This window comes from Rutidosis leptorrhynchoides, chromosome 9 (assembly GCF_046630445.1).
Source record: "Rutidosis leptorrhynchoides isolate AG116_Rl617_1_P2 chromosome 9, CSIRO_AGI_Rlap_v1, whole genome shotgun sequence".
NCBI lineage: Eukaryota > Viridiplantae > Streptophyta > Magnoliopsida > Asterales > Asteraceae > Rutidosis > Rutidosis leptorrhynchoides.
Genome location: NC_092341.1, coordinates 50,502,979 through 50,575,067, shown reverse-complemented (window position 1 = coordinate 50,575,067; position 72,089 = coordinate 50,502,979). Strand labels below are relative to the sequence as shown.

The 72,089-nt window shown below is 36.6% G+C and overlaps 2 protein-coding genes across 2 annotated transcripts; one reads left to right on the top strand and one right to left on the bottom strand.

The window, feature by feature from the left end:
• The first annotated feature begins 16,880 nt into the window (after positions 1–16,880).
• On the top strand, positions 16,881–17,930 carry LOC139868039 (uncharacterized mitochondrial protein AtMg00810-like). The gene has a single exon (XM_071856377.1). It carries the CDS (start codon positions 16,881–16,883, stop codon positions 17,928–17,930), a length of 1,050 nt encoding a protein of 349 aa, XP_071712478.1.
• Positions 17,931–36,923: 18,993 nt separating this feature from the next.
• On the bottom strand, positions 36,924–44,794 carry LOC139867104 (nucleobase-ascorbate transporter 6-like). Its single transcript, XM_071855435.1, has 14 exons — positions 44,668–44,794; positions 40,217–40,314; positions 39,764–39,937; positions 39,535–39,635; positions 39,350–39,425; positions 39,200–39,259; positions 38,940–39,124; positions 38,715–38,811; positions 38,531–38,617; positions 38,061–38,119; positions 37,878–37,969; positions 37,699–37,776; positions 37,456–37,616; positions 36,924–37,142 (listed from the first exon to the last, which is right to left on the bottom strand). Exons 1-14 carry the CDS (start codon positions 44,792–44,794, stop codon positions 36,924–36,926), a joined length of 1,614 nt encoding a protein of 537 aa, XP_071711536.1.
• Positions 44,795–72,089: the final 27,295 nt, after the last annotated feature.

Below are 72,089 nucleotides of genomic sequence, written 5' to 3'. Positions count from 1 at the left end.
CCAGTATTCAACGGTTGTACAGTACTTCGTTTCGGTGACTACACTTGGTACGGTGTAGTAAGATTTCATAATAAAGGGAATATGCGACGTTGATTAAATGTTAAGTATGGTTATCAAGTGCTCAACAACTTAGAATATTATTATTAAAAAGTTTATATATGAAATCTTGTGGTCTATATTTATAACGCTGCCGGCATTAAACCTATATCTCACCAACTTTATGTTGACGTTTTAAGCATGTTTATTCTCAGGTGATAACTAAAAGCTTCCGCTGCAACATGTTGAATTTAAGCAAGATCTTGAGTATGCATATTTGTGTCAAAAATAAAACTGCATATCGGAGGATTTGTAATGTAAAATATGTTGGAGGTCGTATTGTTATTATCACATGTAAAGTTTGTAAGTCTAAGATTATCGCTAAACGATAATCATTATTAAGTTGTTTAAACCTTGTATTTGTAATAAAAGCTATGGTTTGTATTGTAAAAACGAATGCAGTTTTTGAAAAATATCGCATATAGAGGTCAATACCTCGCGATGAAATCATATGTTATTGTATTCGTCCTTATGGTTAAGGTCGGGTTATGACATGTGGTATCAGAGCATTGGTCTTAGAGAACCAGAAAATTTTCATTAGTGTGTCTTATCGAGTTTGTTAGGATGCATTAGTGAGTCTGGACTTTGACCGTGTTTGATTTCGAAAACTATTGCTTATCCTTGTTGGTTAAAAATTAATATGTAAATATTATGTGGTATTAACCTGCTAGTTGTTATGTGATAGATGTCTGGCTTAGAACTTATTATCACATTCAGCGACTCCGAACCAGAATCTTCAGATGGTGTTCCAGTCATTAACCTATCCGATGATGAAAACGACACCTTTGGGGAAGACTCACAAGTTCCGGATGAATCAATTGAAGAGGAACCAGAAAGTGATCCTGAGGAGGAAGAAATACAGGAAATTACGAAAGATAAGTTCGAACGAGGAAAGAAACGAAAGGCTACTGAAATGGAAAATCCAAATCCCGAGTCTAGAGAGAATGTTGTCGCACCAACTCCACCAGATACTTCCACACCTATTCCCGCTATTCCTATTAGTTCTATCTCGACATCTAGTTCTTCGGTTCCTCAACCAAAACGCAGGGAGACAACCAGGATAACCTTTAAGCGATTTCTTTGAACACAAACGCTTTGGGTTAAATGATGCGCTGTTGTTTTAAACCATGGGATCATATAATATTTTGTATAATATTACTAGTATGGTTTGCTTAATGTTTGATGTAAGATAAGCATATGTAAAATAGTGAAGTGTGAAATGCAATAATTTTCCATGGTTAAGTATTATTTGGGTGGTAGTAATTGATTTTCGTACTAAGCTATTAAGTATGAACTTTAACGGGTAGGTACTACCCTAGATATAATTATAAAACGCTAATAAGAAGAAAAGGCTTTTATAATAATAACTGGTTCATATTATTAATAAGCTACGATGTACTGTAAATACATACTACATCTATAATATTCCATGTGAATAATTATTTTTTTTCATTCTTGTTGAAGATTATGGCGCGATTGAACCGAATGACGGAACAAGAAATCCAGGAACTCATCAATCAGCGAGTGAACGACAGAATGTTATGGGTCGAGGCTGCAAGAGGTGCTGCAATTAACCCAAATCCTCGTGTGGGGTGCACTTACAAAACTTTTCAAGGTTGCAAGCCCTCATCATTCAGTGGAACAGAAGGACCGGTTGGTTTAACCCGGTGGATCGAAAAAATTGAGTCTGTGTTTAAAATCAGTGGTTGTATTGAGAAGGACATGACCAAGTATGCATCGTGCACCCTACAAGATAGTGCACTCACGTGGTGGAAAAACTATGTGAAGGCCGTAGGAGGAGATGTAGCTTATGATACTCCTTGGGAAGAATTCAAAACAATGCTAATCAACGAATATTGTCCAAGGAACGAGGTTAGGAAGTTGGAAGCTGAATTGCGAAGCCTGAAAGTTGTTGGTACTGAACTCACCAACTACAATCAGCGATTCATGGAATTAGCTTTGCTATGTCCCGAATTGGCACCAACCGAAGAACGGAAGATTGAACTGTACAAAGACGGGTTGCCTAAAAAGGTCAAGGCAAATGTTACAGCATCCAAACCCAAGACTATTCATGAAGCTATCACCATGGCGAACGAGTTGATGGACCAGATTATTCTGGATAAGAACACCGATGTCAAGACATCGGGAAACAAAAGAAAGTGGGAAGGTAATAATCAACAATCCAACAAGAAACAAGAAACCACGCAAGGTGCGGGTAGTGGTTCGAACTCAGGTTACAAGGGACAAAATCCTTTATGTAACAGATGCCACAAACATCACTCTGGTTATTGTAATGTGGTGTGCAACAATTGTAATCGAAAAGGTCATCTTGCTGAAGATTGTAGGGTTCCCGCTACAAATACAAACGGTACCAAGACTCCTGCCACCAATGCAAATAGAACTGCCTTGGCCACTATTACTTGTTATGGGTGTGGGAAACAGGGTCATTATAAGAGTCAGTGCCCGAATCCAGAGAAGAATAACGGATCTGCACGTGGAAGAGCATTTGTTATTAATGCTAGAGAGGCGTATGAAGACCCGGAGCTTGTTACGGGTACGTTTACCATTAATAACTTATCCGCATCTATTATATTTGATACTGGTGCCGATAGAAGTTACGTGTGTAGAGACTTTCACGCTAAATTAAATTGTTCATTATTACCTCTAAATGCTAAGTACATGATTGAGTTAGCTAATGGTAAACTAATTAAAGCCGATAAAATTTGCCGTGATTGTAAAATAAATTTAGCCGGAGAAATATTTAAGATTGATTTGATACCCGTAGAATTAAGAAGTTTTGATGTAATAGTCGGCATGGACTGGATGTCCAAAATAGGAGCTGAAGTTGTGTGCGCCAAGAAGGCAATTCGCATTCCTCGTAAGGATAGAACGCCATTAATGATTTATGGAGAGAAGGGTAACTCAAAGCTAAAACTCATTAGTTGTTTGAAAGCTCAAAGGTGCTTGAAGAAAGGGTGCTATGCTATCCTAGCACATGTTAATAAAGTCGAAACGAAGGAAAAAGTGAAGAGCATCAACGACGTGCCTGTGGCAAGAGATTTTCCTGAAGTATTTCCGGAAGAGTTGCCGGGATTACCTCCATTTAGATCTGTAGAATTTCAAATAGATCTAGTACCAGGAGCTGCACCAGTGGCTCGTGCTCCATATAGACTTGCACCATCTGAGATGAAAGAGTTACAAAGCCAGTTACAAGAATTACTGGACCGTGGTTTCATTCGACCGAGCACTTCACCGTGGGGAGCTCCGATTTTATTCGTCAAGAAGAAAGATGGATCTTTCCGAATGTGTATAGATTATCGTGAATTAAATAAGTTAACTATCAAGAATCGGTATCCACTACCGAGAATTGATGACTTATTTGATCAATTGCAAGGATCATGTGTGTACTCGAAAATCGACTTAAGATCGGGCTATCATCAATTACGTGTTAAAGAAGAAGATATTCCGAAAACTGCTTTTCGGACACGCTACGGTCATTATGAATTTTTGGTCATGCCGTTTGGGTTGACAAATGCGCCAGCTGTATTCATGGACCTCATGAATCGAGTTTGTAGTCCGTATTTAGATAAGTTTGTTATCGTTTTCATTGACGATATTCTTATCTATTCCAAGAGTGAGCAAGAGCATGAGCAGCATTTAAGGTTGGTATTAGAATTGTTAAGAAAAGAACAGTTATACGCCAAATTTTCTAAGTGTGCATTTTGGTTGAAAGAAGTGCAATTTCTTGGCCACGTTGTTAGTAGCAAAGGAATTCAGGTTGATCCAGCTAAAATTGAGGCCATTGAAAAATGGGAGACTCCTAAGACACCAACGCAGATACGCCAATTTTTGAGTTTAGCTGGTTATTATAGAAGGTTTATTCAAGATTTTTCTCGAATAGCTAAACCATTAACAGCGTTAACGCAAAAAGGGAAGAAGTACGAATGGACTTCTGAGCAAGAGAGTGCATTTCAATTACTGAAGAAGAAGTTGACTACAGCACCTATTTTATCATTACCTGAAGGGAACGATGATTTCAAGATATATTGTGACGCTTCGCGACAAGGTTTTGGATGCGTCCTTATGCAACGGAAGAAAGTTATAGCATACGCATCCCGACAATTGAAGATTCACGAGCGGAATTATACGACGCATGATTTAGAATTGGGAGCAGTAGTGTTTGCATTGAAGATATGGAGACACTATTTATATGGGGTTAAATGCACTGTGTTTACTGATCATAAAAACCTTCAACATATTTTTGATCAGAAACAGCTGAACATGAGGCAACGTAGGTGGGTCGAGCTGATAAACGACTATGATTGTGAGATTCGCTATCATCCCGGGAAAGCGAATGTAGTGGCCGACGCTCTAAGCAGAAAGGAACAGGAACCAATTCGAGTACGAGCAATGAACATAAAAATTCGCATGAATCTCAACTCACAAATCAAAGAGGCTCAACGAGAAGCTCTTACTAAAGAAAACATAGGAAATGAAATAATGAAGAAGTATGAGAAGCAACTCGTTATGCGGGAAGACGGAATTCGATATTTTGCAAACCGTATTTGGGTACCGAAGTTGGGTGGATTAAGGAAGTTGATATTGAATGAGGTACATAAGACAAGATACTCGATACATCCTGGAGTTGGAAAGATGTATCAAGATCTTAAGACGCATTATTGGTGGCCTAATTTAAAGACAGATGTTGCAACATATGTTGGGGAATGTTTAACTTGTTCCAAAGTCAAAGCAGAACACCAGAAGCCGTCAGGGTTACTTCAACAACCAGAAATCCCAGAATGGAAATGGGATGGTATTACCATGGATTTCATCACAAAGTTACCTAAGACTGCCTGGGGTTATGACACCATTTGGGTAATAGTTGATCGTCTCACCAAATCTGCACATTTCTTGCCTATAAAGGAAACGGATAGAATGGAGAAACTATTACGATTATACATAAAGGAAATTGTTTCAATGCATGGAATACCTATTTCCATTATATCCGATTGTGATAGTAGATTTACATCAAAGTTTTGGCAATCACTACATGAGGCCCTGGGAACCCGTTTGGATATGAGCACCGCATACCATCCGCAAACTGACGGGCAGAGTGAAAGAACAATTCAGACTCTTGAAGACATGCTCAGGGCATGTGTGATCGATTTTGGAAATGGATGGAATAAATATCTACCATTAGCAGAATTCTCGTATAATAATAGTTATCATGCGAGCATTAAAGCTGCACCATTCGAAGCACTGTATGGAAGGAAGTGTAGATCCCCTATCTGTTGGAATGAAGTAGGAGATCGACAATTAACTGGTCCCGAGATCATCCATGAAACTACTGAGAAGATAGTGCAAATCAAGGAGAGATTGAAAACAGCCCGTAGTCGCCAAAAGAGCTACGCGGATGTACGAAGGAAACCATTAGAGTTTCAGATCGGTGACATGGTTATGCTAAAGGTGTCACCTTGGAAAGGTGTAATACGTTTTGGAAAAAGGGGTAAACTGAACCCAAGGTATGTAGGCCCGTTCAAGATCATCGAACGCATCGGACCGGTAGCTTATCGACTCGAGTTAACACAACAACTCGCCGGAATACATAATTCATTTCACGTCTCAAACCTCAAGAAATGTCTTGCAAAGGAAGATCTCACCATTCCTCTTGAAGAAATCCAAGTCGATGAGAAACTACAATTCATAGAAGAACCAGTCGAAATCATGGACCGTGAAGTTAAACGGCTCAAGCAGAGCAACATACCAATCGTTAAGGTTCGTTGGAATGCTCGAAGAGGTCCCGAGTTTACTTGGGAATGAGAGGATCAGATGAAACAAAAGTACCCACATTTGTTTCCCGACAACGCAAAATAGGTACAACTTTAAAATTTCGGGACGAAATTTATTTAACGGGTAGGTACTGTAACGACCCGGATTTTTACGATCGTTTTATACTTATGAGATTAATATTTACATAAAATAAACCTTACCAACATGATAAGCAATCCAAACTGTTGAGACTTATGTTTTTGAAAAGAGTTTCACACAACGTTTGACCGTCCAATTTGACCGATGATATCACAAACTATATAACACACGATAATTATACGATTATGTATATGTACATATCTATACATATTTAACATGATTTAAGGATGGTTTAACATTTCATTGTGAACTAACAACAATGAGTTATAAGTATACTTTGAGACCACTAACTTAAGTTTTCAAAACGATAACTATATGTAACGTTCTTTGACATATATACTTACGATTATGTGGAGTGCACACTTGTTTGAACTTATCTTGATTATGACGGGGGTTTGGGGGCAGCGGCCCCGATAAGCGGGGTCCAAGGGGTGGCAACCCCTGGCGGGGTCCAAGGGGCAGAGCCCCTGGCTGGGGTCGAGCTACCAGGTCAGCTTGGAAAAAAAAATTTGGGCTAACATTGCTTTATTAAAAATGTCTTAAAATTTTATTTTGGTCCGATTTGACCCAAAAATAAAAGCCCAGTTTTGAGCCTCTTTTACAGTTATAAACCCGTCCATATTTGAATTCTCGTTCCGATTCCTCAAAATTTCTACAAGTATATCTAGGGTATATGTAACCGTATCATACCCAGCTTCTATACGTATTTACTATTGGTATATACCAACAATAAACTTCAATGATCAGCCACTAGACATGATGTTACATGTGGGAACCAGCCATTTAACCTCATGTGTGACTTTTGTGCAAGAAAACAAACTAAATCTCCTATATATCCATCCCATAATCATGCTATTTTGCACACACACGCATACAATTTCATTTCCAATTTTCTTTCAAGTTAATTCACTCCCTAATCTCTCTTCATTTACCTACTCAAGAATGTATCAATATAGTCATCCGATTTCAAGGAGATTACTTCCAATCTTTCGATCCCACTCCACCACTCTTTTGATTCCAAAATTTTTCTTACCTTTTCCAGTAGCTTTGTCCAAGTAACTTGAGGTAGTAACCTTATTCATAACCTTATTCGATTCATATTTATATAGCTATCTTATTTTGTGTTGTAAAATTTTAACAACAAGAACATAGTTTGAGTGATTTCAAACTTGTTCGCAAACTAAATAGATCCTTCTAATTTTATTTTTAAAAAACACTTCAAGACCTGTAATATATCATATTATGACAAAATCGGATTAATCATATCTTGGCTAATTAACATAATATTTAATATATATTTACTTATGATTTGATTTTATATATTTCAGGACCACCCGTAAACAACACGAGAAGATTAATCATAAGACCTCATGATTGTACGCAACACGTCATTTGACAACACGGTACTTTATGTACGCAACACGTCATTTGACAACATGGTACCATGGGTCAAGATTAATTCTGATCAATACGAATACGATGGGGTCTTTATTTATTTTATTTAAGCAACTAATTGTGGACCACTAACATCGGACTGCTAACTACGGACTAAGAAAATATTAAAAGTATTAAAAGTATATATATAGATATGTAACGATTACTTGAAAAGAAAATATGTTGATATATTATATATATGGTTAGGTTTGTGATATCAATCGGAGACCAAGTCGTGATAAATACCTTCAAGGCAAAAGTGAGTATATAGTCCCACTTTTAAACTCTAAATATTTCGGGATGAGAATACATGCATTTTATGATTTACGTTATGGACACAAGTGATTAAAAATATATATTCTACGTTGAGTTGTACCACTGGCATACTTCCCTGTAACTTGGTAACTATTATTTACATGTGGTATTGTAAACGCGAATCCTGTTGATAGATCTATCGGGCCTGACAACCCCAACCGGACTGGACGACCAGTATTCAACGGTTGCACAGTACTTCGTTTCGGTGACTACACTTGGTACGGTGTAGTAAGATTTCATAATAAAGGGAATATGCGACGTTGATTAAATGTTAAGTATGGTTATCAAGTGCTCAACAACTTAGAATATTATTATTAAAAAGTTTATATATGAAATCTTGTGGTCTATATTTATAACGCTGCCGGCATTAAACCTATATCTCACCAACTTTATGTTGACGTTTTAAGCATGTTTATTCTCAGGTGATAACTAAAAGCTTCCGCTGCAACATGTTGAATTTAAGCAAGATCTTGAGTATGCATATTTGTGTTAAAAATAAAACTGCATATCGGAGGATTTGTAATGTAAAATATGTTGGAGGTCGTATTATTATTATCACATGTAAAGTTTGTAAGTCTAAGATTATCGCTAAACGATAATCATTATTAAGTTGTTTAAACCTTGTATTTGTAATAAAAGCTATGGTTTGTATTGTAAAAACGAATGCAGTTTTTGAAAAATATCGCATATAGAGGTCAATACCTCGCGATGAAATCATATGTTATTGTATTCGTCCTTATGGTTAAGGTCGGGTTATGACAAAGTAACATGTGTTTTTGTGTTCAATTCGTTGTTAAATTCATGGTTTTGTGTGAGTTTTGTAAAAAGCTTGAATTTGTGTCAAAACAAGTGATTTAAGTGTTGTTATGGTCAAATTGTTGTGAGTTTTGAGTCTATAACAAGTAGTGAACAAGTTGTGGTCCATTTTGGTGTTTAAAACGAGCTCTAGATCGAGATTTGAAGATTTCATCCTGAAGTCCGTAGCCTTTGTTCAGTTTCTGAGGAAGATGAACACAGTCGGCCGACTGTCGGTCGACAGTCGACCGACTGAGGGTTCAACCGACCGATTGTTTAGTGAACCGACCGACTGAGATTTACCTTCGGCCGATTGATGTAATACCAAATGAATCGACCGACTGGAAAGGTCAGTCGACCGATTGTGTCGACAGTCGACCGATTGTCAGTGTCAGTCGACCGACTGAGTGTCCAGGGCAGAATATTTACCAAAGTGCCTTTTTCTAGCTGTTATGCTGCCCGTTTGTATTTTTGTGTTCAGAATGTAAATTTTGAAAGTGCATAAGTGTTAGGTGGACTTTTAGCGTCGCTTTTATGACTGATTTATGTACTGTGTTGTTTTGTGTTAACGGATAGAAACTAACTTGATTTTCCTTATGTTCAGGTGATAAGGATAAGGAAGAAGCTCAGTGATATTTTATCTGAGCTGGTTGCTGGTAATCGATGAGTGGGATTATCTCTGGGTGTAGTATAGAGTAGCAAGTTGCGCTACTATGTTTATATTGTTGATAGTTGCCATGATTAGTAGTTATGTTGTATAGTTGATCGCAGTTAAGGTTGCCATGCTTTTAGTAGTATTAGTTTCCTGTAGTAGTAGTAGTTGACTGGTTGTATGTGCACAAGTTGTTGTTGTTATTGTTGTTGGAACCTATTGTTGTTAGGTTCAGCTCAGAGAGGTCAACCTAGTTGTGGTTGGGTCTAGTTGGCTACTTTTTGTTGAGTATAGTGCTGAATGACGCATCACCTGCGTGTGGATGACTATACTGGGGATTCAGTAGTAAAGACTATCGGTAGACGCTAGACTGATCAGCTAGTGGTCGTGTGCCCGTACAAGCCACCGATCCTCTAGTTGGAGCACAGTTGCTAGTTGTTGTTTGTTGTATGTGGTTGCATATAGCTGTTGATATAGGAGTACAAGTTGGTACTGTATGCTAGACCTTTTGATAGTTCCATTCACTTAGCCTTGTGCTAACCCATCACCTCCTCCCTTGCAGGTTTTGGATCTTAGTGCTGGTAGGGACGGGAGTCGGGCTGACGATATGTTTGACAAGACGAACTCTGATGTTTTAAGTTTTGTAAATATGTAACTAGTCGTTTAACGTAACACCTGTGGTTTGTAATAAAGTAATTAACTTATGATTTGTGATAATCATGTTTGTAACTAACTAAGGGTATTTATGTAAACTCAGTCTTCCGATGTGATTTAAAAAAAAATTAAGGTGTTACAACTTGGTATCAGAGCATGGTTTGGCAGCAAATACGTGTGCGTATTTTGTTCCCAAACCCTGAGGCAAGTCAAACATGTCTGTGGGAGTGGGGGCTAAGTGAAAATAGGATATACGTGTGTTAGTTGTGATTGAACTAACTGTTATCCACTAAGCTTTTGTGTGAGCTGTTTTGTAGCACAGGTATGGCTGATAGAAACGCAACTGGCCCATCTAACCCCGGAACATTCAGAGCACCAGAAGAAGGTGTTGAGTCAGATGATGATCAGAGTAGTTACATCCTTCAGTTAGAAAGCAAGCTAAAAGAGGCCGAGGACAAAATTAATGAGCTTGAATTGGCGAGGCATTCTGGAAATGATGATACACCACCTGGATTCCCAACCGCGCAATCCCAAACGATACCTAATGTGCCCCAGAACCAGTTTCAGAATCAAATACCTAACCAATATTATATGCCACCACAAAACACCTTTACTTACCAAAATCCCATGATGATGAATCCATACCAAATGCAAATGTTCCATCAACCTTACATGCAACCACCCAAAAGATGTACGTATAAGAACTTCCGTGATTGCAAACCCTCTGAGTTCTCTGGAAGTACTGATCCGACTGTAACTCTCAATTGGTTGCGAGAAGTTGAAAGGGTATTTGAAGCGTGTCAGTGTGAACCCGAGCTGAAGGTAACATATGCTAGTAGACTGTTGAAAGGTAGGGCTATGATTTGGTGAGATTCTTTGATTTCTAGTATATCAAAAGAGCAAGTGGGTATGATCACATGGGAGCAGTTTCATGGGAAGGTGTGTGAACAATATTGTAATCCATTTGATATGAACCGAATCAAGACTGAGTTTCTTGAAATGAAGATGACACCTCAAATGACGATCGATGAGGTAGTAGAGAAGTTTATAGATAAACTGAGGTTTGTACAACAATGGGTGCCAGATGAAGCGTCTCGTATCCAGCATTTTGTTAATATCATTCTGCCTGAGTACAGAACTTTTGTTAGAATAGCTACATCATTGTCTCAAGCTGTTGTGATGGCTAAGATGGTAGAAAGTGATGTTCAGGCTGCCAGAAACAGAATGTTTGGTAATGTGCTACAACAAGGTGGGCAAGTATCTGGTCAATCAGGATCTAAATTCAAGAAGTCTAGTGGGTTTAAATCGAAGGGTAAAAGTGGTCAGAGTAGTACTGGATCTGGATCAGGTAAAGGGAATTGGTGTCACACGTGTCGATCTTCTCACAGTGGTCAGTGTTCTGAGGCTACAAGAAGATGCTTAAAGTGTGGTGTTGTTGGGCATGAGTCTTCAGCATGCCCGTATCCGAATAGTGTGTGTTGGGTCACAAACCAGGGCATCGTGCAATTAGTTGTCCGTCGAAGAGTGGTAGTTCCGGGGCAGGGTCAGGGGCGCGTTCAGCATCAGCTGGAGGGTCAACTGCCTCGAGTGGGCAGAAGAGGAAGAACCCTCCAACAGCAGAGGCTAGAGCTTTTCAGATGTCAGTGGAAAATGCTGTGGCAACCGACGAAGTAATCACCGGTATGTTTCTAATCAACTCAATACCTGCTCGCGTATTGTTTGATTGTGGTGCCAATAGGTGTTTTATGTCCCTAGATTTCTGTGCTAAGTTGAATTTACCAGCTACTATGTTACTCAAGCCGGTTAGTGTAGAAGTAGCTGATGGTAAGACCACACCCGTCACAACCTATGTGACTGGGGTTTGTATAAAGATCGAAGGGAAGTCTTTCCCGGTGACTTGTTTAGTGTTACCTATTCCTAGCTTTGATGTAGTACTAGGAATGGATTGGTTGAGCTCGCTTAGGGCTAATATTAAGTGTGATAGGAAAATGATTACCTTTCGTTCGACCGATGGAACCCGTGTTGTGGCCCGAGGGGAGCGGGGAGGGTATAATTTTCTGTTGATAACCATGATGAAAGCGAAAAAGTCGATGGCAAAGGGTTGTGAATCATTTCTTGCATATGTGATTGATGCAAAGAAAGAAAAGAAAACAGTGGCCGATATTCCGATAGTATCAGAATTTCCCGAAGTGTTCCCAGATGAGTTACCAGGTCTGCCGCCGGTAAGGGAAGTTGAATATAAGATTGAATTGGTTCCTGGAACAACTCCAGTTGCAAAAGCTCCATACCGATTAGCGCCGTCTGAAATCCGTGAAATGATGTCACAGATTCAAGAGTTATTAGATCGTGGTTTTATTCGACCGAATTCTTCATCGTGGGGTGCTCCGGTATTGTTTGTTAAAAAGAAAGATGGGTCAATGCGTATGTGTATTGATTATCGTGAATTGAACAAAAGAACAGTGAAGAATAAGTATCCATTACCTCGAATAGATGATTTGTTCGATCAGTTACAGGGTGCTTCATTCTTTTCTAAGATAGACTTACGATCCGAATATCATCAGGTTCGTGTTGCTGAATCAGATATACCGAAAACAGCGTTCAGAACAAGGTATGGTCATTATGAATTTCTTGTCATGCCGTTTGGGTTGACGAATGCGCCAGCAATCTTCATGGATCTAATGAATAGAGTGTGTCGTCCGTTCTTAGATAAGTTTGTGATTGTGTTTATAGACGATATACTAGTGTATTCAAAGACCGAAAGTGAACATGCTGATCATCTGAGACAGGTTTTGAACATGTTGAAACGTGAACAACTATTTGCAAAATTTTCAAAGTGTGAATTTTGGTTACGTGAAGTGCAGTTTTTGGGTCATGTGATTTGTGCCGAGGATATAAAAGTTGATCCGACAAAGATAGAAGCAGTAATGAATTGGAATTCTCCGAAGACTCCGACTGAGATTAAGAGTTTTCTGGGATTAGCCGGTTATTATCGCAGATTTATCAAGGATTTCTCGAAAATAGTGGGTCCGTTGACTAAGTTGACTCGTAAAGATGTAGCCTTTCGATGGACTGATGAACAGGAAAAGGCTTTCCAGAATTTGAAACAGCTACTGTGTCAGGCGCCAGTATTAGCTTTACCAGAAGGTTCAGACGACTTCGTGGTATACTGTGATGCGTCATTTGCTGGGTTGGGTTGTGTATTAATGCAAAGAGATAAAGTAATCGCTTACGCCTCACGACAGTTGAAAGTTCATGAGAAGAATTATCCAGTGCATGATCTTGAAATGGCTGCAGTAGTGTTTGCTTTGAAACTGTGGAGACACTATTTGTATGGAACCCATTGTGTTATATGTACAGATCACAAGAGTTTGCAGTATATCTTCTCACAGAAAGAATTGAATATGTGTCAGAGATGATGGCAAGAGTTGATCAAAGATTACGATTGTGAAATTAAATACCATCCGGGTAAGGCAAATGTGGTTGCAGATGCGCTAAGTCGTAAAAAGTCAAGTGAAAATGTGAAATTTCTTCGTTTGAATATAACTTCAGATTTGATTAACAGCTTAAGAACCATTCAGGCATGTGCTTTAGAGGACGAACATATTAAATCTGAACAAATGACCAAACGAAAAGTGAACTTAATTGATGACTCACGTGGACTAAAGACCTTAAACAATCGTGTTTGGGTGCCTAAGCTTGGAGATTTGAGGGATTTAATCATGACAGAAGCTCACAAATCCAGATTGACAGTACATCCGGGTAGTAATAAGATGTATCATGATTTGAAAATAGTGTATTGGTGGCCAACAATGAAATCGGATATCGCCCGTTATGTCGAAAAGTGTCATATATGTGCTCAAGTGAAGGCCGAACATCAGAAACCTTATGGTTCGTTACGTCAGTTACAGATTACAGAGTGGAAATGGGAACATATAACGATGGATTTTGTGACCAAATTACCTCGAACTCAGAAAAGACATGATATGATTTGGGTAATAGTGGATCGCCTAACTAAAAGTGCTCATTTTCTTGCTACTCGTGAAACAGCTTCGTTAAGTGAGTTAGCCGAATTGTATATAAACAAGATAGTTAGTCGACATGGTGTGCCATTATCGATCGTTTCAGACAGAGATTCCAGATTTGTGTCGAATTTTTGGAATAGTCTTCAACAGAATTTGGGTACACGTGTGAATTTAAGTACAGCTTATCATCCTCAGACAGACGGTCAGAGTGAAAGAACGATACAGACTTTGGAGGATATGTTAAGGGCTTGTGTGTTAGAATACGGTGGTTCGTGGGATACACATTTGTCGTTGGTCGAATTTGCGTATAATAATTCATATCATTCGAGTATAGGGATGCCGCCCTATGAAATGTTATACGGTCGTCATTGCAGAACTCCGACTTGTTGGTTAGAAGCCGGGGAGAAACAGTTTGCAGGTCCCGAAATTGTTCAAATGATAGCCGAAAAAGTTGCAATTGCGAGAGAAAAGTTGAAAGCTGCTAGAGATAGGCAGAAAATGTATGCTGATCCGCGTAGACGTCCAGTAACTTTTAATGTGGGTGAATGAGTGTATCTGAAAGTTTCGCCGTGGAAAGGGGTTATCAGATTCGGTAAACGTGGTAAGTTAGCACCGAGATTTATTGGTCCGTTTTCGATCAGTGAAGTGTTGAATGATCTGACTGTGGTGTTAGATCTTCCGTCAGAGTTAGCCGGTATTCATAATACATTCAACGTATGTTATCTTCGTAAGTGTAAAGTCGACGATGAAACACAACTTCTTCCTTTAGAAGATTTAAGGGTCGATTTGAAAAAGAAATTGGTGGAAGAGCCGGTCCGTGTGGTTGACCAAAAGGTGACTAAGCTGAGAAAGAAAGAGATTCCGATGGTGTTGATTGAGTGGAAACACAGTTTGGGTTCTAACTTTACGTGGGAGACAGAAGAGTTGATGAGAAATTGCTACCCTCGTTTGTTTGACCAAGACCAGATTCCGAGGACGGAATCTTCTTAAGGGGGGTGGATTTGTAACAGACTGAAACCCGGGCTAGTTGTAAGTTGCCTATTTTACCCTTAGGGTTTGTGCTTAGTCTTAAGTGCTTTTATTTTAATTATTTTATTAGTGTTTTATTATAATTGTGTTGTGACCAGTTTGTGACAAGAGTCCCAGAACAGGTTGGTTTATTTAATTTGGACTCTGTTAGGACCGCCTAAGGAGATACGAAAGGTTATCAGATAAGATAACTGGTAAATACCCGTGTGTGATGGGGTATGAGTTTGTAACTCATTTAAGTATATGTTTCTGGATATTTCTATCCATTTCTCATTTCTTCAAAAACACACACGAACCATACACAAACACATACTTAAACCCTAATTTGATTTGGTGAGCTTTTAGATTGATTGAAGCTAGAGATATATTCCTTGTGATTTCGTGATCAATATAAGGTATGCATATCATAGATTCATGCTTTGATTCTTGCTCTAATTGGGTTTTTATGTTAAATGAGTTTTTGATAGAAATTAGCTCAAATTTAGTTGTTTGATGTTTGTTATGCTCAATTGATGTTAGAAATAGGTTGTATATATGTTTAGTAGCTTCCATGTGCTTAAAATTTGATCAAAATCGCTCAAAAATCGAGTTTTGGGCGAAAAATGTTCGAAATCAGCGTAAGTGTTCGAACCAGTTGCTACAGTGTTTGCTACAGTATTTTGCTGCAGTATTTTGCTACAGTACCCGAACTGCTACAGTATCACAATTTGCTACAGTATCACTATTTGCTACAGTGTCACTATTAGCTACAGTGTTCGGTATTGCTACAGTACCACTATTTGATACAGTACCCGAGTTGCTACAGTACCCGTGTTGCTACAGTACCTAGTTGCTACAGTGTTCGGAAATCACTATTTGCTACAGTACCTTTTATGAAATTGAAACGGGCGTAACTTTCAAACCGTAACTCCGTTTTTGATGAATCAAATATCGTTGGAATCGTATTGAAGAGTACTTTTCAATGATGAACTTTTAAGAAACTATATCAAACTGTTTTTAGGTCGAAAAAGGAGTTTTAGTGTGTATGTCGTGTTTTGCACGCACCTGTATGCCATTATTGAATGGAGTCATAATGTAGACTCATAAAATTATGAATATATGGTGTTATGACCTAGTTAATCATATGAAATGATTATATTATTTATTGGATATGTATATTAACTTTGTTTGTGTTGTTCTCAGGTTATAAGGACAAGGAGGAAGCTCAGAAATAATAACTGAGCAGTTGCTGGTAATTGGTGAGTGGGTCTATCTCCGGATAGAGTTTAAGTAGCATATCATGCTACTGTGGTTGACTCTTTTACCATGCATAGTGTAGAAATTGCCATGTTAGAATGATATAGTATGCCTGATGTTGTATGTGATTTATGTGTACACTGTGTGAATGACACCAGTCGGGCCTAGGGAGACTGGGGACTCGAAACCGTGCCTAGGAGAGGTTAGAGTTCGTATGAGGTCAACCGTGCCTAGGGGAGGTTGGGTCCATAGGCTACTGATTGTAGAGTATAGTGTGAATGATGCATCCCCTGCATCTGGATAACTATACTGTGAATTGAGTAGCAGGGACTATCGGTAGACTCAAGTCTGATCAGCTAGGAGTCGTGTGCTCGTACAAGCCGCCGATCCTCGTATTGTCTTATTGTATGCTAGTTGATAGTTAGCATGTGTTGTTGTTAGAATATAGCTTGTGTGTGACTTAAGCTATATCTGTTAGATAGATTCCATTCACTTAGCGGTGCGCTAATCCCCCACATATTCTCCTCTTACAGGTTTCGGTACTGCCAGTCGGGAAGGGTGCTATTGCAGAAGACATGTTTGACAACCCAACTCTGATGTGGACTTTTGTATAAATAATGTTTTGTGATAACGTAACACCGTTGTGTAAACTTAAACGTAATGACGTGACTTATATTGTGTTTGTTAATAAAGTCTTCCGCTGTGTATTTAAAAAAAAAATGGCCGGTGTTACAATTGGCTTTCATCACAGTCGTTCAGATCATTTTCTTTTTGTCTATCATCATCGGAATGAAACGGCTTACCTATTGCTATATGTCGATGACATTATTTTAGTTACATCCTCCGACAGATTGCGTTCTACTTTAATGTCTTTATTTGCGCAAGAATTCGCAATGAAAGACTTGGGATCTCTAAGTTATTTTTTGGGAATTTCAGTCAAGCGTACTGAAAATGAACTCTTCTTAAGTCAAGAAACATATGCTGAGGATATTCTTACTCGTGCAGGTATGTCCACTTGCAAATCTGTTAAAACTCCTGTTGACACAAATGGTAAGCTGAGTTCCACGAATGGTCCTTCTTATTCGAACGCAACTGAATTTTGTAGTTTGGCCGGTGCCCTTCAATACTTGACTTTCACGCGTCCTGACATTTCGTATGCCGTTCAGCAAATTTGCTTACACATGCACGATCCGAAAGAATGTCATATGCAAGCTTTACGCCGTATTCTTAAATATGTTCGTGGCACCGTATCTCATGGCTTACACTTAACAAAGTCATTATTATCGTCTTTGGTTTCGTATACTGATGCTGATTGGGGCGGGTGTCCCGATACACGACGTTCTACTTCCGGTTATTGTGTGTTTTTGGGCGGTAATCTTGTTTCGTGGTCAGCTAAACGTCAGCCGACCGTTTCCCGATCCAGTGCCGAAGCTGAGTATAGAGGTGTGGCAAATGTTGTGTCCGAATCGTGTTGGCTTCGCAATATTCTTTTGGAACTTCGTTGTCCTTTATCTAAAGCTACTATTGTGTTTTGTGATAACGTAAGTGCCATTTTTCTTTCCCGTAATCCCGTACAACATCAACGCACAAAGCACATTGAAATGGACATTCACTTTGTTCGTGAAAAAGTTGCTCGTGGTCAAATCCGTGTTCTTCATATACCTACACGGTTTCAGCTCGCTGATATCTTCACTAAAGGTTTACCCCGGGTTTTATTTGAGGAGTTTAGGACCAGTTTGAACGTACGCCCACTCTCCCGCTCAAACTGAGGGGCTGTATTAGCCAATATTATCATATATCTCATCTATATTTATCTTGTGTCATATATAGAATGTATAGCAAAGTCAATGAGTGTATATATAGAAAATATATTATGTCCAACTGTATAGATGATTGTGTCAGGATACCTCTTGTATATATTCGGTTGATTGTATGAATGAAAGATATCGAATTACAAACTCTAACATTTTCTCACCAAAATAATAACATTTTTCAAAAGTATCTTTTTTAAATGTTCAAATTTTTTCACATTATCTTAATATTGGTAAAAAGAAATTTCAAAAAAAGGAGAAAAATATAATTTCTCCTTTCTCCCAATTTTCCACTTCCCTCTCGATTCTACCCATGTATATTTGACATACTACGATTAGATGAATTAATGGATATATTATATAATGCAGGTGTACTTGATATACTAATCTAGGTAACTATAAATAAAGTGATACATATAGATATGTAGTTGGCAAAGTATTATTGTACTCCGTACTGATTTTTAGCATGACGATGGCACTGTAGTTGGCAAAGTTTAACACCCACTCCATATCTCAATGTACTGATAAAGTTTTCAAATATATATATATATATATATATATACTATTGAAATGACCAGTGAAATAACGAGTTTTTTTACAACGAAACATTTTATTGATATATTTTAGGTATTAAGTGAACGTAAATGCTAAAGTCATTTAGTTTAATGACTCGTAGAATCACTGATTCCGACTAAAAAACTTCTTGTTATTTTTACAAACATATTGATATATTTAACTTGGTCAGAATAAATGACCACATATATTCTCTCACCACTATTTTTATATTTTTATCACAGTTACTATTTTTTTCTTGTCATAAAAGCATACATTACAACATTTTATTATGACATTTATTTCGTATACATATGTAACGTAATTAATTGAAACAAACCAACCCGTATTCCATACCATAATTTTTTTTTTATTCAATACATATTTACGCGCCAATTAAATATGTAAAACATTCCACAAGCTCCATTTAAACGTACAGCAGTTTAAATGTTTACCAAAGGCACAAAGGCCAGTAATTAATTTTAATACAAGTTTGACCTACTACAATGATAGTTTATAATACAAACGACATTCGAGCATGGTTTGGGGCTAAACTACCCAAAACGTTAGGCCACTTCAAAAGCTATCTAAAAAGCACCCCCTGTCAACACAAACAGGAGACAAGTAATCCAACCGTATGCCCTTACCCTTGTCCAAGCCGGAACCTATAAAAATGGTAAACAACGAGAGGGTAAGCAATGCTTAGTGAATGCAATAGTTATACATACATATATATAACCCATCTATTTGCAACCACAAATACCAAATACCTCGCGCGAACATGTAACTCACATAGCAAGTCAATCATACCCGAAATACCAACAAGTCGTACATTGACGCCAAATCTCATTAGCATATACTCAACACCATATATATATATATATATATATATATATATATATAATGCTAAACGATCACAACACAATATGGTTAACCATAACGCTACGGTGCTACCGGCACGTGGTTCACACCATACGCATTTGAGTCTCACTCTTTTATAGTGCTACCGGCACATGGTTCACACTTTGACGCTACCGGCACGTGGTTCACGCCTCATTTTATAGTGCTACCGGCACGTGGTTCACACTCGATGCTACCGGCACGTGGTTCACATCCTATATCCGTCACATACATGTTATGGCACTACCGGCACATGGTTCATACCATAACATTCACAAATAAACACGCCATATACATGAACGTATAATTATTCCACTCACCTTGTCACAAGGATAATGATTTAGCACTTCCGAGCTTCAACGCAATGTACCTAAATCATTAAGTGCACATTCAATTTCACAACTAGTGGGATTAACCACAATACTTCCACTTGAGCATTTAATGACCCAATTTGCGTTAAATGACTCAACTACTCACAACCGCCCATAAATGGCCAAGACTCGACTTTAATCACTAAGACTAGTGAATTAAAGTCTATTAACTTCAATTAACACAAAACTTAGGGTAATCCATACCCATTTCATCTAATTAGGTCAACTAGTACATTTTGACCCATTTTATAATACTTAGACTCACAATCAAGTCAAACTTACTCATTAACACTTCTTTCATAAATCTTAAAGTGCATTAGTGACTAACAACATCAATTGACACTTACAACCTCAAATAACAAGGCCAAAACCCTAGATTGTGGCTATTAGGGTTTCATTACAACAACATAACCCAAACTCACCCGTTTTACCACCAAATGGGTCTTACAAATCTCTAGTAACCAAAACCCTAGCCATTAACCAATTTAAAACTCAAAACTTAGAGTTAGAACTTACCGAGACTATCAATGTGTAGCTAGAGACGCAAGGAACAACTTTAATTCTTGCTCCAAAGATCAACCCTTAATCCTTCACTCTCAAATCTCACTTTTAATCCAAATGGGTTTTAAGTTTTGGGAGAGAAAAGAGAAAAAAAAATGAATTAAATGGATATGTGGTGGAGAGTTAATGCTCCCATCAGATCCACATGTCAATTTACCATTTTGCCCCTTAAAATCCCTTAAATTGAGCTAAGTCCGACACCAGTTCAGCAGAACTGTCGCGGCGCGGCCTTAGTCATCGCAGCGCGACACATAAAGCGAAAATAAGCCCTTCTTAACCCAATCCCTGATCCAGGTTTGCTTTGTTCGTCACGGCGCGGTCCCGCCCGTCGAGGCGCGGCGTTTGCCTGAGCCTGGTCACTTCGACCATTTAACACAAAATGATGGTTCAAACAACTAGCACACCTCATTCACACTTCCTATGCACGCCTAAGCTTCAACCTTAAGTCTCGCACGACTCAACTCCATCGCGACACATTATATATACTCATACGCACGCATTCACGTATATATATAATTATACATTTACTCATAAACTAACACTTTAGCTCATTTAATCACATAAACGAACATGTATAATCGTGCTAATAATTTAGTTTGTACCTTTAAATATGTACGGGAAAACGGGATGTTACAACTCTCCCCCACTTGAATCGGAGCGCGTCCTCGCGATCCAAGCCGCATGACAAGAAGGAAGATAAACCAACACAAACTCTTCGGGCTCCCAAGTGAACTCGGAACCCTTACTACGATGCCATTGAACTTTAAAAGTCCTTACCTCTTTATGTCTCAATCTTTTGACCTTCTCATCAAGTATGGCAATCGGTTCCTCGATATACTCTAACCTATTATTTAGCTCAATCTCGTCTAATGGCACCCAAGATGAATCATCCACAAGACACTTACGGAGGTGGGAAACATGAAATGTATTATGTATCCCCGCAAGCTCTTCAGGTAATTCCAAACGATACGCGACCTCACCAACATGAGCTAAAACCTTAAACGGCCCAATAAACCGAGGAGCTAACTTTCCTCGTTTCTGAAACCGAATAATACCCTTCCATGGCGAAACTTTGAGCATCACCATGTCACCTTCTTGAAATTCGATCGTTCATCTACGTTTATCGGCATAAGATTTTTGCCTATCTTGAGCCTTTTTCAAATGCTCTCGAATCACATTAATCTTGCTATTCGTCTCTAGAACCAAATCGGTACTCCCGATTTCCTTTTGTCCCACTTCACCCCAACAAATCGGGGTTCGACACCTACGCCCATAAAGCATCTCATAAGGTGGCATCCCAATACTAGTATGATAACTATTATTGTACGAGAATTCCACCAAAGGTAAGTGCTCGTCCCAACTACCACCAAAATCGATAATGCACGCGCGTAACATATCTTCTAAAGTTTGATTCGTACGTTCGGTTTGACCGTTCGTTTGAGGATGATACGTCGTGCTCAATTTCAATTGTGTACCCATATCCTCATGAAACTTTTCCCAAAATTGAGATGTAAAACGAGTATCTCGATCCGAAACAATCGATATAGGAACGCCGTGTCGAGAGATGACTTCCTTGATAAACTACTTAGCCAAGGTCTCCGACGAGATCGCTTCCTTAATGGGAAGAAACAAAGCGCTTTTCGTCAATTAATCTACTATAACCCAAATAGAATCAAATTGGGTTCTTGCCGTTTTAGGTAACTTTGTGATGAAATCCATGGTAATGTGCTCCCATTTCCATTTCGGGATTTTTAACGGTTGTAACTTACCATACGGCTTTTGGTGCTCGGCTTTAAGTTGCAAACACGTGACGCATTGCTCAACATACTTCACAACATTACGTTTCATGCCCGGCCACCAATAATCTTTCTTAAATCAAGATACATTTTCGTCGCGCCCGGATGAATGGAATACTTTGACTTATGTGCTTCATCGAGTAGCACTTGTCGGTAATCACCCATCTTAGGCACCCACACTCTTCCTTGAAAAGACAACAAACCACGCGAGCCCATAGTAATGAACTCCGATTGTCCCACAATTCGCTCTGCATGCTTGTTGTGAACGTAAGCCTCTATTTGAATCACACCGAGTTTTTCAAGAAAATCGTTAGTAATAATCATACGTAACAATCCCAATCGTAACGCCGGGTGATGACTCTTTCGACTTAACGCATCCGCGACCACATTCGCCTTGCCCGGATGATAAAGTATTTCACAATCATAATCTTTCACCACATCCATCCACCTACGTTGACGATAATTCAAATCTCGTTGATTAAAGAGGTGTTTCAAACTCTTATGATCCGAATAAATCGTACACTTGACACCATACAAGTAATGGCGCCAAATTTTCAACGCATGCACAACTGCTGCCAACTCAAGATCATGAGTCGGATATCTCGTCTCGTGTTCCTTTAATTGTCGAGAGGCATAAGCGATGACTTTACCTCTTTGCATTAGAACACACCCGAGTCCATTTAACGAAGCATCACAATAAACCGTCATGTCTTCCACTCCTTCCGGCTACACTAACACCGGAGCTTGACATAACTTCTCCTTTAACAATTGAAAGGCAACTTCTTGCTCGTTCTCCCAAACAAACCTCTTCTTCCTCGTCAATTTCGTCAATGAAGAAGCGATCTTAGAAAAGTCTTGGATACACCGACGATAATAACCGGCCAATCTGAGAAAACTTCGGACCTCCGTAGGCGTAGTCGGTTGTCTCCAACTCTTCACCGTCTTTATCTTCCCCGGATCCACTTGAATACCCTCCTTGTTCACAATATGACCAAGGAATTGAACTTCCCTTAGCCAAAATTCACATTTGGAGAACTTAACATACAACTTCTCCTTTCGTAATGTCTTCAATACTTCACGCAAATGACGTTCATGTTCGTTCATACTCTTTGAATAAACAAGTATGTCGTCAATGAACACAATTACCGACTTGTCCAACATAGGTTGGAACACTCGGTTCATAAGATCCATGAATGCCGCCGGTGCATTCGTAAGACCAAAAGGCATAACTACAAACTCAAAATGCCCATAACGTGTTCGAAAAGCCGTTTTCTCAATATCTTCCTCACGGACCCGCATTTGGTGATAGCCGGACCATAGGTCAATCTTAGAGAAATACGTCGCACCTTGGAGTTGATCAAACAAATCGTCGATCCTTGGCAGTGGATAACGATTCTTGATTGTAACTTTATTCAACTCCCGGTAATCGATGCACATCCGCATACTACCATCCTTCTTTTTCACGAATAAAACTGGAGCGCCCCATGGAGAAGCACTCGGTCGAATAAAACCCTTCTCAAGCAACTCTTGGGTTTGATTTAACAACTCTTGCATTTCCGTTAGTGCTAAACGATAAGGAGTTTTAGCAATGGGAGTAGCTCCCGGAACCAACTCAATGCGAAATTCAACTTGTCTTTCCGCCGGAACACCCGGTAACTCATCCAGAAAAACGTCTTCGAATTCACTAACCACCAGAATTTCACGAATAGGTGGCGGCTCATCACGAGTATCAACAACATGGGCAAGAAAAGCCATGCCACCGCTAACAAGAAAACGACGTGCCCGTGCAAAAGAACATATCGGCACAAGTCTTCTTCGTTTATCACCGTGAATAATTAACTCTCCCCCACTAGGGGTCTTCACACGAATAAACTTTTCATGGCATGCAATATCGGCTCTATTTCGATCGAGCCAATCCATACCAACAACGATATCAAAATCGCCCAAAGTCATAGGGATGAGATCAATTTTAAAGTTTTCGGCACCAAAAACGACATCACAATTCTTACACACATCAACCACTAGCACCGTCTTGCCGTATGCTATTTCGACTTCTACCGGACGACTTAACTTAGCTAACGGTCTATCAAGTTTAGGCACAAATTTTGGAGACACAAACGACAAATTTTCACCGCTATCAAAAAGAATCCTTGCCGGATTAGAATTAACCAAGAAGGTACCCGAGACAACTTCGTTGGATTGCTTGGCTTCGTCGTTAGTCATCAAATAGTTTCGACCTCAAGCCGTACCCGCCGCCTTCTCTAGCCTTTTAACATTATCGTTGTTCAAATCAGGACACTCTGACTTTCGGTGTCCTTCTTTACCACAATTATAGCAAGTAAATTTGTTCGGACCATTGGTACAATCACGGGCCATGTGTCCCCTTTGTTTACAATTAAAACACGTGGGCTCGAAACCCCCGGAAGCACCCTTCTTCACATTATTTAAGCTTTCAGAGCCTTTCTTGTTCTTTTTATTTGAAAAGTTCGAATGGCTCGAACCTTCAAACTTTCTCTTTGAAAAAGTGAAATCACTCTTCCTCGGAACCTCCGGTTCAAAACCCCGAGCCAACTCGAATAGCTCTTCAAAAGTCTTAGCCATTCCCCGACTAATCTTACCCTTTAACTCATCGTTCAAGGTACGGTAGAAATCTTTCATTAGCTTGTGATCGTCACCAACATATTTCGGGCAAAAACGAGTCTTTGCCAAAAAGGTAGACTTGAGAGTAACCAAGTCCATTGAACCTTGTTGCAAATGATGCAACTCGTCCCGGATTCTATCAAGGTCGAAAGAAGTTCGGTATTCTTGAAAAAATTCCTTCTTAAACTCCTCCCATGTTAAGCTCATACATTGCTCTTCACCATACAAATTGATTTTATCGTCCCACCACAACTTGCCTTCTTCACGTAACATGCTAGACCCATACCTCGTCTTCTTCTCGGGAGGACATTCCGCGGTACGGAAAGCTCCCTCGATATCGAAAATCCAACAAGTGCTTTTCAATGGATCCCTTACTCCATTAAACATCGGAGGTTGAGTATCCTTGAAATTTTTGTAGTGAAAGTCCCGCCTTCCACCCCCACCATTACCTTCACCCCCTTCGCCTCGAGGATAAATGTTTCTAGCCTCTAAAGCCTCCTCTATTGCGGCTTTCATTCGATCGTTGATCATTTCGGTCACTTGTCCATCGACCGACTCTTGGAAGACCTTTCGGACATCGTCAAGAAAATCCTTCTTTAACTTTTTAAAGATGGCCTCAACCTTGGCCGTGAGTTCAACGTCCTCACTCGTACCACCGTTATCATTATCGTGTCCGTTTCTCGTCTTCATTCTATAAAATGGAAAAGATTAAACAAAGAACGAAAAGACATAACATGTAAGTATATACATGCACACCACACTACTCCATCTTGCTCGACAATCGTCGTACATTACTTGTTTGACACGATTTGCACCCGTAACAGTGGTAGCTAATCATTGTTACGCCAGCACGTCGCATTAACTTGCTAGTACAACGTCCATCTCGCTCGATGCTTGCTAAACACAACACAAATCAATTAGCACAAGGTTAGTTCACATAAACCAAAGCACTAACAATTCCCGATTAGACCCAAAGTCCTACAAGTCTCGCATAAAATGTTCACACAATAAATCCCAAGTCTAGGCACCTATCTCAAGTCGCCTAAATCCCTTAGACCATGCTCTGATACCACTTGAAACAACCCAACCCGCATTCCATACGATAAATTTTTTTTTTATTCAATACACATTTACGCGCCAATTAAATATGTAAACCATTCCACAAGCTCCATTTAAACGTACAGCAGTTTAAATGTTTACCAAAGGCACAAAGGCCAGTAATTAAGTTTAATACAAGTTTGACCTACTACAATGATAGTTTATAATCCAAACGACATTCGAGCATGGTTTGGGGCTAAACTACCCAAAACGTTAGGCCACTTCAAAAGCTATCCAAAAAGCACCCCCTGTCAACACAAACGGGAGACAAGTAATCCAACCGTATGCCCTTACCCTTGTCCAAGCCGGAACCTATAAAAATGGTAAACAACGAGAGGGTAAGCAATGCTTAGTGAATGCAATAGTTATACATACATATATATAACCCATCTATTTGCAACCACAAATACCAAATACCTCGCGCGAACATGTAACTCACATAGCAAGTCAATCATACCCGAAATACCAACAAGTCGTACATTGACGCCAAATCTCATTAGCATATACTCAACACCATATATATATATATATATATATATATATATATATATATATATATATATATATATATATATATATATATATATATATAATGCTAAACGATCACAACACAATATGGTTAACCATAACGCTACGGCGCTACCGGCACGTGGTTCACACCATACGCATTTGAGTCTCACTCTTTTATAGTGCTACCGGCATATGGTTCACACTTTGACGCTACCGGCACGTGGTTCACGCCTCATTTTATAGTGCTACCGGCACATGGTTCACACTCGATACTACCGGCACGTGGTTCACATCCTATATCTGTCACATACATGTTATGGCACTACCGGCACATGGTTCATACCATAACATTCACAAATAAACACGCCATATACATGAACGTATAATTATTCCACTTACCTTGTCACAAGGATGATGATTTAGCACTTCCGAGCTTCAACGCAATGTACCTAAATCATTAAGTGCACATTCAATTTCACAACTAGTGGGATTAACCACAATACTCCCACTTGAGCATTTAATGACCCAATTTGCGTTAAATGACTCAACTACTCACAACCGCCCATAAATGGCCAAGACTCGACTTTAATCACTAAGACTAGTGAATTAAAGTCTATTAACTTCAATTAACACAAAACTTAGGGTAATCCATACCCATTTCACCTAATTAGGTCAACTAGTACATTTTGACCCATTTTATAATACTTAGACTCACAATCAAGTCAAACTTACTCATTAACACTTCTTTCATAAATCTTAAAGTGCATTAGTGACTAACAACTTCAATTGACACTTACAACCTCAAATCACAAGGCCAAAACCCTAGATTGTGGCTATTAGGGTTTCATTACAACAACATAACCCAAACTCACCCGTTTTACCACCAAATGGGTCTTACAAATCTCTAGTAACCAAAACCCTAGCCATTAACCAATTTAAAACTCAAAACTTAGAGTTAGAATTTACCGAGACTATCAACATGTAGCTAGAGACGCAAGGAACAACTTTAATTCTTGCTCCAAAGATCAACCCTTAATCCTTCACTCTCAAATCTCACTTTTAATCCAAATGGGTTTTAAGTTTTGGGAGAGAAAATGGAGAGAAAAGAGAAAAAGAAATGAATTAAATGGATATGTGGTGGAGAGTTAATGCTCCCATCAGATTCACATGTCAATTTACCATTTTGCCCCTTAAAATCCCTTAAATTGAGCTAAGTCCGACACCAGTTCAGCAGAACTGTCGCGGCGCTGCCTTAGTCGTCGCGGTGCGACACATAAAGGGAAAATAGGCCCTTCTTAACCCAATCCCTGATCCAGGTTTGCTTTGTTCGTCGCGGCGCGGTCCCGCCTGTCGCGGCGCGGCGTTTGCCTGAGCCTGGTCACTTCGACCATTTAACACAAAATGATGGTTCAAACAACTAGCACACCTCATTCACACTTCCTACGCATGCCTAAGCTTCAACCTTAAGTCTCGCACGACTCAACTCCATCGCGACACATTATATATACTCATAAGCACGCATTCACGTATATATATAATTATACATTTACTCATAAACTAACACTTTGGCTCATTTAATCACATAAACGAACATGTATAATCGTGCTAATAATTTAGTTTGTACCTTTAAATATGTACGGGAAAAACGGGATGTTACATTAATCCTGTAAATAGAACTCATATTTGAATAATAATAATATAATTATAATTATAATTATAATTATATTTATAATAGTAATAAATAATAATAATAATAATAAAGTTTGCTTAAAAATTATGTATTTATATTTTTAATAATAATTATTAGTAATAACAAATGCCTCTTGAAATTTTTTTAAAAATTAAAATACAATTGTTATATGAAGGTTGTACAATATGGTTTAAAGTTTGTACGTGTTTTCATATGATGTTTTGTAAAAGATTGTACAATGTGTTATAAATTTGTACATATGGTCATCGGGGTGTTTTGTCATAAAGTTGTACATTATGCATCAAATATTGTACATATGGTCATGAGGGTATTTTACCATAAGATTGTACATAACGTTTCAAATATTGTATATATGATCATTGATGTGTTTTATCGTAAGGTTGTTCATAATGCTTTATATATTCAAATTAACATGTGAATATTTTTATTAAATACAATTAATTATTTTAATAACATTATCGTGGGGATTTAGAATTTTTCAATTTATTTTTAAATTTTTTTAAGCTTGAATAATCTTTATTTATGACATCATCATTATTATTATAGAGATTTATTACATATTGAATCCTTCAAAACTAATTTGACAATTGGTCGATACTCACAACCCATATACTTTATATATTAGGGTTGTAGTGAAGACATAAACAATAAAACCAACCAATCAAATGAATATTTATATGAAACGGGACGGTTCCTTACACGGAACCGGACCAGATCTTCTAGAACCAAATCGATATAATATGATCTGGCCCACGATTCAGCTTTTTGCTATAAAATGGAACTCACGACAAACCAAACCGAAATAGTTTTAGACGGTCCCGTAACATGCACAACCCGGTTAAATTTAGAAGGTAAATAGTGGTTGTGTCAAACTTGACGGTAAAGTTAAAAGTTGAGTATAAAATAATTAAATTAATATTGTATATAAATGTGTCACATTGTGATTGAATATAAGAAATTTGATGCTTATTTTTTGCATCACGTATGACGCCCAAGTTTTCATCACCCGAGTTAGGCGTTATTCTTTTACCACATCAAATTTGGACTTTAAAATTTGCTTGGGTAAAGCTCCATTTTGGGTAGTCTTAGACTATTTCACAGGCAGATGATGTATTTTTTGGATGATGTGACAAAGTCATTGAGTGAATGTAAATAAAAATGAGTGTTATGTTTGAGTGTTAAATTTGTGATGGATGATGCGGTAAAATGCATTGGATGCTTGGGATAAAATAAATAAATTAATAATATATAAAATTATTGGTGGAATCTGATTGGTCCAAAAAATTGTGACGCATGCTTTTTTTCGCCAGAACGGTGACTGACTCTCCAAGAGCGCCACATTGAATGTCATGTAGGTGACGCCTAAAATCTCACGCTTAGTTAGAAACGATCTTACCATTATGTTATGTGACATTTTAATACAAACCAACTAAAATATATCTAAAAAATGTTGTTCCAAATTTAAAGGGATGTGTAATTTTTGTTGAGTACTTGAGCAACCAGTTAATTTTGATTGCATTATTATTCTACTATGCAAGCAGACAAATACCCACCAAACATTCCTTTGTTATCACCATGTGCTCTTTAATGGAGAACCATAGCCCAGAAAAAGTGCCAATGGGTTTATTGTTAAAATCATTTCAGGGCCTTAGGGTTTTGAGCTAATATATTTCAGTGCCTTCCATGTGTTTGTGTTTTTGTCTCACAGAACTTTACATCTCAAATTTTCATTCTTTTTAATTGGCAAATCAACCAAATGACTCAAATGTGTTTCCTGTCCAAGCTTTTTAAGCAAAAAGAAAAAATAAAGGCTCTTTTTCAGGTTAATGTGACTACCATTATAAGTAAAATAAAGTGACACGATAAAACATCATAGCGCGACACCCCTTGTGACGTTGTTTGTCCATTTGAGTTAGACTGATTTCAATACATTAATGTAGGGTTATTGCAATTCATGGTAGGTTTAATCTCAGCCCTACAATGAGCACTTGTTTGCGTGTAATGCTATACTCCTGTGAAACTAGATACTAATCACGAATTAACCACACGAAACAAAAGTCATAAGCATGATTAGAGAAATCCATGATACCAAATGCGAGAGAGAATATAACTTTAGGCAATAAATTATTGAAAAGAATGTGATAATCATGGTTTGTTGCTTTGTTATAATGGTGTTAATCAACAAAAGTTTAGGATCATTGTGGGAAACTTTACACCTATGCATACAAGGTTTTGAAATGCATGATACCTTGACCATATCTATACTTTAAAGACTTCAAAATAAAGAAGGTTTTATCGTCTACTAGTATTTATAACTAGTAAAATGGGCCCGTGCGATGCCGCGGGACCTTTCGGATTGCGTATTCATAGTTAATGGAGCGTAATGTATTTACAGAAGTAAAAACGTTTTGTTACGGGTGTTTTTAAATACACGTAGTTAGTATCTAATGTACCTAATGGCCTATGCGTTTTTAATGGCAGGAAGATCGTGTTAAAAAAAAGGGAAATAGAATTATCGATATGATGTAGTTAGTTTGGGGAGTTTATTATAGGTTATGGAACACAGATCTAAATACACGTATTTAGCGTTTTTTTAAAAGTATCCGTTTCGCGTACTGTTAGTCTCGTTGTGTTCGTTATATTTTTTTGAGTTGAACGGTGGGTTCGAAAAAAATTAACGCGAGGCGAGCGGAAAGATATGTCCCGTTGAGTATTGAATATAGTCCGAGGTATTTAGCGTTTTTTTAGAAGTGTCCGTTTCGCGTATAGTTAGTCCCGTTGTGTTCGTTAGATTTTTTTGAGTTGGACGGTGGGCCCGAAAAAATTTAACGCGAGACGAGCGAAAAGGTATGTCCCGTTAAAAATGTGGGTGAAGTTTAATTAAGATTTTTTAGTAAAATATTGATTTTACACATTACACTCCTAATTTGAGGGGTGGGGTGTAAGTTGGTACATTTATTAGGGGGTGGTTTTTTTTTTTTTTTTTTCCCTTTTTTTTTGTTGGTGTCGTTTTGGGGGGGAATTTTGGTTGGGGGTGGAGTAGAGGGACCAAAAGTTTTGGGGTGATTAGTGTGTATGGGAAATTTGTAAAAGTTAACGTAATAATCAATCTTATCCTTTGACCAATATATTCAGACTTGGTGATATATTATCACCAATAGAATAATGGTTGGAATAATTTACATTTATTTATTTACATTTACATACATACTAACAGTCACCTTTTTTTTTGCCACCCTTTTTTTGTCGTTTTGGGCAAAAAAAAACGATCAAACGACATATAAACAAACAAATGAAAAAAACAACTTCACCCCCCAAGTTTTAACAATATGCAAATTCACCCCCCGAAACAGGGTACAAAATGTCAAACCCTTATTTTAATTAATAAACTCCACCCGATTTTTCAGAGAGGCATATCTTTCCGCTCGGTGCGAGTTAACTTTTTACGAGACCACCGTTCAGCTCTAAAAAATCTCAAGAACCCAACGAGACTAACTGCACGCGAAACGGACATCGTTAAAAAAATACTAAATAACGGGCCCTATATTCTCGCTCGGTGCGAGTTAAATTTTTCCGAGACCACCGTTCAACTCGAAATAATTTTACGAACACAACGCGACTAACTATACGCGAAACGGACATCGTCAAAAAAGCTTTACATACATATACATACACGTCCAACAAATAACCAAACCTACTAGATATATTAGGTACCAAACAACGTATATCCAAATTCGACCGTGCGTCGAATACAACCGCAGCAACGCGCGGTCGAATTTTTTCTAGTTACTTAATAATACTATTGTACTAGGCGTATTGCCCGTGCGTTGCACGAAGATGGTAATGGTTGTTGTAGCACACTTGTAAGTGAGATTTTTTGATGTGCTAATTGGTCATCGGTACATGTACTATATTATGTTAATGAGTTTAGCTTACTCCCAAACGAATGATAATTGCATAAAAAACTAATTTGCTTTTGGAAGAAACGTGATATAAATGGGCAATGAACTGAGTCATTATAAAAAATTCTCATTAACTTAAATATTAACTATTTCGACAACTTATTTTTTATTGTATGATTAGATCATCAAAATTGATCTCAAAATTGATGATAATAATATTAAATATTAAACATTATTATTATGAAAAAATTATGATTCTTCAAAACTTTATTATCTTAGAACACGAGTTTTAAATTATTTCTTATTATTATATAACTTATAATTACTATCTTAACCATTATGTTAAGTAAATAATTTTTTCTTCGTACATTTCTATTATTATTATTATATTATTTATTATTATTATTTATTACTTATTATCTATCCATAATGAATGGTGCGTAATTATGATCTTTTTATCTTTTTTTTACCACTTGACTACATTATCATTTAACATTTAGTATTGATAACTAACCACAATTACACCAAATTAAAATAGTTTTCCTAATAATAAATAACTATAATATAATATAATATCAACAATAATAATATTGTATGTTGATAATATTACAATAAAATGTAAGAAAGCATATTATTTATTTAACTATAAAATAAATTGTACAAAAAATTATACATATATAAATGAGTTTTAGATAATAATCGTAAAAGATAAACAATTACAAAAATTGAAGAAAAACATAATATGAACAACAATAACATCTTAATAAACTGAAATGGTAATATACATTTGATGTTTATGTGATTGATAAAATTGAAATAAAGAGCAAAGCATAGAAGATAAACGATTACAAAAATTGAAGAATTACAAAATTGAAGAAATTCATTACGAACAATAATAACATCTACATAACTATAAAATATATTGTACAAAAATTTATACATTTATAAATGAACTCTATATACTTATTATCATAGAAGATAAATAATTACAAAAATTGAAGAAAAATATTATATGAACAACAATAATATCTTAATGAAGTGATATTGCAAGATACATTCGAAGTTATGTGATTGATAAAATCGGCATAAAATGAGCACAATAACTTACAAAAATGATGATGATGAGAAGTGAGTATATGAATATGAATATGAGAAGTGAGTATTTATAAAGAAAAATATAACTACTCAAGAAAAATGAAAGAAGTAGAGAAATGAAGTATTTAATTAGGGAAAATGAAACATTTGTAACTATTGATATTATTTAAGACATAACTTACTTTATTATTAATATAGAGTAATTCACATTGGCTAGTTATTATTTATTTTTATATTTATTTTTAACTTTTTATCATTATTAAGTACATATTGTGTATTACTTTTTAGTTCTTTTACCATTATTAAATAGATGAAGTAAGTCATAAATAATACGTAGTAGTCAATATTTAGATAGATATAGATTGTATTAGTCTATACTTAAATTAAATTAAATTAAATGGAATAAGTAACTATATACGAAAAAAGAAGACGGGGTACAATTATTAATTTGTTATTTTAATGACACGCCTAAGTTAATTGTGGCTAAAGATTCATAATCCCAGCTCAATTTCCACTTGACCTTTTTCTTTATAGAGGAATTTTGTGCAATGATAGGTAGCCTTTAAGACTTAATGCTGGATTTGTTGCTTTCTAGAGTCATTGAGTAGATTGCTAACATGCTCATGCATTGCCATTGATTGCATTAAGACTTGATGCTGGATTTGTTGCTTTCTAGTTCTATGATTGAACATTAGTTTTCATTCTTCTTAAAAGCTGCTAATATCCTGCGCATCTAGATACATACCGATAAAGGGTGGTTAGAATTGCGTTTTCAAAACTACTTATTCTATAACTGCGTTCCTATTCAGTGGCGGATCCAAAAGCTTCTTTTAACAAGAAAGTAAAACTGCAAAAAGAGTTTGTGTCAGAAAATGATATAAAACGTCTTCAAATATTAGTAAATTGTCAATATACATCAATAAACAACGTAAAAGCTAAGAATCACTAACCTTAACATGCTTTCTCTTAAATGTTTTCTCCTAAACATACATTAATAAACATTGTTCGAAAAGCTTAAGAGCAAAACGACATCTTAATAATTAGAAATATTAGGGTCATTAAAACTTTTATTTTGGTGAAGTAGGAAATAAGGGTTAAATTGTAAATTACACTCCTTTCTTTCCAAAATCTCTAGTCCATTATTACTTTTTAAGTTGTCTAAAAGTAATTTTCTATATATCTTTATAAATATATAAAAATAAAAGAGTAAAGTTCTTTTAAACCCTTTATGTATACTTTTAAGACAAGTTAAATTAAAAAAATATGGAGTAAAATAGTAAAGTAAATAAAAGGCATAATGTGATAATGAAATTTTCTTTAACTAAGTGTTTTATTGTCCGGTGAGAATAGAATTGGAACGGTGGGACTATGATGTTAAAGGTTAGCTGGGTTAGTTTAGAGTGTTAAACAAATATCATCTAAAAAGTATAAGTTGGTCCGCGTCTACCATCTTCTTCACATGTCTTCTACAAACTCTTCAGCTACAAATTACTTCAAATCATGGCTTTTCAAGGGAGGAAAAATGAATCTTTCCTTGTGACTTTTTATCTTCACCCAAACTCATAAATATATCAAAAGATTGTCAGGGCATCCTGTTTAAAGGTTATGTTTAAATTTTAATCAATATTCTCATTGAGAGTGAATTTGTTATAACTTGATTTGTTTGCTTGTTATTATGCAAGGATGTTGATGATGATAGTTGAGGGGTTGCTATGCTATTGTTTAGAACTTGGAGTGTTGTTATGGATGAGTGCTAAAACCATGAGCATGCATCCGGTTTTATCTCTATTGTTTTGGGGGCTTGGTGTAAATGTAAAAAATATACACAAACTCTGTTCCAGATTAATTGTTCAGTATTTTTTTTTCGTCCCAAATTAATTTTCAACTTCCATAAAATAAATAGAAATTATAAGGTTAAGTTCATTTATGCCTCTACTTTATGTATATAAGACAAAATAGTAAATGAAAAGTAAAGAGTAAACTATAAATGTGACAAAAAGTATATTGCGACAATGACATTTCTTAAAGTGCGTATTTTTTATTTGCGAACAATTAATCTTGGACAGAGGGAGTAGTGTAAGCAATCTTTGCTTATTATTTTATTCATTACAAAGTAATCATCATCATCTCTCTCTCTCTCATTGTGAGATGTAATCTCGATCCTAAATTAGGGTTTCATTTGTTTGGATTGTTCAGTAGAAATTATTCATGCTTAGTGAGCAATTGTAATTTTAGTTGTGAGTATTCATCTGTTGAGTGTTATGTATCAGATAGTTTTTCTGGCTAATCTTTGGATCATTTGAAATAAAGATTCTTTGATTAATTGTATTTTCTGATATATGTATATTTTGTAAACATTCGACCCTGACTTACCTTAGGTAGATCCGCCCCTATTTGTATTATTTATTCTTAACACGTGATTATAATTATTTACATTCTGATAAAACGCTAACATCAAATGGTCTTGTAAAAACGTAATCGAACACTTTATATGTAAAAGACGTTATAAACATGCAAATGCTAAAATCAAAGTATATAAAAACCGTAATCAAACATCGTTATACCATTCATTATGGGCGTCATCTTTGCCCGTTATTGTGAGGTGGAAGTGCTTTGTATTTTTCACGGTCGAGTTTGCTTACTAACAGAAGGAGTTTGTTGCGTGGCTTCATGTGATTGATTACCTTATTATTATTTACAAATTTTCAGTCAACCAATCACTTAGGCCCGTTTGGTTCACGCAATCCCAAGGAAATTTGATGGAAATATAATTGAATTCCTTAGAGAGCTTCGTTTGGTTGACATATTTTAAAAGGAAATTAAATTCCTTAGAATCTTGAGATTTCTTCTTACGTAATGTTTACTCCTTCATAATATCAATGTATTTAAATTTCATCCAACATTGAATATATGAAAAATCAAAACATCCTCAAATATTTACGTTTATATTTTACGTACATTCTACTCGCTTTTCGTCGCGCGTTTTCGTAGGTGTTTTTGCACTAGTGCGTTTTTGTAGCAGGTTTTCAACACGCATTTTCACAGCTCGGTTTCAATCCGCGAATCTAAAAATTTCAACTGAAAACAATTGTAAAACACGAGTCTGAAAATGAAAACAAAAATTGAGAACGTAAAATTTTTTGTACAATATTCTAGTAATATTATTAAATGAAATTCAATTTCATTCCATGTTAATAAAAAAAACTCATTTTTTCACATTTCATAGAAATTATCAATTTCAATTCTTTTTCATAGAAATTATCAATTTCAATTCTTTCGGATTCCAATTCCTTTGACACATTCTATTTTTTCCAAAAACATTTTTTCCATACTGAGCCTTAAAACCTTCCCACAACTTCTCCCACTATGCCCGTACATCCCACAACATTACCACGTTACAATCAAATAAAAAAACCGTAAAACCATTTTCCGTCACATTCACCACGTCACAATCATCATAGCGGGTTGGTCACAATGTATAATGTAAAAACTCCAAGTTGCAGTTAACAAGGCAATACATGCATACTTGTACAGTTGTACATAAGGAAAAAAAATAGTAAGTCACTGTTTGGATGAAGTTGTTTCCCAGGTGTAGAAACCAACAATTTACACCAAAAACATATGAATCAACAACTTTTGTAACAAATTGTTCAAACAAGACTGGACATGATGTACATTGCATTTATAACAATCATATACATTTGCAACATAAAGATCCTGACTTGCAAAACAACAAAGTTTGTATCTAGGGGCTGCAAAAGAGATTAAGCCCTTTTTCTAAATGCGGTTATTTGACCACCTTCTAGATAAGATTATTATGCAGATGGGAAGTATCTATTGAGCCTATAAGGTAACGAGTAGAACTCTTCAGTTCTACTATCGCCCTTGAACGAACGGAAATCATCCCACCAATGCTTACCCCTGTCTTTCCTAACGGAACTGTCTTTACGATGAAGCGTATTATCTAGAAAATATGCCACAATCGCCGCAACAAAGGCTTCTGACGAAAAAGGAACGTTTACTATGTTGTTGAACTACACATGACAAAATGTAATTTGAGGTCAGAAAGATCTCCCAAAAACTGAAGTCCGACAAGAAATGGTGTAACCTCAGTCGCTGCACCTTTTGACTTTTGAGATCAAACATATGAACGTGTCAGTTCCAAATGTTAAAGTCGCCGTTACGAAATTAGTAAAATGTACTATTGTACTTTACTAACTTGTGGCGGTTTAACTTAAGGTTTCATTTAATTATCCTATTTTTCAAACGACTAAACAGTAATTGAAGTTATTCATGAGTATGTTTGACCTCAAAAGTCAAACTAGACCTGTATTATTCAAATCATACCCATCTTGCAGAAGTATGGACAGGGCCATAACCATTGATAGCTTCGTACTCGTTGAAATATTGGGGTACAGACAAGCCCAAAAAGACTGAAAACCCAAGTATGAACTTTGTTCTGAAGGTGTTCATATTGCAGTATTGAAGGAAGCTAAGGCCCACCCCACCTGTGATATCACAAAATTACCCTTAACGTTTGCCAAAAAGCAGATAACCGAAGCAGAATGAAAGATTTTCATATTAGCTTACCAACGTAAGCGAAGAAAAGGCAATATAGAGCAGCAATGATAGGTGTTGGTATAGAAGCAAATACTGCTCCAAATTTACCTGCATTATTTTAACAATATATGATGCCCACTACTAAATATATAATGATAACAACAACGAACCGAAAATATGTTATTAAACAATATTTGTAAGGAACTTACCAAGAACGGAAAAGAAGATCATGAACCCTGCTGAAATTTGCACAACCCGTCGACTACCAACACGGGTTACAGCCATAAGGCCCGCATTCTCACTACAAAGTAGATAAAAGTTGTCGTTATGTTAAACAATTGAGTTAAATTCATTGTGAATGGACGTTGAAAACAAGTTTTGCTTTGACTCACATAGATACCGAAGACCCACTTACAGTTCCGAATAAACCAGACAACAATATGCCAATTCCCTACAAAGACATACAAACATGTGCTTCAGTTAATGCACACATATCAGGAGTCAAAGGCACAACTTTGTTTTAACATATTGACAAAATTACACGGCTCGTCCTGTAGTTTGTATTGAATTGCACGTATTAGGGTTTGTGAGTATTGTGAGGAAAAGATGACCTTTATGAAAAGACGAATTTACTCTCATATGCATTGTACATGACTGAACTTAACATCATTTATTAACGATCGTCAGCTGGAGGGACGAGCCGTGCAAAAAAATGAAACCATGAGGACGAGGAGTGCCAAAAAAAGATTAGGGACTCGGAATGCCAATTCATACAAACCACAAAAACGAACCGTGTAATTTTGTCTATAATATTCCGATAAAAAGTAGGACTAGAAAGGTGATTGGGTAGTTGGTTAAGTACCTGCCAACCGACACCACGACTTAGAATAGATGGTGGCAAGGGAGTTGCACTTGCATACCTAGAAACCGCAATGAAGCCGCCAGTTGACTGATTATATCATCCACACACGTAAACGATACTTAGAAAAACAGATACAAGTCGTCTTACATTTATTACGAAAAGTGTGCGAGGACTAAAAACGAACCTCAACTAGAGCAACAAAAGCAGCCATCATCATGGCAAAAGCTTCACCTGCATGAAATGAGGGTGCTCCCCATTGGAAAGGATATGGAGCTCTTATCCTGAATATGCAGGGACAGTTAGCCATAATTATATGTGGCAAAATGGGTCGGGTCGGGCTAATTTTTTTTTATCCGTTTCTAAAATTTTAATAACTACAAATGTTTTGAAATGGAAAACGATTTCTAACCACGGGGCAGAGTGAATTAGTCCAGTTCGATCTGTACGACAACTTGTTTGTGTCCTCAAAGTTGTGTGATTGTAGGCCCCACTAACCGTTAGAATGTGAGCGTAGACCCAAACGATTGCAACAGAGATCAGAACAGCAAATCGTTCTAGCACGTTTCTTCCGGAATGTATCATATGAGAAAGATACTGCACATAACGTTTCAAAAAACTAAATGTTGGAACGATTTAATTAGTATACTTTTCTATATTAAAGAAAATTACCTGAGATATAAGAACCAGAATGATGAGCTGAGGCAGCCCGATTTCAACACATCTAGCAACCTAAATACACAAAAAAGAGACTAAGATACAAAATAAGCGTGAGTTGTATTCTGTAAAAACTAAAAATATGTCTAAATGTACGTAACTTACCCCTGGGAATCCAAATTCATAAAGACCGAAGCCAGCTAGAGCGACTAAAGGAACAGCCGAAAGTGGACTCAACAACCTTTAAATCAAACAGATGAGTGTTACGAAAAATGGTGTAAACGAATGGAACAGTTTGGAGTAATATAATGACGGAACACTTATACTTATGTTTATAACTTAAAGCTAACCTTGCAACGTTACGCCAAAGACCACTGAACCCGAGAATGATTTGAATTGTTGAAGCAATTATCAATGCACCTTGAATCGCACGCATTGTCTTCCTAAATCTCTGAGAAAAATAATTAATACATAAAGATTTAGTCCATGAAAGAAAAAACACACAAATGAAAATGCGTCAAAGTTCATTAAATAGCAAACAATCGATGAAAAATATTTAATAGAATTTGGTTCACGAACCACTAGAGGATTGGGATCACTCCAACGACCAGATAGGATAATCAAGATAGTAGATGGAACAAAAGTATATGAACTCCCAATAACTGCAGGTAAGCGGGTCCCAAACATAGTCTGCAGCAACGTATTCAATCCAGCAACAAAAAGCATTGTCTGGATCACTTCTGCTTTCTCTGTCTAAAACATAACGACGATTGCTCTGGTTAGGTTCTCATGACATGACCACATGAAAAAATTAATATTAAATCTGCATTTAGAAAAAAATCTATCTTTTCTTTTAGGCAAACGCACACACCCATCTCAATTTTTTATGTGAATATATAAATAATGTCCACATGAGGATTTGAACCCATGACCTTAAGGTCGGAGGAGCACCTCGATACCGCCAGGCCAATGCCCCTTGGTAGAAAAAAAAATCAATCTTGAAGTGCGTAAATTGGAAATATGAAGTCATACATTGCCTCCTCCCATTTGAGGAACAAGAGCCATTGGAATAATAACTGTTGTGCCAAGCATTACTATATAATGCTGAAAGCCAAGCAGTATAGCCTCAGCTGCAGTAATATAAAGAAAAGTTAAAGCAGGATCAATATAGAATCTAATATTGACAAACCATGTATGACCATCATCTATTTTACGTTCAGATGTTCGTAAACTGGGCTTATAGTCTGCAAATGTACTATAAATGAACGATATATATATATGACAGACACACATAGGCAGAAGTTACACTAGTATGCTACATTCAACTAAGTCCACATTTAATAAATGCTAGTCAACGACTTCTATGTTGACTTTGAAAATTACTGTCAAGGATTGTTTGTTGTAGGTGCATTAACCAAATATTAAAAAAAAAATAAAAAAAAATAAAAAAAATAAACATAATAGCGAACGAAAGATAGAATCAAAGTGGTATTATTTATCAAGTATGAATATGAATAGGTGTTAGGAATAAAGAACGTGAGCCCTAACAAGACTTGATAACCCTAGGTTATCAAACCCACTTACAATAAACGAAAATAATTGATGTATATGAAGAAACTAGCAAAAACGATAAAGACAAGAGAATTTAACGAGGTTATATGTAATCACGAATGATTACTTTAATCCTAGACCATCAAAGAGAGTTCTTTTATTGATAAATTTCGTGGATACATGTATGGGTTACAATAAGATGCTTAAATAGGCAAAAACTCAACAAGAAAATAGCTTAGGGAACAAGAAAACGCGTTTTGGAAACTTCCTCGTCAGGCATAGCCGCACCGAGCCTAGAAAGGGCCGCGCCGCAGCTCCAAGGCAAATTCCAGGACAGAAGCTTCTCGAGTCTGATGCTCTGTTTATGCGTTAAGCCGCGTCGCGCCTAGGAGAGGCCGCGACGCGTCTCTTCCCTTGAAACATTTTCTTCGACTTGTTTAACTCGATTCGCACTGCAACAATCTCACACTCGAAGAGACGTTAAACAACATCCATCTTAACCTAACATCATCAACATCATCATCATCCCACAATAACAACTTTGACCTGCTAATTATACCTCCTTTTGATACCGCCGGATTTGCACCCGAATCACGCCGCACTTCATTCAATAACCTTCGAACAAGTGAAGTCTTTCGACACCAAAAAATTACCGCTGAGCTATAATTCAATCTTTATGTTACTAGCTTGGGAAAAACAAGAACCTCTCTTTGGCTATGGCACATACCTCCTTAGTTTAGGAGATAACGGGTCGTTTGAGTCCGACCCGACCCAATTAACCCCATCGCACAAGCGATCTACGCGTACACAATATCATCCACCCGATTCATCTTTTCAACAAAGAATAAACCCGCCGGTAGATCAAACATGTGGACAACACTATCAAGGCATCCGTGTGAGAACGCAATCACACTCTTGATCTTCCACATAAGCGTCTTTGCTTTCACCATTGGAACACCGACCACATACGTGCGCACGTCTTTTGACAAACCCGATTTTCCATCCCGAGCCAACTCCCATTGTACGGATGTATCATCAATCATGACTCTTAAAAAAACCTTTTGTTCATCTTCCTCGGTCGACCACAACAAAGTTGCCATTGGAGAAGATCTACCCGAAGTACCGTAAGCTCTAGTGTACCCAATTCGACCCGAATTTTCACTAGCTTCAACTTCCTTTGAGCTCCTACTCAAACAAGATCCCCCAACAATTCCGGAAAGCATTAGCATGCTAGGACTTTGAGCCTCCACAAAATCACCTAGCCATTCCTCCTTAGGAACTTCAACCATATACATGGTTTCCTTTTTAAACCCACGAGCAACCACATAATCTCCCTTAAACACTACCCACTTTTGATCTCCAAATAGGACATGACAATTATCGTCATTCAATTGCCCAACCGAAATCAACCGACTCTTGAGCTTTGGAATGAACCGAACATTCCTCAAGATCCAAGCATAATTAAAGTGTCTAACCACGATATCACCAATACCCGCAATTTCAAGTATACTCCCATTCGCAACTCGAACCTTACCGGAGTATTCCTTGAAGTTCACCATCTCGTTCATGAATGGGGTAACATGATACGAGGCACCCGAATCTAAAACCCAAGATTTGTCAAGAACCTCTTTTTGGCACATCAACGCATCTTCGATCACCATAGTCGATACGCTCCCACCCGACTTAAGACTCGGGCACTTTGACTTATAATGATCAACTTGTTGACAATTCAAACACACCACGTTCTTGCTCCTTGACGGACTTCTTGGCCTAGCTCTTCCCCGACCAACACTTAGAACCGAACCCGAACTTCCATTCGAATCTTTCCTACGAATACCTTCGCTAAGAATCAAATCCCGGATTCCTTCAAAAGTTAACTTAGTAGTTCCGGATGAACCACTAACCGCCGTAACCGTACCGGCCCAACTCTCGGGCAATGAAGATAGCAAAAAAAATGCCTCAAGCTTATCATCGAATTTAATATTCACCGACTTTAAACGAGTTAAAATCGAATTAAATTCGTTAACATGATCCGCCGCCGAGGAACCCTCCATCATATCATCCTAGCATTCACCAATTGCCCAATCAAGAAAACTTTATTCAAAGCGGATGGCTTTTCATACATGTTAGATAAATCCCCAAGTACACCCGCCGTTGTGGTTTCACCCACGATGTTGTAAGCAACGTTCTTGGCCACAGAAAGTCGAACAACCCCTAGGGCTTGCCTATCCAACAACTCCCACTCGCCTTGAGTCATCTCTTCTGGTTTAATACCCTTCAACGGTTGGTAAAACTTCTTTTGATAGAGCACATCTTCAAACCCACTTACAATAAACGAAAATAATTGATGTATATGAAGAAACTAGCAAAAACGATAAAGAAAAGAGAATTTAACGAGGTTATATGTAATCACGAATGATTACTTTAATCCTCGGCCACCAAAGAGAGTTCTTTTATTGATAAATTTGGTGGATACATGTATGGGTTACAATAAGATGCTTAAATAGGCAAAAACTCAACAAGGAAATAGCTTTGGGAACAGAAAAACACGTTTTGGAAACTTCCTCGTCAGGCATAGCCGCGCCACGCCTAGAAAGGGCCGCGCCACGGCTCCAAGGCAAATTCCAGGACAGAAGCTTCTCGAATCTGATGCTCTGTTTATGCGTTAAGCCGTGTCGCGCCTAGGAGAGGTCGCGGCTCGCCTCTTCCCTTGAAACATTTTCTTCGACTTGTTTAACTCGATTCACACTCCAACAATAGGAACTTAAAGTATGAAGTATCTATAGGAAACTTAAAGCTCAGGTATATAGATTTTGAAAAAAACAAATTGAGCAGACAAAAATGTAACTATATATGTTTTGACATTCATACTCGGGCTTCCATTGTTGGAAGTTAACTCCTTATCGTTGCTAATATAAGTAATTTTTGATACATTTACTTGGTATCAACCATAGATAGCAGGTGATACGTTACAAGTGGCGAATTCATGATCAAAACTAGGTTCCGGAAATTTTTTCAAAGCTAATCATATTAATTAGAAAGGTATTTTAGTTGTTTTACCTCCAAATCTATAGCCCCCTAAAAACTTATACGGTCCTATAGTTGAATACATATATAGTGATGCCCTATACAATTTTAAGGTTACTGTTGGTGTATAATGTAAGTCTCTAGTTCATTCCAGGTTTACGTACTTTTGGGAACAATGTGTATGCTTTTATATTTGGTTATTACTTCTCACGTTTGTTATGCTATCAAGTAACCAAGTATGTATGTTCGTGAATGTGAAATACATACCGTGTATCTATCCGTAAAGTGTACGGTTACAGGTACATCCGTACGGATCAAGATTGCATCCGTGTAGATAAGTCGTCAGGCACTATAAAAGGAGGATTTCGGGTTCCAAGTCAAGGTTACACAATTATACACAACCCTAGCCGTATCCAAGTAATCTGTGACGTCTAGCATTACGTATTGTCGATTTCCAAACGTAACAAGTCCATTCTAAAGCGAATCGATTGATTCTTTTAAGTGTTTTATATATAAAACAGAGTATTCCGCACTCAAATTGTCAAAACGATTGATTTATACTGCTAAATTGATCCTACACTCTGTTACATAGAAAGAGGCAATTACAATTTGAAATAACTATGAATTGAAAGTTCATTATACACAATGTAATCGATCTGGTACATAATTTGAAAGTCATAGCATAAAAGAAGCATGGAGTATTAATCATAAACTAATCACCATCACCATATTACCATATAAAAATTGACACCAATCTTATTTCATTGATATGCGGCATATCATATGCCTTACAGAAACAGAATCACTAGTAATTTCAAGACAAACATAATTTATTAACCGTTACATAAATGGATATATATAGGTATATATCATTTCATGTTTTATAAGAAGATTAAAGAACTTACGCCATGGGGGTGGACTAGTAATGCAGTAAGCAACATTAGGAAGCTGATCTTTTGCAGGGTGTGGCACCAATGAACTCCCACTAACTTTCGGACCACCACCACCACCACCACCATTAACTCCGGCCATATAGATTGATTAATCTATTTGTTTGAGCAGAAATAACAAGATATATATAAAAGTACCTCGGATACTATATGGATATATTGTTGAGTGTCGAAAGACTAAAAAAGGAGTGTGAAAGAAATTAAAGGAGATAGTGCAGTCAGCAGTGTGCAGCCAGTAGGGATGTGTTTAGGCGGTTTGCATGTACGCGTGTTAGAATCTGGTGACAAGGAGCTACATCTTTGTATTCTTGTTTGTAGTCATCATCTAGTTTTAAATGATCTTTATTTACGTGTTTATATAATTATAATAAATAAATAATAAATATACAACTATTACGGAGTATATATTTTATATTTAGTAACACGAATAAAGACATGACGAATTGACGATATCGGATATCATATAACATATTCTCTACTTTTTTAGAATGTACGTATAGTAGTTCACTAGCTACTTATTGGCACTGTTTTATAAGAGGATAAAGGTCCGATCTATTGATCAATACTGTTAGGAATTCGGTAGGCCCTAATATGACAGGTGATTCATCAAACCACCAAACCCACAAACTACAAACGATTAATAAAGCTAGAACGATAAATAAAAATGATAAACGACATAGGGTATTTAACGTGGTTATATCCCAACTCCAAAACACAGAGAAGGGTTTACTCCACGGGCGCAAACCAGAGATTTTCTACTATTAATTTTGTGCACGCATTACAATGAGGCTAGGGGTTACAATTTATAGGAAGAGTTAAACTTGTCCACCAAGTTAAACTTGTCCTTCAAGCAAAAGACATTCCATAAATATCTATTACTTGCTCCATACTCCATTTCTACTAGAAGATTTAATTAAGGCAACAGAATTTCTACGACTTGTTCACCAAGTCAAACTCTCTACAACTTGTTCACCAAGTCAAGCTCCCTACGACTTGTTCATCAAGTCAAGCTCTCTACGACTTGTTCACCAAGTCAAGCCTTGTTCCTTTGATCAAATTCTTCACACATTCAACAATCTCTCACTTGAAGACTTTGAGCAAACTCTTCACTACTCAACAATCTCCCACTTGAAGATTTTGAACAAACCCGAACATCAATCTCCATTTCTGACCAAGAACGTCAAACCACCATTATACCGCCAAACTCCATTTGGGACACGCACACTCATCACATACGTCGAATGAGTAGACTTTCGATACAAGGTCTTCAACACTACTTGTCGGAACTAGAAACCAATAACCGCCTCAATTGTCAATGTTGTTCAAATACCCATAGCAACTCCCGATCTCCTCTCAGCTACGACTTTTGATACCGCCGGAATCAAACATCCGGGTCACGCCGCTCTTCCACACCTGAGGGAAGGAAGTCTTTCGACATCAAATCCGCTAAGCTTCAACCCGATCTCCAGTTACTAACTTGGGCCATCTCGGTTTCTTGCACCACCATATTCTTACACAAGAAGATCAATTGAAGTATGCAACTCTTCAATTATAGGATTCTTCACCGCCTCACTGATCACTCTAGACATGTCCAATCCCAAACCCACATGTCAATTATCACCCTCGTACAGAATTTCCCGAATATCTATGATTTCCTTTTACCAGCAATCAGAAAAATCAACAGACGTCTTTGTAGACTCTTCATCAAGGCTCCAGTGAGAACAACCTCGAAATCTACCACCTTTTCAACTTTACGCTTTCTCGCTGGTACACTGACCTCCTCATAGCTATGAATATCACAAACCCCATCTTCTCATCCCAAGCACGCTCCCACTGTACGAGTAAGAAATAAAACCGTGGCTATCCGAGAAGAATCTGGTTTGTTCCACCGGTCAGTTGCAAATCTATTTGCCATTCGAGGGTATGTTTGCAGCATCCAAGTACCCTAGTGTTATACGCACTAATCATGTGAATACCAGAGACCCACGTTGCATAATCGTCTCCATAACTCCCATTAGTCGTCAAACTCCCACTAGCTCAGTACTTCCGTCGGTTACCAAACTCCCATCGAATTCCCGACACCCTCTAGAAAACTCAAGTTCCAGGACTTACAAGATTAGCCACGTCTACTGTAATGACCCGCACTTTTTCGATCGTTCTATACTTATAAGATTAATATTTATCTAAATTAAACCTTACCAACATGATAAGCAATCCAAATTGTTAAGATTTATGTTTTTGAAAAGAGTTTTACACAACGTTTGACCGTCTAGTTTGACCGATGATATCACGAACTATACAATATATGATAATTATACATACATATTTAACATGATCTAAGGATGTTTTAATATCTCATTTTGTATTAATAACAAAAAGTCATAAGTATATTTTGAAACTACTAACTTAAGTTTTCAAAACAATAACCATACGTAACGTTATTTGACATAAATACTGATGATTTATAATGTTTATACATATATCGTATAAGTAATGTATTTAATCATTTTTAAAGGGCTTTTATACATAAAACAATATAAGTATATTTACAAAAGATAGTTATATTTGAATTCTCGTTCCGTTTTCTCAATAATCCTATACGTATATCTAGGGTACTATACACAGCTTCTAGAAGTATTTACTATTGGTATATACCAATAGAAATCTTCAATTATTGGAATAATATGTCATTCATGACATAATAAATTTTAACTTATCTTAGATATTTTCACTAAAAACCAAATTTTCAAGCCTATAAATAAGCACCATTTCTAACTCATTTTTACACATTCATTTTCCAAATTTTACTTCCAATTTTCACACACACTTGCAAGAACTCTCTCAACTTTTATTTTACTACTTCTTTCCAGCAACTTTACATTTTAAACTTGAGGTAAAAACTCTACTTCAACTCTTTTTCAATTCATATATTTATAACTATATATATATAAGAGTTTATAAACTAGAACATAGTTTGAATGATTTCAAACTTGTTCGCAAACTAAATAGATCCTTCTAACTTAACTTTTAAAATACTTCAAGACCTGTAATATAACTTAAAAATATGCTAATTTAACAAGGTATAACTTGGTTTTTCAAAGAACACCTTAAAAACTGTTTTTATGACGTCGGAGTGCAACCGGGGGCTGTTTTGGGTTGGATAATTAAAAACCATCTTAAACTTTGAATTGGAGGTTTATTTTCTGGAAAAATGATTTTTACTATGAATATGATAACACATAAAAATTTCATGATTTAACTCAAAGTATAAGTATTTTTAGAAAAATAATCATTTAAGGTTGTTTACATGATGGAAAATGATTAACTTCATAAGTTTCACTAAAGTTTGACCTATGACCTGTGATTTCGAATACAAACTAAGGTATTTACAGTTCATAGTCTTAAAGAGGGACTCGATCCAAGGAAGTGGCAAGTTGAATCAACGAAAACGGAGTTGTAACGAAGAAACTATGACCAAAACGAGATCGGATATCTAAGACTAGTTTGGCTACGAAAATAATTGGAGAAAATTAAATAAATCACATCTTTTTAAAATAACATGATATTTTATATATATGTACTCATAATTTAATTTTATATGGTTCAGGATCACCCGTAAACAATACGAGAAGATTAATCATAAGATCCCATGATTGTACGCAACACGTCATTTGACAACACCGGTACTTTATGTACGCAACACGTCATTTGACAACACCGGTACCATGGGTCAAGATTAATCTCGACCAATACATATACGATGGGGGTTTTTATTTATTTCATTGGGGGTTTATTAAACACCTAAAAATGAACCATTAAAATTGAATTACTAACATCGGACTGCTAACTACGGACTAAGAAATTATTAAAACTATTAAAAGTATAAAAAGTATATATATGTGACGTTGTTTAAAATAGAAATATATTGATAAACTATATATGGATAGGTTCGTGATATCAATCGGAGACCAAGTCGAAATTACATATCTTCAAGACGAAAGTGAGTATATAGTCCCACTTTTAAACTCTAAATATTTCGGGATGAGAATACATGTATTTTATGTTTTACGTTATGGACACAAGTAACTGAAAAATATATTCTACGTTGAGTTGTACCACTGGCATACTTCCCTGTAGCTTGGTAACTGTTATTTACAGCGGTATTGTAAACGCAAATCCTGTTGATAGATCTATCGGGCCTGACTACCCCAACCGGACTGGACGACCAGTATTCAACGGTTGCACAGTACTTCGTTTCGTGACTACACTTGGTACGGTGTAGTAAGATTTCATAATAAAGGGAATATGCGACGTGATTAAATGTTAAGTATGGTTACCAAGTGCTCAACCACTTAGAATATTTTTATTAAACTGTTTATATACGAAATCTTGTGGTCTATACATATATATTGCTGCCGGCATTAAACCTATATCTCACCAACTTTATGTTGACCTTTTAAAACATGTCTATTCTCAGGTGATTACTAAAGCTTCCGCTGCATTATGTTGAATTTGAGCAGGATCTTGCGTACGCATATTTGTGTCAAAAATAAAACTGCATACCCGAGGATCTGTGTTGTAAAATATGCTCGAAATCGTGTTGTTACCATTATATGTAAAGTTTGTAAGTCGAAGATTATCGCTAAACGATAATCATCTTTTTATTGTCTAAAGCTTGTAACAAAAATAATGGTTATGGTTTGTAATGTATAATATATGCAGTTTCTCTTTTAAAAATGTCGCATATAGAGGTCAATACCTCGCAATGAAATCATACGTTATCTAACACGTTCTTATGGTTAAGGACGGGTTATGACATGTGGTATCAGAGCGGTGGTCTTAGCGAATCAGGTTTGCATTAGTGTGTCTAACTGATAAGTCGTTAGGATACATTAGTAAGTCTGGACTTTGACCGGGTCTGATTTCAAAAACCATTGCTTATCACTGTTGGTTAAAATTTATATGTAAATATTATGTAGTACTAATGAGTTAGTTGTGGTGTGATAGATGTCGGGCTCAAAACTTATTATCACATTCAGCGACTCCGAATCAGAATCTTCAGATGGTGTTCCAGTCATTAACCTATCCGATGACGAAAATAATATCTTTGGGGAAGACTCACAAATTCCGGATGAACCAACTATAGAAAATCTGGAAAGTGAACCCGAGGAGGAAAGTGAACCCGAGGAAATTACGAAAGACAAATTCGAACAAGGAAAGAAACGAAAAGCTAATGAATTAGAAAATTCAAATCTCGAGTTTAGGGAGGATGATGTGGCACCAACTCCACTAAACACTACCACCCCTATTCTCGCTATTCCTATTCGTGCTGTCCCGGCATCTAGTTCTTCAGCCCCACCGCCAAAATATAGGCAGACAGCTAGGATAAGCGTTAGGCCATTCATTGGAACTAAACGTCCTAGAAAATAGACCAAATGATGCGCTGCCGTATTAAACCATGGGATCATATAATGTTTTGTATAATATTATTAGTGTGGTTTGCTTAATGTTCGATATAAGATAAGCATATGTAAAATAGTGAAGTATGAAATGCAATAATTTTCCATGGTTAAGTATTATTTAGATGGTAGTAATTGATTCTGTACTAAGCTATTAAGTATGGACATTAACGGGTAGGTACTACCCTAGATATAATTATAAAACGCTAATAAGAAGAAAAGGCTTTTATAATAATACCTGGTTCATATTATTAATAAGCTATAATGTACTGTAAATATACACTACATCTATAATATTCCATGTGAATAATTATTTTCTTTTCATTCTTATAGAAGAATATGGCGCGATTGAACCGAATGACGGAACAAGAAATCCAGGAACTCATCAATCAGCGAGTGAACGACAGAATGTTATGGGTCGAGGCTGCAAGAGGTGCTGCAGTTAACCCAAATCCTCGTGTGGGGTGCACTTACAAAACTTTTCAAGCTTGCAAGCCCTCATCATTCAGTGGAACAGAAGGACCAATCGGTTTAACCCGGTGGATAGAAAAGATGGAGACTGTGTTTAAAATCAGTGGTTGTGTTGAAAAGGACATGACCAAGTATGCATCGTGCACTTTACAAGATAGTGCACTCACGTGGTGGAAAAATTATGTGAAGGCTGTAGGAGGAGATGTAGCTTATGATACTCCGTGGGAAGAATTTAAAACAATGTTAATCAACGAATATTGTCCAAGGAACGAGGTTAGGAAGTTGGAAGATGAGTTACGAAGTCTGAAGGTTATTGGTACTGAAATCACCAACTACAATCAGCGATTCATGGAATTAGTTTTGCTATGTCCTGAATTGGTTCCAACCGAAGAACGGAAGATTGAAATGTACAAAGATGGTTTGCCCAAAAAGGTCAAGGCAAACGTTACAGCATCGAAACCTAAGACAATTCATGAAGCTATAACCATGGCAAACGAGCTAATGGATCAGGTCATCATGGATAAGAAAGTATCCAATACTGATGTGAAGGTATCAGGTAACAAAAGAAAGTGGAATGGAAATTATGATCGAGGTAACCAACAACAATCTTTTAAGAAACAAGAAACCATACAAGGTGCAGGTGGTGGTTCAAGCTTTGGTTACAAAGGACAAAATCCTTTATACAACCGATGCCACAAACATCACTCTGGTTACTGTAGTGTGGTATGCAACAAATGTAATCGACAGGGTCATCTTGCTGAAGATTGTAGGGCTCTCGTTACGAATACAAATGGTGCCAAGACTCCTGCCACCAACGCAAATAGAACTGCTTTGGCTACCATTACTTGTTTTGGGTGTGGAAAACAAGGCCACTATAAGAGCCAGTGCCCGAATCCAGAGAAGAATATCGGACCTGCACGTGGAAGAGCATTTGTTATTAATGCTAAAGAGGCATGTGAAGACCCGGAGCTTGTTACGGGTACGTTTACCATTAATAACTTATCCGCATCTATTTTATTTGATACTGGTGCTGATAGAAGTTACGTGTGTAGAGACTTTCATGCTAAATTGAATTGTTCATCATTACCTCTCGATGCTAAGTACATGATTGAGTTAGCTAATGGTAAACTAATTAAAGCCGATAAAATTTGCCGTGATTGTAAAATAAATTTAGCCGGAGAAACGTTTAAAATTGACTTGATACCCGTAGAATTAGGAAGTTTTGATGTAATAGTCGGCATGGACTGGATGTCCAAAATAGGAGCTGAAGTTGTGTGCGCCAAGAAGGCAATTCGCATTCCTCGTAAGGATAAAACGCCAGTAATGATTTATGGAGAGAAGGGTAACTCAAAGCTAAAACTCATTAGTTATTTGAAAGCTCAAAAGTTCTTGAAGAAAGGGTGCTATGCTATCTTAGCACATGTTAATAAAGTCGAAACAAAGGAAAAAGTGAAGAGCGTCAATGACGTGCCTGTGGCAAGAGATTTTCCTGAAGTCTTTCCGGAAAAGTTGCCGGGATTACCTCCATTTAGATCTGTAGAATTTCAAATAGATTTAGTACCAGGAGCTGCACCAGTGGCTCGTGCTCCATATAGACTTGCACCGTCCGAGTTAAAAGAACTTCAGAGTCAGTTAAAAGAATTACTGGATCATGGATTCATACGACCAAGTACTTCACCGTGGGGAGCTCCGATTCTATTTGTTAAAAAGAAAGATGGATCTTTTAGGATGTGTATAGATTATCGTGAATTAAATAAGTTAACTATCAAGAATCGGTATCCACTACCGAGAATTGACGACTTATTTGATCAACTCCAAGGATCATGTGTGTACTCAAAAATTGACTTAAGGTCGGGCTATCATCAATTACGTGTCAAAGAAGAAGATATACCGAAAACTGCTTTTCGGACACGTTATGGTCATTACAAATTTTTGGTTATGCCGTTTGGATTGACGAATGCGCCAGCTGTATTCATGGACCTCATGAATCGAGTTTGTAGTCCGTATTTAGATAAGTTTGTTATCGTTTTCATTGATGATATTCTTATCTATTCCAAGAGTGAGCAAGAGCATGAAGAGCATTTAAGGTTGATATTAGAGTTGTTGAGAAAAGAACAACTATATGCTAAATTTTCTAAGTGTGCTTTTTGGTTGAAAGAAGTTCAATTTCTTGGCCACGTTGTTAGTAGCAAAGGAATTCAGGTTGATCCAGCAAAAACTGAAGCCATTGAAAAATGGGAGACTCCTAAGACACCAACGCAGATACGTCAATTTTTGGGTTTAGCCGGTTATTATAGAAGGTTTATTCAAGATTTTTCCCGAATAGCTAAGCCGTTGACAGCGTTAACGCAAAAAGGGAAGAAATATGAATGGACTTCTGAGCAGGAGAGTGCATTTCAATTACTAAAGAAGAAGTTAACTACGGCGCCTATTTTATCGTTACCAGAAGGGAACGATGATTTTGAAATATATTGTGACGCTTCGCGACAAGGTTTTGGTTGCGTTCTTATGCAACGAAAGAAAGTTATTGCATACGCATCCCGACAATTGAAGATTCACGAGCGGAATTATACGACGCATGATCTAGAACTGGGAGCAGTCGTGTTTGCATTGAAGATATGGAGACACTACTTGTATGGGGTTAAATGCACTGTGTTTACTGATCATAAAAGCCTTCAACATATTTTCGATCAAAAACAGCTGAACATGAGGCAACGTAGGTGGGTCGAGCTGATAAACGACTATGATTGTGAAATTCGTTATCATCCCGGGAAGGCGAACGTGGTGGCCGATGCTCTAAGCAGAAAGGAACGAGAACCAATTCGAGTACGAGCGATGAACATAAAAATTCGCATGAATCTCAACTCACAAATCAAAGAAGTTCAACGAGAAGCACTTACTAAAGAAAATATAGGAAATGAAATAATGAAGAAGTATGAGAAGCAACTCGTTATGCGGGAAGATGGAATTCGATATTTTGAAAATCGTATTTGGGTACCGAAGTTGGGTGGATTAAGGAAGTTGATATTAAATGAGGCACATAAGACAAGATACTCGATACATCCTGGAGTTGGAAAGATGTACCAAGATCTTAAGACACATTATTGGTGGCCTAATTTAAAGACAGACGTTGCAACATATGTTGGGGAATGTTTAACTTGTTCCAAAGTCAAAGCTGAACACCAGAAGCCGTCAGGGTTACTTCAACAACCAGAAATCCCAGAATGGAAATGGGATGGTATTACCATGGATTTCATCACGAAGTTACCAAAGACTGCCTGGGGATACGACACCATTTGGGTGATTGTTGATCGTCTCACCAAGTCTGCACACTTCTTGCCTATAAAGGAAACGGATAGAATGGAGAAACTATTACGATTGTATATAAAGGAAGTTGTTTCAAGGCATGGAATACCTATTTCCATTATATCCGATCGTGATAGTAGATTTACATCAAAGTTCTGGCAATCACTACAGGAGGCACTAGGAACTCGTTTGGATATGAGTACCGCATATCATCCGCAAACCGACGGGCAGAGTGAAAGAACAATTCAGACTCTTGAAGACATGCTCAGGGCATGTGTGATCGATTTTGGAAACGGATGGGATAAGTATCTACCGTTAGCAGAATTTTCGTATAATAATAGTTATCATGCGAGCATTGGAGCTGCGCCATTCGAAGCATTGTATGGAAGGAAGTGTAGATCTCCTATCTGTTGGAATGAAGTAGGAGATCGACAATTAACTGGTCCCGAGATCATACACGAAACGACTGAGAAGATAGTACAAATCAAGGAGAGATTGAAAACAGCCCGTAGTCGCCAAAAGAGCTACGCCGATGTTCGAAGGAAACCATTAGAGTTTCAGATCGGTGATATGGTTATGTTAAAGGTGTCTCCTTGGAAAGGTGTAATACGTTTTGGAAAAAGGGGTAAACTAAACCCAAGGTATGTAGGCCCGTTCAAGATCATCGAACGCATTGGACCGGTAGCTTATCGACTCGAGTTACCGCAACAACTCGCCGGAGTACATAATACCTTTCACGTCTCAAACCTTAAGAAGTGTCTTGCAAAGGAAGACCTCACCATTCCTCTTGAAGAAATCCATGTCGACGAGAAACTACAATTCATCGAAGAACCAATCGAAATCATGGATCGTGAAGTTAAACGGCTCAAGCAGAGCAACATACCGATCGTTAAGGTTCGTTGGAATGCTCGAAGGGGTCCCGAGTTTACTTGGGAACGAGAGGATCAAATGAAACAAAAATATCCACACTTGTTTTCCGATGACGCAAAATAGGTACAATTTTAAAATTTCGGGACGAAATTTATTTAACGGGTAGGTACTGTAATGACCCGCACTTTTTCGATCGTTCTATACTTATAAGATTAATATTTATCTAAATTAAACCTTACCAACATGATAAGCAATCCAAATTGTTAAGATTTATGTTTTTGAAAAGAGTTTTACACAACGTTTGACCGTCTAGTTTGACCGATGATATCACGAACTATACAATATATGATAATTATACATACATATTTAACATGATCTAAGGATGTTTTAATATCTCATTTTGTATTAATAACAAAAAGTCATAAGTATATTTTGAAACTACTAACTTAAGTTTTCAAAACAATAACCATACGTAACGTTATTTGACATAAATACTGATGATTTATAATGTTTATACATATATCGTATAAGTAATGTATTTAATCATTTTTAAAGGGCTTTTATACATAAAACAATATAAGTATATTTACAAAAGATAGTTATATTTGAATTCTCGTTCCGTTTTCTCAATAATCCTATACGTATATCTAGGGTACTATACACAGCTTCTAGAAGTATTTACTATTGGTATATACCAATAGAAATCTTCAATTATTGGAATAATATGTCATTCATGACATAATAAATTTTAACTTATCTTAGATATTTTCACTAAAAACCAAATTTTCAAGCCTATAAATAAGCACCATTTCTAACTCATTTTTACACATTCATTTTCCAAATTTTACTTCCAATTTTCACACACACTTGCAAGAACTCTCTCAACTTTTATTTTACTACTTCTTTCCAGCAACTTTACATTTTAAACTTGAGGTAAAAACTCTACTTCAACTCTTTTTCAATTCATATATTTATAACTATATATATATAAGAGTTTATAAACTAGAACATAGTTTGAATGATTTCAAACTTGTTCGCAAACTAAATAGATCCTTCTAACTTAACTTTTAAAATACTTCAAGACCTGTAATATAACTTAAAAATATGCTAATTTAACAAGGTATAACTTGGTTTTTCAAAGAACACCTTAAAAACTGTTTTTATGACGTCGGAGTGCAACCGGGGGCTATTTTGGGTTGGATAATTAAAAACCATCTTAAACTTTGAATTGGAGGTTTATTTTCTGGAAAAATGATTTTTACTATGAATATGATAACACATAAAAATTTCATGATTTAACTCAAAGTATAAGTATTTTTAGAAAAATAATCATTTAAGGTTGTTTACATGATGGAAAATGATTAACTTCATAAGTTTCACTAAAGTTTGACCTATGACCTGTGATTTCGAATACAAACTAAGGTATTTATAGTTCATAGTCTTAAAGAGGGACTCGATCCAAGGAAGTGGCAAGTTGAATCAACGAAAACGGAGTTGTAACGAAGAAACTATGACCAAAACGAGATCGGATATCTAAGACTAGTTTGGCTACGAAAATAATTGGAGAAAATTAAATAAATCACATCTTTTTAAAATAACATGATATTTTATATATATGTACTCATAATTTAATTTTATATGGTTCAGGATCACCCGTAAACAATACGAGAAGATTAATCATAAGATCCCATGATTGTACGCAACACGTCATTTGACAACACCGGTACTTTATGTACGCAACACGTCATTTGACAACACCGGTACCATGGGTCAAGATTAATCTCGACCAATACATATACGATGGGGGTTTTTATTTATTTCATTGGGGGTTTATTAAACACCTAAAAATGAACCATTAAAATTGAATTACTAACATCGGACTGCTAACTACGGACTAAGAAATTATTAAAACTATTAAAAGTATAAAAAGTATATATATGTGACGATTGTTTAAAATAGAAATATATTGATAAACTATATATGGATAGGTTCGTGATATCAATCGGAGACCAAGTCGAAATTACATATCTTCAAGACGAAAGTGAGTATATAGTCCCACTTTTAAACTCTAAATATTTCGGGATGAGAATACATGTATTTTATGTTTTACGTTATGGACACAAGTAACTGAAAAATATATTCTACGTTGAGTTGTACCACTGGCATACTTCCCTGTAGCTTGGTAACTGTTATTTACAGCGGTATTGTAAACGCGAATCCTGTTGATAGATCTATCGGGCCTGACAACCCCAACCGGACTGGACGACCAGTATTCAACGGTTGCACAGTACTTCGTTTCGTGACTACACTTGGTACGGTGTAGTAAGATTTCATAATAAAGGGAATATGCGACGTGATTAAATGTTAAGTATGGTTACCAAGTGCTCAACCACTTAGAATATTTTTATTAAACTGTTTATATACGAAATCTTGTGGTCTATATATATATATTGCTGCCGGCATTAAACCTATATCTCACCAACTTTATGTTGACCTTTTAAAACATGTCTATTCTCAGGTGATTACTAAAGCTTCCGCTGCATTATGTTGAATTTGAGCAGGATCTTGCGTACGCATATTTGTGTCAAAAATAAAACTGCATACCCGAGGATCTGTGTTGTAAAATATGCTCGAAATCGTGTTGTTACCATTATATGTAAAGTTTGTAAGTCGAAGATTATCGCTAAACGATAATCATCTTTTTATTGTCTAAAGCTTGTAACAAAAATAATGGTTATGGTTTGTAATGTATAATATATGCAGTTTCTCTTTTAAAAATGTCGCATATAGAGGTCAATACCTCGCAATGAAATCATACGTTATCTAACACGTTCTTATGGTTAAGGACGGGTTATGACATCTACCATCACCTAAAGATTCCTAATTGGTCACCCATAAGAAACTGCTCTCTTTGTTGAACAAACCATCACCCAAACCCGAGCCACAGTCGAACACGTCCTTTCTGACAACTTCAAACCAATTTCTTTAGTGAGAGAAGCTCTAACCCTGCCCACATATTCCATATACTATAGAATATTCGACTAAATACATTAGTTGACCTGTTCAATAATCTGATGTTGGACTTTGGTTTGCACCATAACAAACCTCCCCTCAAACCCAAGTTTAACTCGGCATCCCTCCAATGATAGTCAAGATCCAACATTCTTTAGTACCTTCTGCAACCTCGGAACACAACTTGAATGAGACCACATCAAGTCTACTTACGGTACAAGGCTTCAAGATCAACTCATCCACTGAGGGTGCACAACCACGTGTGCCAACCAAGGGGTTAAGCCAACCGTTGACATGCTGCAAATGTCACGTTGCGCTATCCACTCATCCAGACTATAACCTGCGAGTATCCAACCTTCTCGATAACTCCTACTTTCAATTTGTCCCAGTGTTTGTTACCTTACCGCCCAAAAAACCCGAGAGAAACCAACTCCTGTGCACACAATTGTTTCTTCCCCATATCCCGATGTACGACTATGGTTTGTACCCAAAACAAACCTCCCCTCAAAACCCAAATCCATATGGGTCTCCCTTCCAACGATAGTTCGGACCCAACCTTTACTGCCGCCATACGAAATTCTCAACTGTCTATGTGCGGACCAGTGAGATTTCGATACAAGATTTCAGGATCAACTCAACGTTACCAAGAGAACGCACGCACGCTGAGAGGTGCGCCCACAACGCCGTCCATCACATCCGGAATATATTTTGGCTCCTGTAACAAACCTACATCTCTGAAAATCCAGCCTTTATCGCCTGAAGATTCGGAAAACAAATCGTCTCGCCACTCACAACATCAAAACCGGAACTCTCCCACAAAACTGCCGCAACTTAAAAAATCATATATCAAGATCCAACGGTCCGATCATCACCAAAATTTTACCACTCTTAGATCAGTAACTCTGGAACCTACTGTCCAAGTTTCAAGTTGATCCAACGGTCGACGAACCCTCTATGAATTTTCTCTTACAGTAGCTCCAAACCCAAATGACTGCAAATTCGAAAAAACATAACTCAAGATCTAACCGTCCGATCATTGCCAAATTTGTACCACCACTAGATCTACGAGTCTAATATCTACAGTAAGATTTTCAAGGCGATCCGATGGTTAACGGACCCGTAGTAATTTTTCTCCTCTAACAGCTCCGAAACAAAATAGGTTAAACTTGAACGGCAGCAGCTTCGAAAAAATTATATCTCGAGATCTAATGGTTCGATCTTCCTCAAATTTGTACAGCTACTAGATCTATGACTCCAGCACCTTCAGTAAAACTTTCAAGCCAATCCAACGGCTAAAGAATCCGCAACAATTTTTCTTCTCCAGCTGCGCAGTAGAATCCAAATTTTGAAAAGTTCATCATTCCCTTGAACGGGACCGCCAGGAATGATAACTTAGATCCGATGCCCGGATCTTCCCAAAAATCTCTTCTTTGTCTTCAGCAACAAATCTTTGATATCTCGACACAAGTTGCAAGACACACAACCCTGTCGTTTAATCTAACCTTGATGAACACCCGAATCATCAAACATATCGAATATCTTGCTTTCAAATCGCCATCGTGCCCATCTTCGATGTAACGACCCTGGATTTTCCAACGTTTATTTATTAATAATTGTTATTATTAATACTTGTGATTTAGCGAATGTATGTTATTACTTTTACTTGTTACCATGATTGATCATACTTGACTTTAAATGCCCGAAACGTCTTTGTGACACACGTACATTACACGAATAATATTTTTAGAGTATTATTTACATTCATGATTAAGTTTTATTAATCATTTTTAATTAACTAAGGTTATTAGTTAATTACTTGGGCTTTGTTGGATTTATTTGCTAACTACTTGAACTTGGGCTTGAGCTAATGTTAATGGGCTTATAAGCCCACCCTACTCACTTAAAGGATTATTTAGCCCATTACTTTATGTAAGTATCACTTATGACTTAACTAGTTAGTTTAATACTTAAGGAATCTAGTTACATGTTACTTCCCATGCACATACATCTATTAACCAACTTTTAAAGCCTTTTCATGCATGAAACTAGTGGGCACTTTCCTTCCCCCTCTTCCCTTCTTGATCGTCGGCCTACCATAAGCAAAGGGAGGTTTTTTTTTTATTTTCCTTATTACTCTTTCACTAAACTTCATTTCATTTTACTCTCACAAAATACTTCACACTTTTCTCTCAAGTTTTTCTCTCAAGTGTGAGTTCTTTAAGACTTTTTCTTCTCTTCTTTCTTTGCCTAAAACTGAAACCAAACATCACATAATCATCATCATTACTTGTTTCATATTGTTGTTTAATTACTTGTTCATGTATGTTACTTAAATACTTGTAATTGTTTGTTGTTTACTTACAAATTATTAAGAATCAAACTTGTTAGTTTGATTCTTCATATTAACTTGTTCTTACAAGACATACAAGAATATAAACTTTCTAGTTTATGTTCTACACTTATTGTTGTAAAGATTAAAGTTCATGTGTTGCAAAAACCATACTTGTAATTCATGTTTGTAAACTTAAAAGTTTACATTCTTAAAGATCAAGACTTTGGCTTGAATCTTTAAAGTATGAACAACCATGACTTGTTACTTATTTATTTAGTTTATTACTTCATTTCTTGTACATTTAAATTCATGTTTGTGTTAAATGCTCAAGTATTACAAGTTAGTCTTGATCTCATACTTCTTGGAACTAAAAGTTAACTTGAAAGTTCAAGAACATGGAAGTATAACTTTTTAGTTATAACTTCATACACTTGTGTTAGATTTAACTTAATAACTTTAGATCTAGACCTTTGGGTCTTGGATCTTCAAGATCTAACTAAGAACTATGTTCTACATCTTAAGATCTTGATTAGTTAGTTTACTTTCAAGTTTGTAGTTCAATATTACTTTTATAGTTCATGTATGTGTTAAATCTAAGACTTTGATGTAACTTTGGTTCATCAAACTACATACAACACTTAATTGAGTTGTGCTACATGTCTTAGACTTACACATGTGTTATGATGGTGAAACCTTGGTTAAGATGATGTAAACACATCAACGAGTTGTACACTTGAAGCTATATGCATCAAGGATGAGAACCGTGATAAGCATCGAGTACCAAGAACCACCGGAACCTACTGTTTTACTGTTTCTGTGTCTGACCTGTACAACCTGGGCTAATGTAAAGATGATTTTCAGATATCTCTGTTTGAGTAGATAATTTTTCATTTAGGACTCGTCTTAATCCGAGTTACGGTTTAGGATTTATGGCCCTCCGATCGTCACTATGTCCTTTTAACGTTGTGCTGAAAATTCTGACCTACTCGCACTTAGACCGTCGCCACGGTCAAACAAAGATGAGTTTGCTTCTGGAATTTTTACCACAACTAAAGTACTCATATACGGAGCCATTACCACTAGTCTCACCTTATTTCAGTAGGTATAGAGGCCGTGGTGACTGACCGAAGTCAGCCTTTGTTTTAAACTTCTTTCATAAACGAAACTTACTTTACACCTTTTGTTTGATGACGAATGATGATGACCCTTAAGACCTAATTTACATAAATTTAAACCTATTGGGATGATTTACTAACTTAGTACTATTTGACTTAGGTTGAGGACTTTCCGGACCTACGTACTTGCTTATTTCCCGACTCGACTTTACCACTACTTTACCACTGTGAGTTATAGCATCCCTTTTTACTTTAACTATTTTGAGAACTGAGAATACATGCGCATTTTACGTTTTACATACTAGGCACGAGTACTTAAACTTATATATGTGTGGGTTATACAACGGCATAAACATTCCCTTTAGCTCGGTAACGTTTAGTCATTGGTTTTTGCACCGGTGAACGCGAATCTTAGATATGGATCCATAGGGTTTGACATCCCCACTCGGGCTAGTCGCTCTAGCATTTAACGAGTGTTTAATACTTCGTATACATACGCACTTGCCAAGTGTACTTTCAGGGGGTATAAACGTTAAGTTAGTTACCAAGTGCCCACGGTTAAACATATACTTTATCATACTGTTTTGAAACGCTCTTTGTAGCACTGAAATCTCGTGACCTACCTTACATTACTGTTATACTTAAACTATAGCTCACCAACCTTTGTGTTGACATTTTTAAGCATGTTTTTCTCAGGTGCTTAAGGTTTGTAACGACCCGGATTTTTCCGATCATTTTATACCTATGAGATTAATATTTACATAAATTAAACCTTACCAACATGATAAGCAATCTAAATTGTTGAGATTTATGTTTTTAAAAAAAAGAGTTTTACACAACGTTTGACCGTCCAATTTGACCGATGATATCACGAACTATATAACAAACGATAATTATACGTTTGTGTATATATATGTATTTATATATATTTAACATGATCTAAGAATGGTTTAACATCTCATTGTGTACTAATAACAATAAGTTATAAGTATACTTTGAGACTACTAACTTAAGTTTTCAAAATGATAACTATACGTAACGTTATTTGACATATATACCTTTAACCTATAATACTTATACAAGTATCGTATAAATATGTATTTAATCACTTTTAAAGGGCTTATATACATAAAACAATATAAGTATATTTACAAAAGATAGCTATATTTGAATTCTCGTTCCGTTTCCTCAAAATTTCTACACGTATACCTAGGGTATATGTACTCGTATCATACCCAGCTCCTATACGTATTTACTATTAGTATATACACATCACAATCACTTTATTAGCAGCTATGAGTTAGCCAATTTTGGATCTTAGCATGCATGTTTAATCAATTTGGCATATTACAAGACTTTTGCACAATATTACAAATTTATACATCTTTTCACCACCATTTATACTCCATTCCAATTTCATTTTTACTACACATTTTCTCTAACCAAAAACACACTCTTAGGAACCTTAAGTGTTCTTTACAATATCAGAAAATAACCATGAAGATCTAGCTTCAAAAACAAGCCTTAATCATCATAATAAATTCCTTACAAGAAAACTTCAATAATCCTTCCAAAAATACAAGTTTACTTCCAACCTTTTGATCCAACTCCACCACTCTTTTGGTTCTAGGATTTTTCTCATCTTTTACAGTAACTTTATCCAAGTAACTTGAGGTAGTAACCTTGTTCATAACCTTATTCGATTCATATTTATATAGCTATCTTATTTTGTGTTGTAAAATTTTAACAACAAGAACATAGTTAGAATGATTTCAAACTTGTTTGCAAACTAAATAGATACTTCAAACTTAACTTTTAAAACACTTTAAGACCTATAATATATCATAATGATATGCTAACTTAACAAGATATAACTTGGTTTTACAAAGAACATCTTAAAAACTGAATCTACGTCGTCGGAGTGCAACCGGGGGCTGTTTTGGGTTGGATAATTAAAAACCATCTTAAGCTTTGAATTGGAAGTTCATGTTCTGTAAAAATGATATGTCTTATGAATATGTTAACACATAAAAATTTCATGGTTTAACTCAAAGTGTAAGTATTTTTAGAAAAATGATCATTAAATGTTGTTTTTATGATGGAAAATGATCACTTTCATAAGTTTCACCAAAGTTTGACCTATAACCTGTGATTTCGAATACAACCTAAGATATTTTCAGTTCATATTCTTAAAAATTGACTCGATCCAAGGAAGTGGCAAGTTGAACCAACAAAAACGGAGTTGTAATGAAGAAACTACGACTAAAACAAGATCGGGTATCCGAAGCTAGTTTAGCTACGAAAATATTTGGAGAAAAATTAAATTAATCATATATTTCTAATTAATATGATATTTCATATATATTTACTTATGATTTGATTTTATATATTTCAGGACCACCCATAAACAACACGAGAAGATTAATCATAAGACCTCATGATTGTACGCAACACGTCATTTGACAACACGGTACTTTATGTACGCAACACGTCACTTGACAACATGGTACCATGGGTCGAGATTAATTCTGATCAATACGAATACGATGGGGTCTTTATTTATTTTATTTAAGCAACTAATTGTGGACCACTAACATCGGACTGCTAACTACGGACTAAGAAAATATTAAAAGTATTAAAAGTATTAAAAGTATATATATATATATATATATATATATATATATATATATATATATATATATATATATATATATATATATATATATATATATATATGTAACGATTACTTAAAAAGAAAATATGTTGATATATTATATATATGGTTAGGTTCGTGATATCTATCGGAGACCAAGTCGTGATAAATACCTTCAAGGCAAAAGTGAGTATATAGTCCCACTTTTAAACTCTAAATATTTCGGGATGAGAATACATGCATTTTATGATTTACGTTATGGACACAAGTGATTAAAAATATATATTCTACGTTGAGTTGTACCACTGGCATACTTCCCTGTAACTTGGTAACTACTATTTACATGAGGTATTGTAAACGCGAATTCTGTTGATAGATCTATCGGGCCTGACAACCCCAACCGGACTGGACGACCAGTATTCAACGGTTGCACAGTACTTCGTTTCGGTGACTACACTTGGTACGGTGTAGTAAGATTTCATAATAAAGGGAATATGCGACGTTGATTAAATGTTAAGTATGGTTATCAAGTGCTCAACAACTTAGAATATCTTTATTAAAACGTTTATATATGAAATCTTGTGGTCTATATTTATAACGCTGCCGGCATTAAACCTATATCTCACCAACTTTATGTTGACGTTTTAAGCATGTTTATTCTCAGGTGATAACTAAAAGCTTCCGCTGCAACATGTTGAATTTAAGCAAGATCTTGAGTATGCATATTTGTGTCAAAAATAAAACTGCATATCGGAGGATTTGTAATGTAAAATATGTTGGAAGTCGTATTGTTATTATCACATGTAAAGTTTGTAAGTCTAAGATTATCGCTAAATGATAATCATTATTATCTTGTTTAAACCTTGTATTTGTAATAAAAGTTATGGTTTGTATTGTAAAAACGAATGCAGTTTTTGAAAAACGTCGCATATAGAGGTCAATACCTCGCGATGAAATCATATGTTATTATATTCGTCCTTATGGTTAAGGTCGGGTTATGACATTTGGTATCAGAGCTGGTTTAATGCCGTTTATTAGCGGGTTAATCGTAGAGGGGGTTCTCACAGTGTTACCTGTGACGAAGCATTGGCTCTTACTCCTCGCGGTCCCTATTAGGGTTGGCTGTACTGCCGAGAGGCGGGCCGTAAAATCAGTGTCTGAGGTAAGCTCAGTGGTCACAGGCGGTTAGCTGAGAAGGCACTGAGTGGGATGCGTCCCCAACTTTCATGTGGTATCAGAGCATTGGTCTTAGAGAACCAGAAAATTTGCATTAGTGTGTCTTATCGAGTTTGTTAGGATGCATTAGTGAGTCTGGACTTTGACCGTGTTTGATTTCGAAAACTATTGCTTATCCTTGTTGGTTAAAAATTAATATGTAAATATTATGTGGTATAACGTGCTAGTTGTTATGTGATAGATGTCTGGCTTAGAACTTATTATCACATTCAGCGACTCCGAACCAGAATCTTCAGATGGTGTTCCAGTGATTAACCTATCCGATGATGAAAACGACACCTTTGGGGAAGACTCACAGTTCCGGATGAATCAATTGAAGAGGAACCGGAAAGTGATCCTGAGGAGGAAGAAATACAGGAAATTACGAAAGACAAGTTCGAACGAGGAAGGAAACGAAAGGCTACTGAAATGGAAAATCCAAATCCCGAGTCTAGAGAGGATGTTGTGGCACCAACTCCACCAGATACTTCCACACCTATTCCCGCTATTCCTATTAGTTCTATCCCGACATCCAGTTCTTCGGTTCCTCAGCCAAAACGCAGGGAGACAACCAGGATAACCTTTAAGCGATTTCTTTGAACACAAATGCTTTGGGTTAAATGATGCGCTGTTGTTTTAAACCATGTGATCATATAATGTTTTGTATAATATTACTAGTGTGGTTTGCTTAATGTTTGATGTAAGATAAGCATATGTAAAATAGTGAAGTGTGAAATGCAATAATTTTCCATGGTTAAGTATTATTTGGGTGGTAGTAATTGATTTTCGTACTAAGCTATTAAGTATGAACTTTAACGGGTAGGTACTACCCTAGATATAATTATAAAACGCTAATTAGAAGAAAAGGCTTTTATAATAATAACTGGTTCATATTATTAATAAGCTACGATGTACTGTAAATACATACTACATCTATAATATTCCATGTGAATAATTATTTTTTCATTCTTATTGAAGATTATGGCGCGATTGAACCGAATGGCGGAACAAGAAATCCAGGAACTCATCAATCAGCGAGTGAACGACAGAATGTTATGGGTTGAGGCTGCAAGAGGTGCTGCAGTTAACCCAAATCCTCGTGTGGGATGCACTTACAAAACTTTTCAAGGTTGCAAGCCCTCATCATTCAGTGGAACAGAAGGACCGGTCGGTTTAACCCAGTGGATCGAAAAGATTGAGTCTGTGTTTAAAATCAGTGGTTGTATTGAGAAGGACATGACCAAGTATTCATCGTGCACCCTACAAGATAGTGCACTTACGTGGTGGAAAAACTATGTGAAGGCCGTAGGAGGAGATGTAGCTTATGATACTCCTTGAGAAGAATTCAAAACAATGCTAATCAACGAATATTTTCCAAGGAACGAGGTTAGGAAGTTGGAAGCTGAATTACGAAGTCTGAAAGTTGTTGGTACTGAACTCACCAACTACAATCAGCGATTCATGGAATTAGCTTTGCTATGTCCCGAATTGGTACCAACCGAAGAACGGAAGATTGAACTGTACAAAGACGGTTTGCCTAAAAAGGTCAAGGCAAATGTTACAGCATCCAAACCCAAGACTATTCATGAAGCTATCACCATGGCGAACGAATTGATGGACCAGATTATTCTGGATAAGAACACCGATGTCAAGACATCAGGAAACAAAAGAAAGTGGGAAGGTAACCATCAACAATCCAACAAGAAACAAGAAACCACGCAAGGTGCGGGTAGCGGTTCAAACTCAGGTTACAAAGGACGAAATCTTTTATGTAACAGATGCCACAAACATCACTCTGGTTATTGTAATGTGGTGTGCAACAAATGTAATCGAAAAGGTCATCTTGCTGAAGATTGTAGGGTTCCCGCTACAAATACAAAAGGTACCAAGACTCCTACCACCAATGCAAATAGAACTGCCTTGGCCACTGTTACTTGTTATGGGTGTGGGAAACAGGGTCATTATAAGAGTCAGTGCCCGAATCCAGAGAAGAATAACGGATCTGCACGTGGAAGAGCATTTGTTATTAATGTTAGAGAGGCGTATGAAGACCCGGAGCTTGTTACGGGTACGTTTACCATTAATAACTTATTCGCATCTATTATATTTGATACTGGTGCCGATAGAAGTTACGTGAGTAGAGACTTTTACGCTAAATTGAATTGTTCATCATTACCTCTAGATGCTAAGTACATGATTGAGTTAGCTAATGGTAAACTAATTAAAGCCGATAAAATTTGCCGTGATTGTAAAATAAATTTAGCCGGAGAAATATTTAAGATTGATTTGATACCCGTAGAATTAGGAAGTTTTGATGTAATAGTCGGCATGGACTGGATGTCCAAAATAGGAGCTGAAGTTGTGTGTGCCAAGAAGACAATTCGCATTCCTCGTAAGGATAAAACGCCAGTAATGATTTATGGAGAGAAGGGTAACTCAAATCTAAAACTCATTAGTTGTTTGAAAGCTCAAAAGTGCTTGAAGAAAGGGTGTTATGCTATCTTAGCACATGTTAATAAAGTCGAAATGAAGGAAAAAGTAAAGAGCATCAATGGCGTGCCTGTGGCAAGAGATTTTCCTGAAGTCTTTCCGGAAGAGTTGCCGGGATTACCTCCATTTAGATCTATAGAATTTCAAATAGATCTAGTACCAGGAGATGCACCAGTGGCTCGTGCTTCATATAGACTTGCACCGTCTGAGTTAAAAGAACTTCAGAGTCAGGTAAAAGAATTACTGGACCGTGGATTCATACGACCAAGTACTTCACCGTGGGGAGCTCCGATTTTATTCGTCAAGAAGAAAGATGGATTTTTTAGGATGTGTATAGATTATCGTGAATTAAATAAGTTAACTATCAAGAATCGGTATCCACTATCGAGAATTGACGACTTATTTGATCAACTGCAAGGATCATGTGTGTACTCGAAAATCGACTTAAGATCGGGCTATCATCAATTACGTGTCAAAGAAGAAGATATTCCGAAAACTGATTTTCGGACACGTTATGGTCATTACGAATTTTTGGTTATGCCGTTTGGGTTGACTAATGCACCAGCTGTATTCATGGACCTCATGAATCGAGTTTGTAGTCCGTATTTAGATAAGTTTGTTATCGTTTTCATTGGCGATATTCTTATCTATTCCAAGAGTGAGCAAGAGCATGAGCAGCATTTAAGGTTGGTATTAGAATTGTTAAGAAAAGAACAGTTATACGCCAAATTTTCTAAGTGTGCATTTTGGTTGAAAGAAGTGCAATTTCTTGGCCACGTTGTTAGTAGCAAAGGAATTCAGGTTGATCCAGCTAAAATTGAGGCCATTGAAAAATGGGAGACTCCTAAGACACCAACGCAGATACGCCAATTTTTGGGTTTAGCTGGTTATTATAGAAGGTTTATTCAAGATTTTTCCCGAATAGCTAAACCATTAACAGCGTTAACGCAAAAAGGGAAGAAGTACGAATGGACCTCTGAGCAGGAGAGTGCATTTCAATTACTGAAGAAGAAGTTTACTACGACACCTATTTTATCGTTACCTGAAGGGAACGATGATTTTGAGATATATTGTGACGCTTCGCGACAAGGTTTTGGTTACGTTCTTATGCAACGAAAGAAAGTTATTGCATACGCATCCTGACAATTGAAGATTCACTAGCGGAATTATACGACGCATGATTTAGAATTGGGAGTAGTAGTGTTTGCATTGAAGATATGGAGACACTATTTATATGGGGTTAAATGCACTGTGTTTACTGATCATAAAAGCCTTCAACATATTTTTGATCAGAAACAGCTGAACATGAGGCAACGTAGGTGGGTCGAGCTGATAAATGACTATGATTGTGAGATTCGCTATCATCCTGGGAAAGCGAATGTAGTGGCCAACGCTCTAAGCAGAAAGGAACGGGAACCAATTCGAGTACGAGCGATGAACATAAAAATTCGCATGAATCTCAACTCACAAATCAAAGAGGCTTAACGAGAAGCTCTTACTAAAGAAAACATAGGAAATGAAATAATGAAGAAGTATGGGAAATAACTCGTTATACGGGAAGACGGAATTCGATATTTTGCAAACCGTATTTGGGTACCAAAGTTGGGTGGATTAAGGAAGTTGATATTGAATGAGGCACATAAGACAAGATACTCGATACATCCTGGAGTTGGAAAGATGTATCAAGATCTTAAGATGCATTATTGGTGGCCTAATTTAAAGACAGATGTTGCAACATATGTTGGGGAATGTTTAACTTGTTCCAACGTAAAAGCAGGACACCAGAAGCCGTCAGGGTTACTTCAACAACCAGAAATCCCAGAATGGAAATGGGATGGTATTACGATGGATTTCATCACAAAGTTACCTAAGACTGCTTGGGGTTATGACACCATTTGGGTAATAGTTGATCGTCTCACAAAATCTGAACATTTCTTGCCTATAAAGGAAACGGATATAATGGAGAAACTATTACGATTGTATATAAAGGAAATTGTTTCAAGGCATGGAATACCTATTTCCATTATATCTGATCGTGATAGTAGATTTACATCAAAGTTCTGGCAATCACTACAGGAGGCACTGGGAACTCGTTTGGATATGAGCACCGCATATCATCCACAAACTGACGGGCAGAGTGAAAGAACAATTCAGACTCTTAAAGACATGCTCAGGGCATGTGTGATCGATTTTGGAAACGGATGGGATAAATATCTACCATTAGCAGAATTCTCGTATAATAACAGTTATCATGCGAGCATTAAAGCTGCACCATTCGAAGCATTGTATGGAAGGAAGTGTAGATCCCCTATCTATTGGAATGAAGTAGGAGATCGACAATTAACTGGTCTCGAGATCATACAAAAAACGACTGAGAAGATAGTACAAATCATGGAGAGATTGAAAACAGCCCGTAGTCGCCAAAAGAGCTACGCCGATGTCCGAAGGAAATCATTAGAGTTTCAGATCGGTGATATGGTTATGTTAAAGGTGTCACCTTGGAAAGGTGTAATACGTTTCGGTAAAAGGGGTAAACTGAACCCAAGGTATGTAGGCCCGTTCAAGATCATCGAACGCATTGGACCGGTAGCTTATCGACTCGAGTTACCGCAAAAACTCACCGGAGTACATAATACATTTCACGTATCAAACCTTAAGAAATGTCTTGCAAAGGAAGATCTCACCATTCCTCTTGAAGAAATCCAAGTCGACGAGAAACTACAATTCATAGAAGAACCAGTCGAAATCATGGACCGTGAAGTTAAACAACTCAAGCAGAGCAACATACCGATCGTTAAGGTTCATAGGAATGCTCTAAGGGGTCCCGAGTTTACTTGGGAACGAGAGGATCAGATGAAACGAAAGTACCCACATTTGTTTCCCGAGAACGCAAAATAGGTACAATTTTAAAATTTCGGGACGAAATTTATTTAACGGGTAGGTACTGTAACGACCCGGATTTTTCCGATCATTTTATACCTATGAGATTAATATTTACATAAATTAAACCTTACCAACATGATAAGCAATCTAAATTGTTGAGATTTATGTTTTTTAAAAAAGAGTTTTTACACAACGTTTGACCGTCCAATTTGACCGATGATATCACGAACTATATAACAAACGATAATTATACGTTTGTGTATATATATGTATTTATATATATTTAATATGATCTAAGAATGGTTTAACATCTCATTGTGTACTAATAACAATAAGTTATAAGTATACTTTGAGACTACTAACTTAAGTTTTCAAAATGATAACTATACGTAACGTTATTTGACATATATACCTTTAACCTATAATACTTATACAAGTATCGTATAAATATGTATTTAATCACTTTTAAAGGGCTTATATACATAAAACAATATAAGTATATTTACAAAAGATAGCTATATTTGAATTCTCGTTCCGTTTCCTCAAAATTTCTACACGTATACCTAGAGTATATGTACTCGTATCATACCCAGCTCCTATACGTATTTACTATTAGTATATACACATCACAATCACTTTATTAGCAGCCATGAGTCAGCCAATTTTGGATCTTAGCATGCATGTTTAATCAATTTGGCATATTACAAGACTTTTGCACAATATTACAAATTTATACATCTTTTCACCACCATTTATACTCCATTCCAATTTTATTTTTACTACACATTTTCTCTAACCAAAAACACACTCTTAGGAACCTTAAGTGTTCTTCACAATCTCAGAAAATAACCATGAAGATCTAGCTTCAAAAACAAGCCTTAATCATCATAATAAATTCCTTACAAGAAAACTTCAATAATCCTTCCAAAAATACAAGTTTACTTCCAACCTTTTGATCCAACTCCACCACTCTTTTGGTTCTAGGATTTTTCTCATCTTTTACAGTAACTTTATCCAAGTAACTTGAGGTAGTAACCTTGTTCATAACCTTATTCGATTCATATTTATATAGCTATCTTATTTTGTGTTGTAAAATTTTAACAACAAGAACATAGTTTGAATGATTTCAAACTTGTTTGCAAACTAAATAGATCCTTCAAACTTAACTTTTAAAACACTTCAAGACCTATAATATATCATAATGATATGCTAACTTAACAAGATATAACTTGGTTTTACAAAGAACATCTTAAAAACTGAATCTACGTCGCCGGAGTGCAACCGGGGGCTGTTTTGTGTTGGATAATTAAAAACCATCTTAAGCTTTGAATTGGAAGTTCATGTTCTGGAAAAATGATATGTCTTATGAATATGTTAACACATAAAAATTTTATGGTTTAACTCAAAGTGTAAGTATTTTTAGAAAAATGATCATTAAATGTTGTTTTTATGATGAAAAATGATCACTTTCATAAGTTTCACCAAAGTTTGACCTATAACCTGTGATTTCGAATACAACCTAAGGTATTTTTAGTTCATATTCTTAAAAATTGACTCGATCCAAGGAAGTG

Coding starts and splice junctions, on each gene's coding strand:
- LOC139868039 (XM_071856377.1), top strand. CDS start 16,881: ATGGCCGGTGTTACAATTGGCTTTCATCACAGTCGTTCAGATCATTTT.
- LOC139867104 (XM_071855435.1), bottom strand. CDS start 44,794: ATGGCCGGAGTTAATGGTGGTGGTGGTGGTGGTGGTCCGAAAGTTAGT. Junction 38,812..38,939: donor CTAATTCACTCTGCCCCGTG/GTTAGAAATCGT, acceptor CTGCATATTCAG/GATAAGAGCTCCATATCCTT. Junction 37,970..38,060: donor AGTGGGTCTTCGGTATCTAT/GTGAGTCAAAGC, acceptor TCTACTTTGTAG/TGAGAATGCGGGCCTTATGG.